The sequence below is a fragment of the Macrobrachium nipponense genome, chromosome 37 (assembly GCF_015104395.2).
Source record: "Macrobrachium nipponense isolate FS-2020 chromosome 37, ASM1510439v2, whole genome shotgun sequence".
Classification (NCBI taxonomy): domain Eukaryota; kingdom Metazoa; phylum Arthropoda; class Malacostraca; order Decapoda; family Palaemonidae; genus Macrobrachium; species Macrobrachium nipponense.
In genome coordinates, this window is record NC_061097.1 from 46997832 (window position 1) to 47069920 (window position 72089).

General features: G+C 41.1%; 1 protein-coding gene across 1 annotated transcript; it reads left to right on the forward strand.

Moving 5' to 3' along the window:
• The first annotated feature begins 12667 nt into the window (after positions 1–12667).
• On the forward strand, positions 12668–58734 carry LOC135209242 (dephospho-CoA kinase-like). Its single transcript, XM_064241933.1, has 6 exons — positions 12668–13101; positions 20573–20644; positions 20978–21109; positions 37285–37372; positions 50795–50947; positions 58463–58734. Exons 1-6 carry the CDS (start codon positions 12990–12992, stop codon positions 58596–58598), a joined length of 693 nt encoding a protein of 230 aa, XP_064098003.1. The 5' UTR covers positions 12668–12989; the 3' UTR covers positions 58599–58734.
• The last annotated feature ends 13355 nt before the right edge of the window (positions 58735–72089 follow it).

Here is a 72089-nt window from a genome sequence, read left to right on the forward strand (position 1 = left end):
CATACACCGGCACCCTTCGACATGATTTCAAGCATCCCCATTCATACGTACAAGACTACGGCGGACGCCCACTGGGGTTTCCATCAAGTGGAATTGGACGAAGACAGCCGCCCGCTTACGACCTTTATCACTCCATGGGGACGATACCGTTATCGTAGAACACCCATGGGCCACTGTTCAGCGTCAGACGCCTACACAAAAAGGTTTGATGATGCCCTGCAAGACATCACCAGAAAGCATAAATGCGTTGACGACACTTTGCTATACGATCACAGCATTGAAGAGGCGTTCTGGCATGTATATGAATTCCTGTCAAACGTGTGCCTCTGCCGGTATCACACTCAAGCCCGAGAAGTTTAAATTCTGCAAGAGAGAGGTCACTTTCGTCGGTTATTACCTGGGATGGGAGTCATACAAACCCGCAGACGAACGACTAGACGCCATTCGTAACTTCCATATGCCAGAGAAGCCCTCCATCACGGATATTAGGTCGTGGTTCGGGTTCGTGAATCAGTTAGCGCCTTCCTTGCAACGGCGCCCATCATGGAGCCCTTTAGGACCTCCTCAGAAAGCCCACTGGAAAAAACGTTTACTGGGATAGTCAGCTACGTGACAAACTCCGGCAGGCCACAGGAGGTCATCTGTCAATTAGCCAAGGACTGGCTTGGCATATTACGACAAAAACACGCCCTACGACGATAATGACGGATTGGAGTAAAGAAGGTATCGGGTTCGTAGTCCTTCAGCAGTATTGTATTTGTCAGTCAGCTGACAGCCCCTTTTGTTGCAAGGGCGGCTGGCGCCTTGCCCTGTGTGGTAGTCGACAACCTCACCCCTCCTCTGAAGCTGGGTATGCCCCCGTAGAAGGAGAAGCCCTGGCAGTTAACTGGTGCTTGCGGAAGGCCATGCTGTTCCCATACTTGGGTGTCCTAATCTCACCATCATCACGGACCACCGTCCTCTCGTCAAGCTGCTGGGTGACAGAGCCCTTAAGGACGTCATCAACCCGAGATTATTCAACCTGAAAGAGAAGACACTCCAGTTCAAGTTCCACATGAACAATACCTGCCCGGAAAAAGGAACACTGCCGCGGATTTTCTTTCAAGGTACCCGACCATGCGAGCACCCCGCGAAGCTTCCGACGTGGATTTGGACGGACGACATTCAAGTGGCAGTGGCATGTGCAACCGTGGCCGCCTTGGAACCGGATATCATCGTGTTGGATGAAGACTGCGTAAGGAGCGCCGCATCTAATGACCCTATATATCAGCTCTTGCTTGCAAGGGTTGCAGCGGCGACTGGCCCCAACAGAAGTCGCAAGAACTCGCCTGCCTTCGCCCCTTCTTCAGCGTTCGGGACGGCTAGCCATCAACCAGGATCTGGTGACATACTCAGTGGACCAAGGATGTGTTCGCTTGGTTATACCCGAGGATTTACGCCGCCAGGTAGCCGCTAACCTACACGCAGGACACCAAGGCCTCGACTCGATGCCAGGCAGTCGGTCTATTGGCCGGGAATAGAAGGGGACCTTCAGCATTGCCGCGCCCGATGTACTTCATGCGATGAACATGCCCCCTCACTGCCTCCTGAAGGAATGAACACACGCCGCCTGCGGAATATCCCTTCCAGCAAGTCGTAGCAGATATGTTCCAGATAGAAGGCAGTGTATACATGGTGTATGCCGATAGACTAACAGGTTGGTTAGAAGTGGCTCATTCCCCGCCCCAATGGTGCCACGTCTAACAAAATCAGTAATCACCTTCGATCATATTTCTCGCGTTGGGGAGCCCCAGAACAAATATCAACTGACGGAGGCGAACAACTTGGCCAGCGAGGAGATGGAGGCCTTCTTCAAGAGATGGGGGGTCAAGGTCCGGCTGTCGTCGGCCCAGCATCCCAGTCTAACGGCAGGGCAGAAGCAGCTGTCAAATCGGCGAAGAGGCTACTCCGGGAAAATACATTAAAGGGTGGAGCCCTTGAGTCGGACAAAACGGCCCTGGCGATACTTCAGTATCTCAAACCACCTCCTTCAGGGAAATTAACAAGTCGCCGTCCTCAGCTTGCAACAGTCGCCAGCTGCGCGATGTGGGGTACCGACGGCCAGGAGACACCTGTTAGTAGACAGATATTGGAGGCAGACGATACGTCGAAGGGAGTTACAAGTGGCAAGGTCGCAGGAGGCGATGCGCATCCCTGGCACTACCAGAAGACTGCCGCCCATCGAACTAGGTACCCATGTATGCATACAAAACCAAGCTACCAAGCAATGGGATCGAACGGGCATAGTAACAGAAACAAAGCCCCATCGTCAGTACAACCGTCAAGCTTAACGGGAGCGGCAGGCTGTCAAAAAGAAACAGACGACACCTGAGAGTCATCGCTCCGCCCTCTGGCACGCCCATGTCCCAGCACGAGTCCTCCGCAAACCATACCCCGACAGAACACACACCGCACCACACAGGAGCCCAACGTCGTTGATAGGGCCCAGAAGAGCCGCTGGTAAACCCAAGTGGCTCAAAGACTTTGTAGAGTGATGTTATTACCTTTTGTATGCAATTGCATCAGGAATTGATATTTCTTTTCAGAGAATTTATGTATTTTATTTCGTTTTTGTGTATGCATCGAGAAGTTAGCTTTAATTTTTTGTTTCTTCTCTTGTCTCATTGATCTAAGGGCATTTTTCCCTTTTATTTTTTTGTCATGTATATGGAATGGGGTTTCTTGGGGGTGATGTACGATATGTTTTTTGTAATTTTTTTGGCCCCTTTTTATTTTTTTTGCCAGTATAAGTATATTCTTGAGGGGGGGGGGGATGTACGATATGTTCTTCGGCCATGCGCTGCCGAGCATGCATCCGTTATTGGCAATTCTGTATACGCTGTTGCGAGTCAGTTTATGAGTGAATTTTGCAAATAAGTTGTTTTCTAACAACCTAGAATGATGATGATGATAATAATAATAATAATAATAATAATATAATAATGATAATGATAATAATAATAATAAAAGTAGACGAAAACCACGAAATATACAGAGACAGGACAATGACAAACAGAACAGAGGAATGGCACAACAAACCAATGCACGGACAATACATGAGACAGACTAAAGAACTAGCCAGCGATGACACATGGTAATGGCTACAGAGGGGAGAGCTAAAGAAGGAAACTGAAGGAATGATAACAGCGGCACAAGATCAGGCCCTAAGAACCAGATATGTTCAAAGAACGATAGATGGAAATAACATCTCTCCCATATGTAGGAAGTGCAATACGAAAAATGAAACCAAAAACCACATAGCAAGCGAATGCCCGGCACTTGCACAGAATCAGTACAAAAAGAGGCATGATTCAGTGGCAAAAGCCCTCCACTGGAGCCTGTGCAAGAAACATCAGCTACCTTGCAGTAATAAGTGGTACGAGCACCAACCTGAAGGAGTGATAGAAAACGATCAGGCAAAGATCCTCTGGGACTATGGTATCAGAACAGATAGGGTGATACGTGCAAATAGACCAGACGTGACGTTGATTGACAAAGTCAAGAAGAAAGTATCACTCGTTGATGTCGCAATACCATGCTGCCCTAAAAAGGCAAAACGCATCAACTCCAAAAATGCTATTTTTGAGATTTATATATCAATGGAATCTGCAAAAAGAGGCCAATCTTTTCCTGAAGGTAGATTAAGCCTATCTTGCCCGTAAAGAGAGTTTTAAACAGGCAAAATGCATCAACTCCACTGGTTTTCTACATTATTTGAAGGCAAAATGCATCGCAACTATTCTTTTGCGCCAGAATGCATCAACTCCATAATGTTATGGACATGATGCATTTTGCCTGAAAAGGAAAGAAGCACATCATGGAGAATAGTGCGTTACACTATGGACATGATGCGCTTTGCTGTGAAACAGCATTGAGTCCTGTATGTTACAAGTATGAATCCTGAAACAGCCGAGGCCGTGAGACTCTTGCAGGTCTGATTGCGACTGTTCAGTGTCATTAGATTTGTCCCCAGGAGTAGACATGATTCATATGGATCCTGAGGAGAAGGACTATCCAATCAATTATGTTTACTAGTGCACAAGAAGTCTTCAAATCTTTAAGGGAAAGGTATGAATTATTTATCTATTAAAGCAGGCCTACTTTATACTTATTACTATCTATTTCCTAAGATATGAGTTTCCTTTAGTATTATTCGTTATGCCGAGTGCTTTCTCTCTCTCTCTCTCTCGAAGAAGAAGAAGAAGAAGAAGAAGAGGAAAACGGAAGAGAAGTAAACAAAAATGAAATGACAGAAATAAATAAGGAAAACAAAGAACAAGATAAAAGTATGGATGCAGAGATACTCATTGATACTACATATGAGGCAATAAAGCAGCATACCTACGAAGAAATAAATTACGATATGACAACAGAAAAGCAAATCCCGAAGAGGCTCTACCCAGATCTACACAATGACGGGAAAGAGGAAAAAATAGACAAGAAAAAGACAAAATCTGCAACCTTTTGAAAAGATGGGAATTGCAGATTTGGAGAAGATGTTACTACAAAACATCCTAAGTATATCACAAACTATGAAATATATGGTAAATGTGCATACCTAGATGGCTATGGGGATGATTGCAGAGATCTGCATCCAAAATATGCAAAACCTAAAAGAAGGAAAAGGATGTAAGTTCGACAAAAAATGCAAATATATGCACCCTGTAGCCATGAATCATAATCAAATAAATAACCAACCAAGTAATAAAATCCAAAATAAGAAAGAAACAAATAAAGAGAGAAATCAAGAATATCAGGTAAAAGAGAAAGCAAACCACCAATGAGATATGCAGAGGTGTCAGCAAAAAATTTCAAAGCATCAGCTCCGAAATTCTACTCAAGAGATAATAACTGTATTTATTATGCAAGAGGATATTGCAGAAACGGAGAAAATTGCAGATTCAGGACAAAATGAATAATTATGATGAAGGAAGATCAAATATTATGGAAAAATTGGATTTTTTAATGTCAGAATTTCTGGAAATGAAAAAAAGAACAACATACCAGAACAGGAAAGAGACATGGGAAAACCCTTATTACTACCATTATTAAATGAAGGAGAAAACACGCAAACCATCATAGTGATGAATGCGCAGGTTTAGTTACGAGTAACTCAAAAAGAAAAATAGAGTACTAGAAGACTAACCAAATTGAAAAGAAAATAGATATAATGAATATAAGAAACCTGGTATTCCCAAGAGACTGGAATGATGATCAAATAAAAGGGTTCCAAACTTATTAGATCAGATAGAAAAAAATAGGAATCAAGAGGGAACCGCAATATATGGGAAAGACAAAAAACAAGGAAAAATATATGAGAAATATAGTAACTCAGAATGTGAACTAATAGCGGTAGAATTTGATCTGAAAAAGTTAATGAACATAGTAATATATAGACCTCCTAATACTAAAGAGTTTGACTTAATAATTGAAAAATTGGATGATATATGTAGAAATCACAAGGACTGGACTATTCTCCTATCTGGTGACTTCAACTTTCCTTTCGTAGAATGGAAAGACCGAATAGGAGATTGTGGTTGTACTTATACATATAAAAAAGAGAGTAATAGTAGTGCAGAAGATAAGAGGCAATTCGAAAAGCTATTAGATATGCTACTAGAATACAACATTCAACAAACAAATCACCTGCCAACAAGAAAGGAAAATACTTTAGACCTAGTATTTGTGAACGAGATGAATTATGTTAAAGAAATAATAGTTTATAATGCGAGTATTTCAGACCATAATGTCATAGAATTAACAGTTCATTCCAAAGCAAGTGAAAACAGAGATAAGCAAGAAATGAAAAAATGGGAAGGATATGGAAAATACAACTTCTACAGTAAAAATATAAAATGGTCAGAAATAAATGAAGAATTAAACAAAGATTGGGATAACATTTTCGTAAGTGATGACTATGGGTAAATACGGAGATATTATATAAAAATATTGGAGAAAATAGTGGATAAATATATACCGAAGAAGAAAAGTAAACATCATTCATGCGTACCAAGAGACAGAAGGATCTTGTTCCAGAAAATCAGAAAGTGGAAAAAAGGTCTTGCAAAGAAAAAAAATGCATGGAAAGTTTATAGAAACTAAAAAGTAAGATAGAAAATGCAGAACAAAAGATTATACAATCAAAAGAAAATGAAAAACGGGACTTGGAAGAAAAAACCCTATTAAATATCAAGCAAAACCCCAAACTATTATACTCATATGCGAAGAAGATGAATAAAAGAAGAATAGAAATAGGCCCTCTGAGAATTGAAGGGGAGATTAACGAATGATAAAAAGGAAATTTGCAACATACTGGCAGAACCGATATAAGAGAGAATTCACCCCTAGAATAGATAATGAAGATAATGATATAGAAGTAAGGGACGAAAATAGTGAATATTTAGCTGACATAGAAATTAATGAAGCTGATATTGTGCAGGCAATTAATGAAATTAAAAATGGAGCCGCTGAAGGGCCGGATGGAGTCCCTGCTATTTTGTTAAAGAAAGTAGTTCATTCTATCGCAAAGCCACCTGCAATATTATTAAGACAAAGTGTAGATACAGGCAAGATTTATGATGAGCACAAATTAGCATATATCACCCCTACTTTCAAAAGTGGATCAAGACTAGAGGCAAGTAATTATAGGCCTGTGAGTCTAACATCACATATTATGAAAGTGTATGAAAGGGTAATGAAGAAAAATATTATGAAACATTTAATAAAAAATAATTTGTTTAATATAGGACACACGGTTTCGTACCCGGAAAAAAGTACACAAACCCAACTGTTAGTCCACCGTGAGAACATATTCAAAAATATGAAAAGCGGAAATGAAACAGATGTGGTTTATCTAGACTTTGCAAAAGCTTTTGACAAAGTAGACCATAATATATTAGCAAAGAAAATTAGAAAACACAATATCGTAGATAAAGTAGGAAGATGGTTAAAAGAATTTTTACACAACAGAAAACAGATAGTTATAGCAAACGATGAGAAATCGGATGAAACCAAGGTAATATCCGGTGTGCCACAAGGTACGGTGCTAGCTGCAATATTGTTTGTTATTATGATTGAAGACATAGACAGTAATGTTAAGGATTCGGTAGTGAGTAGTTTCGCTGACACAAGAATAAGTAGAGAAATTACTTGTGATGAAGATAGGAACGCTCTACAAAGAGACCTTAACAAAGTATATGATTGGGCAGAGGAAAATAGGATGGTATTTAACTCTGATAAATTTGAATCAATAAATTATGGAGACAGAGAAGGAAAGCTATATGCATATAGGGGACCTAATAATGAGACAATCACAAATAAGGAAGCAGTTAAAGACCTTGGTGTGATGATGAATAGGCAACATGTTATGCAATGATCAAATAGCAATTCTTTTGGCAAAATGTAAAGCAAAAATGGAATGTTGTTACGGCACTTCAAAAACAAGAAAAGCTGAACACATGATTATGCTTTATAAAACATATGTTCGTAGTCCACTTGAATATTGCAATATGATATGGTACCCACACTATCAAAAGGATATTGCACAAATAGAGAGTGTACAAAGGTCCTTTACAGCTAGAATAGAAGAAGTTAAGGACCTAGACTACTGGGAAAGACTACAATCCTTAAAATTATATAGTCTAGAAAGGAGAAGAGAACGCTACATGATAATTCAGACATGGAAACAGATAGAAGGAATAACAGAAAATATCATGGAACTAAAAATATCAGAAAGAGCAAGCAGAGGTAGATTAATAGTGCCCAAAACTATACCAGGAAAAATAAGGAAAGCACACAGGACATTAATCCACTACGCACCAGCATCGATAATGCAGCGTCTATTCAATGCGTTGCCAGCTCATCTGAGGAATATATCAGGAGTGAGCGTAGATGTGTTTAAGAATAAGCTCGACAAATATCTAAACTGCATCTCAGACCATCCAAGATTGGAAGATGCAAAATATACCGGAAGATGTACTAGCAACTCTCTGGTAGACATTAGAGGCGCCTCACACTGAGGGACCTGGGGCAACCCGAACGAACTGTAAGGTCTGTAAGGTAAGGTAAGGTCTCTCTCTCTCTCTCTCTATCATAAACTTAAAAGTGGCTATAAAATAAAACCTTAGCTCGAAAATTATTTATATATATAACAATTTTTAAAATAAATCTGAGAACTTGATTGTAGTTGAGCTACCCCTTTGCAATTCTTACTAGATATTAAAATTCACTGAATGTAAATCATTAAACAGTTTTCATTCTTAAATTTGAAACTTGTGAAGACTACTTATGGCTTATGGCATTATCTATCTCCTTTGCAGTGGCATAATCCCACCTCTTGAAGATGAAACTAAGAGCTGTAGCAGCTACCATGAAGAGTCAGAATCATCATCACAGATATATGAGGAACAAAACCAGAATTGTGTTGAAGCCTCTGACAATATCTATGAAGAAAATCATGACCTGCTGAATGAAGAAAGACAAGAGGTTACTACAAACCAAGAAATTTCTGTTAAGGAAAGAAATCTTCGGAAAAGACCTCGAACAAAGGAACAGAGCTTGGACACCAAGAGACAAAAACATCCACTCCTTTCACCTTGTGCTGTGAATTGCAGAAAAAAAGTGCAGATTACTATTCACAGAGGAGGAGAGATACAAAATCCATGATGAATTTTGGAATATGCATTATGCCACACAAAAACAATGGTTGCTCGCTAATTTGTAAAATGCCTGTCCAAAGAAAAAGACCAACAACATCGGCAAGTGCAGAAAAAACGTGCTCCCTTATATATTCCTTTCTCAATAATTCAGGAAATGAAATAAAGATTTGCCAGACATTCTTTATTCAAACTGCTGAAAAATTCCAAAGTCTATTGGGGGGATGAACAATGTACAGTCTGATAAAAGAGGCCGGCATATCCCAGCAAATAAGAAAGATCACTCTGTTATTATAAAACATATAGAGAAGTACAATCCTCAAATATCTCACTACAGGAGGGAGCATGTCACAAACAGAAGGTACATTTCATCAGAAACAAACTTGAGAGAAATGTTTGAAGATTTCAAGTCACACAATCAAGAATATGATTGCACATACAGCACATACTATGCAGTGTTCAAGAAAGAAAACATTGGATTTGGTGAGCCTAAGGAAGACATCTGTGATGTATGTGCTGTTTACAAAAACCTTCAAGAGGATGAAATTACAGACAGTGTATATAATTCACAAGCAAGTCACATTACTAAGGTACGAGAAGCTCGGAATGCCTACAATGAAGACAAAGAAAAAGAATGGAACTCAACGAGCAGAGTTTATGCTGTAGATCTACAGAAAGTTCTATTGTTGACAATGATTAACGGCCTAAAGAGTTGTATATTCACTCCTCGCCTTATAGTTTTCAATGAAACTTTTGCCAGCATAAAGGGAAAAGAATCGAAGGAAGGGAAGACGGCTACAGCAAAAGACAAACATTATGCAGTACTCTGGGATGAATCAACTGCAGGAAGAAACAAAGAACATATAACTAATGCATATCTGTCTCTTATCCAGAAGGAAAGAGATGGAAATGACTTTGTGTTCTGGGCAGATAATTGTGCAGCACAGAACAAAAATTGGAGCTTATATAATGCCATGGTAATTCTTGTCAACTCTGATAATGAAGTTAATAGCATAAATTTTAAATATTTAACCGCAGGCCACACATTCATGGCTGCCGATGGTATACATGGCCATATTGAAAAGTCCCTGAGGAGACAAGGAGATATATACGATTATGAAGACCTGAAAATGGTCATTCAAAACTCTGTCAAGCGACTAGAAACCCTTGATATAAACAAGAGGATTTCTTTTTCAAGATACCAGCAATCAATAAACAGAGAAGAACAAGGTCACAAGAAGAAACAGACATACATACCATACTTAGAAACTCTTGTAGACGTCAAGTTTGAGAAAGGGGCAATAGGATTTCATTGCAAGACAACTTTCAGCATGGATAATTATCAATTTTGCAACTTCATCAAAAAAAACTGTTGAACTATCAAGTGAACTCCTTAAGACTCCCCTGGATAATTATCCCAGGGGTTTATCTTCAGTGAAGAAGAAAAACATTGTGGAGAAGCTTGTATGCATAATGCCTAAAGCCAGAAGAGGATTCTGGATAAATATGCCCGAAAACTCTAGGAGCGAAGATTTGCTGAAGAGTCATATATGTTGATCTGAAATAAAATTAGACTGTTTTTTCTTGAGATCCAAAATTAGAGGTTAATTTTCAGGTTAATTTCCAGAAAAGTAAGATGTCATAATTTTTTTCTTATTACTAATACTGCAATCATTTTGAGTGTTATCTCTTTGATTTTTTGAAAAGGAAATTTTTTAGAAATAATCTAAGAATGCCAAGTCAGACTGTAGCATTCAAGTAAAAACTAATTTTGGATTAATTTTCTATAAAATGTATTGTGCAAAACTGAAGTTTATTATTAGTATTATTTCAAAGTTATTCTATTTTTTTTCTCTTGCCTCATTGAAAAAGATATGAGTTTTTGTTCAATAAATAAATATTCTTTACCAGAGTCCAATATTTTTGTTTTAATAACCAAGTTAGAGCCTTACCTTTAAATGCCATATATTAAATACACATCACGTAATTATCTAATAACATAGTAGCCAAGGTTTTCAGAGCAGAACGCATCATGTCCACACTAGGACAAAGTTAGTCTGCTTTGGACAGCGAATTTGGGTATTAGTTAAAATATTTTGTGTAATTTAATGCAATAAAATACTCCTACTAAGGTTAAACCATATGTTGACCAAATTACAATATGCAGATAAAATTAGCAAAAGAATTATGATGAATCAAACCTTTATCATTGATTTTCTCAAAACTAAGATTTTGGAGTTGATGCCTTTTGCGGGCAGCATGGGACACCAGAGTTGAAGAGAAAGAGAGGGAAAAAATGGATAAGTATCAAGATCTGAAAATAGAAATAAGAAGGATATGGGATATGCCAGTGGAAATTGTACCCATAATCATAGGAGCACTAGGCACGATCCCAAGATCCCTGAAAAGGAATCTAGAAAAACTAGAGGCTGAAGTAGCTCCAGGACTCATGCAGAAGAGTGTGATCCTAGAAACGGTGCACATAGTAAGAAAAGTGATGGGTTCCTAAGGAGGCAGGATGCAACCCGGAACCCCACACTATAAATACCACCCAGTCTAATTAGACGACTGTGATAGAGCAAAGAAAAAAAATAATAATAAAGTATACGCTACGCTTAACCTCCAAATGAAACTAAGATAATGAAAAGGTAGACTGTTTAAAAAAGCATATCACATGATGTTTCAGAAGGTGCCATCAAAATGTATCATAAAGAGAAACAAATACTAGAGTAACACACCAGGATCTAATATATATAAAAATAAATATCATCAACAGCACGCCGGACACCAACTGCAACGCCTCCGTAACCTAGAATTTTTCCATATTTTGAAAACAAAAACTTTTCTCATACATACTTTTATACCTACATATAACAAACAATAATTTGACACTCGCCCAGGCAAGATACAAGGAGGAACCCATCCAATCAGTGATGACCTCCAAAGACGTATCCATGTAATCCTTCACCTTCATCTCTTGTTCATCAGGCAGAGTCCAAAGGCCCATAGCAGAATTCTTACATCCTATCATACCTTACTGTACTTACAGGCCTTTTTAGGACAAGGGCTCGGGATGGCATAAGGGTAACTTAATTTAAATAAACCAACTATATCAGAATTAAGAGCTTCTTTGACTGATGTGATCATGCTATACCAAACTACGGCGAAACGTTAATGGCCATATGTGACTCACGGCCTTTCATAACATCGTTTATATTTGTAGGTTATGATATAGTAAGCTGAAAACGTCCCTGAGCGTGTCCATAGGCTATCTTTTCTTGGATGAAATGGTTATAAGGCAGTTATTATATAACGTTTTCACCAAAGGGTAGGGTTTTACCAGGAAAAAGTGGAGAGGCTGCAATCCAAATTATAGATTCTGTTGATGCAGATAACACTTTCACTGAAATGCTCTAAACTATAAATCAGGGGTTTTCAATCTTGGGTACGCATGCTCCAGAGGGTACGACATTCGACGTGCTTTAGTAAAAACTGCTCCTCGGCTGAGTATATGACTAGTTGAAAAAGTTTCTGCCATCTCATATATACTCCCTTTACAGCTGGTGTAATAATAATGTATTTTGTTTTTACAACTCAGTGCCACAACCTTGAAAATTTATTGCATGGACAAAGGTAAATAATTATATAAAAATTGTCTTTATTCTTATGAAATTCTTTACATTTGCAATACTATTGGTTATGTCAGGGGAGTTATGTAGTACTTACCAGTACAATCCTTGCAAATATACAAATGGAATGTTTTTGTAAGTCTGTTTTTTTCCACTTTATACAAAGTGAAGGGTGTACATTACTGACATTAAAAATACACGAAAGGGTACGTGGGGGGAGAAAAGGGCTAAAAACCCCTGACCTAAACCAAAGAATAGGAGGAGCTGTTACATAGGCAATATCAATTTCCACCAACCTAAGCAATACGAAACCAAAAAAGAAAAAAAATATATCAATTTGACGACTGTGACGTTAGGTCTCGGTTTCCCGTCGTCACGTCGTTTTTAATTGGCGTAAATGTGGACATTTCATCAGAAAACCGTATTTCCGAATTTTATACTGTGATGAGTGACTGGATTATTGAATTAATTGCCACGTAGTAGAAGACCCAGCTCGGCCCACCCGTCAGTCTGTGAAGTGACAAGTGATAGTGACACGAAAACCATCTTCATCACCATTATAACCCAGTTCCAGCATGAATAATAATTGAAGTATAGAAGAGGGAGGTCTCGTCAAGCATCACTTATCAGTATATTGCCTCCATTATTCATTGATTGATCGCCCACCATGTTCCTCGTGGGTCTTACAGGAGGGATCGCCACCGGGAAGAGCACTGTGAGCTCTATGATGAAAGACATGGGCGTTCCCGTTGTAGATGCTGACCTAATTGCCAGGCAAAGTATGTGGGTTCCCCCGCCGCTAGTTTGCCCCATTTTATAGTCGTCCTCCTATATACCTATAGTAGATTCACACCAGCCGTGCATCTGATGTCTACTAGTCCCGTCCCTTACGACGCTCCTGATTGGCTGCTGAAAAGTCAATCATAGGGCTGGAACTCTCAGTCTCTCTCGAGAGACTTCACATAGGCTAAGGCAGGATGTAGCTAATAGGCTAGGCATTCCGGTAGATCTAGGGTACCTATCCGCGGGGGCCCAGACTATGGCAGTTGCGGTTTTTCTATGCAGTTTTAGTACCTAGGGTAAAAAACCGCATGGTACAGGGGTGGACCATGTACGATCAATGTGTACAACCCCAAGAAAAGTACATTATAACGCGTCCTGACATCGGAGATGGGCATCAGATGCGACTTGTTGTTGGTGAGAAACGGAGCTAAAGACCTCTACTCCGGTGTCAGGACGTGTTATAATGTACTTTTCTTGGGGTTGTACACATTGATCGTACATGGTCCACCCATGTACCATGCGGTTTTTTACCCTAGTACTGAACAAGAAATTTAAGTAATATTTATTTGGACGACTGTGATTAACCCTCCAGTGGCCAGTACTAAACACGGCGAAATAGCTACATTGGACGCCCCAATCCCTAGTGGATGTCGTATCCGCGGTTACATTCCTTGCAGGGTAATTCTAAAGAATAGTTCTGCCCAAACTGCAAGGAACGTAACTGCGGATACGACATCCACTAGGGATTGGGTCGTCCAATGTATTTCGCCGTTTTTAGTACTGGCCCCTGGGGGTTAATCACAATCGTCCAAATAAATATTTACTTTAAATTCTTGTTCAGTAAGTAAAATAACATTGGAAAACGTCAATTGCCATAGTCTAGGCCACCACGGATTGCTTCTGTAGAAATACTGGTATTCCACTTCTCCTGAGGGATAGGTACTTTTGAAAGATGTATCCTCAGGAGAAGTTGAACATACATCCTGCCTATGTGAACTCTCTCAAGAGAGACTGGGTTTCCAGCCCTGTGATTGGCTTATCAACAGCCAATCAGGAGCGTCGTAAGGGACTGGCCTAGACATCAGATGCACGGTTGATGTGAATCTAGGTACCAGCTAGAGCTCTAATGGGTCAATCCTTGTCTACTTAAATTTCTTTCCTTTGCATGAACCATAGCTTATAGGTAGTAATGTAGAGCTATTATTGGTCTGACCTACATTAGTACCTTCAGTAGGTTAGGCTATACTAGCCCAGGGTAAATGACCGAGCGGCAACATACCTAGCAGCCGCTTCTCTCAGAACACCGTGGCCACTTCTCTGAAAAGCGCTTAAATTATGTCATTTGTATCTATTTTGTAATTTAGGAGAAAACACTTACCTACTAGCTGCTACTTCAAGAGGAGCATAGAGTTCTCAGTGTCCTTCCCGGATGGGCCACAACTCTTGATTGATGCCCATGGCAGCGAATTAGAGTATTTTTTCGGGAAGGTGGCCACTATGTCGCCGGTCGGTCATTTGCCCTATGTAGCTATTAGGTATTTTTCTGACCTACATTATAGCCTAGTACACCTCACAGCCTCCATTGTAGTCAGTACTAAAGGTTCTTTGCAGCGTCCCTTCGGCCCTCTAGTTGCACCATCCTCTGCAAACAATTGTTTCATAGTGCGACTGCAAGATTTTCCTCCTGTTACACCTTTCTGACCTACCTACTTTCATTTTACTTTCCAGCACTGAATGACCTTGTAGGTCCCAGTGCTTGGCCTTTGACCTAAATTCCATACCTGTTCCATTCCACACTTATTTTTATTAGGTTAGTGCAAACCACACGTTTTTGTGTTTCCTCAGTGCCTCTGTAAATTGGGGTTTTTTAGGAGTGAATAAAAAATGCACTAACTGGAATGGTCAAGAATGCATAAACTTCAAGATTAGCAGTGGGAGAAATACAACTTTCATGTCTGTGATTGATATCCAACACAAAACCTACAGGCCTAATGATATAAAAGACAAAGATGTCACTAAACTAACCTAACCTAGGGTACTAGTTCTTTACTTGGGTTGGTGAGCTCAGCCCCCAGCTAGACAAATTTCATCTTGACCTGACTTTGAAATTAATCTTAACATAACAATGCTTACAGCATATCTGTTGCCTTATGGTTGGGAATCACTTTTTGTCTAAATCCCAGCAATTCAAGCAATTTAAGGAGAGCATTTGTCATTGGCAGGGAGTAGGATTTTTTCAGCTGGATAAAGAGGTGATTTTGTGTTGATTTTGCATATAGAATGCTTGATGAAGTTAGGTATAGTACCCTCACCGTGAGGAAATCGTACACATCAAGCGCAGGTATTGTTAAACTTAATTTTTTTAGTGTTGGTCTTCAGCATAAGAATTTATGAAAATGATAAGTAGTTATTACATATCAAATGGGAAAACAGAAAAGCTGGCATAATTGCTTAGGTACTACTACAAGACTCCTATTGCCTATTAATGTCCTAGAGTCTATGGAGCAGAATGCCTTCAAAACAGTGAGAATGCAACATGATATAAGCTTCATAATATATTCTAATGCACAGTTTATCATTCACTTTCCCCCTATATTCACGGAAAAAGGGCTTAATGGCCATTATTCAACCTTTTCTGATTATTAAAATCAGTGTTGGTGAGGAATTTACATATAACACTTGTATATTTCCTGGACATAGTAGCCCCAAGGTAGCTTAGGTAAGGGTAGTTTGCTTGGCTTATTTTTCAAAAAATTTAGGCTAGCTTAGCCTAATCCCTAAACATTGCTCTTGCCAAGGAGCATGCCCCAGGCAAGTTTATGAGCTGTTTGTTAGTGTTATACTGTGTTGGTTTCTTGCAGTATGGGAAACAATTTTCCTGTTGTTGTTTGCTATATTTCAAAGGTAATGTCTCTTTAAATCACTGATTAAAAGTTTTAACAGATTTGTACATAATTGCATATTTTTTGTATTACTTACCACCATAAATCTAACTTTGTAGTTATTATGGCTCATAGATAACTTTGTTTATTAATAACACTGATGAACATGGAAGAGCAGATGCTTTGTAATATAGTTGAGGTTAATAATTCTATAGAATGTCTCTGCAAATCAGCTTTCCTCATGAAGGTTTTCATATATTATATTGCAATACACCACCCGAACACCTGAATTAGCCCTGGTCACCTGACCAGCCTGAACAACACCCCACAAAATTACCCACACGTAGATAATATTTTAACTGCCAGCGTTACCAACGCTGCAGGTAAACATTGTTACCAAGTCACCTGTCCACGGTTGGCAACGCTGCCGCCAGCAACCGGCTGACAGTGGCTACTTACGTCTATCGCTTTTTGTTCGCTCGCCTGTCAAGAAGTTTCTTACAGCGTGCAAACCTTTGGTCACAGCCCGACCCCCCTGCTGCGTTATTGGATAAGATTGTTGATGCCTTTAGCTTGTTTTAGATTTCATGTTGGCTTTTCTCTGCTTGATTGATGATAATGGACTACCACTGTAAAATGAACTCAACTTCAAAGGATCCTCCCCCATTTAAGATTCCTTCAGACCATCCCAGTGAAGATGCAGCAACTCATCGCTCTTGTACCGCCTGCAAACGGAGGATGAGTACACTCAAATTCAATCGACATTCCTTGTGTATTTCATGTAGGAAGATTCAATGCAATATAGTTCGTAGATGTGACGAGTGTAGGGACTGGTCTACGGATCAGATGCAGGCTTATATTAAGCATAGAAAAGCTTTTGCTTCAAAGAGTAAAGGTTGGGTAGCTTCAGGGACCAAACCCAAGTTAGAGGAAGCTAGTGATTTAGAGTTAGTATTGTGTAAGAAGTTAGAGGATAGGTTGACATTGAGTATGTCTGTGTTATTTACTATGCTGATGTCCAAGTTGCAAGACGAGATGAAAGTTAGCAATAGGGAACCATTTACTAACCGCTCTCCTCTAGCTCTCCTGCCTATTCCAGAACCAGCCCTGACGGGTGCCAGGGGTCATGGAGATCCAAAACCCGAAAGGTTAGGAACTACTGTCCCCCCTGGCAAGGAGCAGGCAGTGTCAGCAGCAGAATTCCCTTATTCCCCTGAAAATTAAATCAGAAATAGGAACGACGCAGACAACTAAGAGTGTTGGGGATCAGTTAGGCGAGGCACGGTTACAAGGGCAGTTGCCTTCAGATCCTTTAGTCCTGCCAGGTTAGGATCCCCATTGGATCCAGAGGTCTGTTTGTTTATGGCCAATACTGTGCTGAAGGTAAAATCTAGCCTTCCTCCTTCAGGGAGCTTCAACTCTGTTCCGTCAGCGGTAGATACTCTGAATGTCCCCTCCTCTTCAAAGGTTCCCTTTCCATCTGGAAATACTTCAGAACCTTTTCCCTTTGAGGGTTCCTCGAACGTTGCTCAATTCAATTTAGCTGACTTTAATGGTGATCTCTTAGGCCTTTCACAGGGTTATAGGTCTTTAGTTAGGCAGAGTTTTCTTTTGGGTTTCGGTAATATTCAAGACCATGTTCTTAAGAATTTCCTTGAATTCTGTAACGATATGTATCTAGATTTTCAAGGTGGTAAGGATTCAATTTATTTTCTTTCCCTTAAAAGGATGGCTTCTAACCCTTCTAGATCCCCGGGTTTGTCAATTTCTCTTCCCCTGGTTTTGGGGGGCTCTGTTTCAGTCTCAGAACATTCGGCAGGCCTGCCTCAGGGGGGTCTCATGCCTTCCCCTTTGGTTTTCCCTTATGAGAATACTTTTGCTTCTAACTCGACTGTGTCATGTTCCGCAGGTTTTTCCCGTTCGGGTGAGGTGTTGATGTCTTCCCTGCCTTCGCAGGTTACTTCTTTCGGTATCCCTTTGTCTTCCGCTGGTTTCAGTATTTCTGTGGCAGGTGCCTCGGTTACCTGTTCCACTTCTACGATCCCTGGACCGAGAGTAGTTTCCAGTGTATCTTCCTCTGTTTTCCTTTCTCCGTCTGTCCTTCCTAAGGTAGGAGATATTCCGCTGGAATTAGGTACTGGTGTTAATTTGGTGTCAGGCTTGGTAGCAGGTCTTCCAGGTTTCGAGACTGTGGTCCTATGGTTGCTCAGCAAGGACGGTTATGTTCGGATGTTTCGTGTTCAGCGGTGGTGGACATTTGTACAGGGTATGTGTCCTCTTCACTTATTCAAGGAAGATCTCCCTTGGATATTAGTTCGGTTCAAAGCCAAGTTGTTGAATCCAGGTCGTGAAGCGCCAGGTCTGTGCAGCTCCAGCAGTGTTTTGCTAGAGTTGGTCGGTAGCTTCCACATCTCTTGGTAGAGGTGGTGATTTTGTGCAACCCTTTGTGGTTGGCCCAAATCCAGGTTTGATTTCTCCCGATGTTCAGTCTTTAGGTGTAGGTCAGGGAATGTAAGGTTCTCCGTCTCGTCAGGGTGGTTTTCCGGGATTCGGTCTTGCCTCTGCTTCTCCTTCCGCTCAGATGTATTCGAAAGATGCAGAAAGAGATTTTTCTGTTGAGGACGAAGGTCCTCCTCCTCCGTTATCAGTCTGTTCGTTGACGGGAGACAGCGAGTATTGAAGAATGATAAACCTCATTCACCTTGTGTTTCCTCAGTCGAAAGTTTATGAGGAACCCTTTAAACCTAGCCAAGATATGTTTGAAGAACTTTTCTCTACTAAACCACTGGTTTCATATCCATCATGCAAGTTGCCTCAGTTTGGGCGTGTAGAACAAGCCCTGAGGGAGGCGGACTCTCGGTTAGCTGCGGTAGTGGGGGTGGGTAGGCAGGACTTGGCTTTTATTCCCAGTCGTAAACCATTGCATGGCATAGCGGGTAACCCTTTTTCAGGTTTCAGAGCACCTCTTAACGAATTGGTGGAGGCGCTCCTTTCCAAGGTCCCTGTAGGTAACAGACTTGTTGGTATTTCGGTGAGAGAAGTGGCCCTACTTGAAGATTAATGATTAGTGATTGATGGAAGTAGTCACTGTCGGCCAGTTGCTGGCGGCAGCGTTGCCAACCGTGGACAGGTGACTTGGTAACAATGTTTACCTGCAGCATTGGTAATGCTGGCAGTTAAAATTTTACCTAAGTGTGGGTAATTTTGTAGGTTGTTGTTCAGGCTGGTCAGGTGACCAGGGCTAATTCAGGTGTTCAGGTAGGTATTACAATATTAGTTTTAATATGAAAACCCCATGTTTAATTCCTATTACTATTTTATTGAAAACTTCATGACTCTCAACAATATGAACTGGGATGTTGTCAAGGAACAGGGTAAATGAATATGAAATGATCTGCGAATCCAGAGAACGCGAATATGGGGTACCCAATGTATGTTTGTTATGATTATTGTTGAGATGTTCCTCTTGCTGCTTGCGCTGCCAGAAATTTACCCGGAGAAATATCTCCTGTATTCTTTCCCTATGGAATTCTTAGGATTCGAATACCTGGAGAGGCTGGGAGGAGGTTCCCTTTGGAAGTTCTGTGTTATTTCTAAGGGGTTGCCTCTCTCCGAGGAGGCAGTGGTTCCTCACTCATTCGAAAAGGTCCAGAAGTCTGACTATTGATCCTGCAGTTCTTATACTGTCATCAATTTGTCTGAGGCAGAGCATTCCTCTCTCTTTCGACCAGGAGTAGTCCAGGTGTATCAAACTCTAGTCAGTTCAAGAGACTTACTCAGGTTAGAGACTTACTCATGTTCCTCCCTCCAACCAGTGAGTCTTCCAATTGTAAAGGACTGAGGGTGTGTATATTGTGTAGGAACAAATCACAATTTTTAAATGTAAATTGTATTTCTCTTAACTATACAAACCTGAGTTTCCTTTACATATTAGGCCCACCTCATGCCACCCCAATCTGAAACCTGGACTGAAAGGCAAAGTGGAATGTTCATTTCCAGCAGGCGAGTCTCCCCACCTACCAGACGGTAGTTACTGTTCAGCCACTTTGTTCAAGAGTTTTAATACCTGTAAGCATACTCCAATTATAAAGGACCTCAGGTTTGTATAGGTAGGAGAAATACAATGTACTTTTAAAATTGTAATTTTAATAAGCCCTGTCACATTTTTAGACTCTCAGGGCTTGCCGAAAGGATTTGTTCTTTAGAGAGAGAGTTCAAACTCAGATCAAGGTAAACTTGAAAAAAAACTGGAAAGTTAGCTTTAGAAAGACCAAAGTGATCGTATGAAAAGCAAAAAACATGCTGTAGCCTGTATGTGTTGATACCCTACTAGGAGTCTGAAGACAGTGGTTATTAAAAATTAGATACAAACAACACTATGGTTAGCTCTTATATAAAATTACAGAAACCATGACAAGTCTTACTCCAAAAAGCACCTTGTAATTCTTGAGACATTTAAAGGCACTTAAAATGTTGAGTGCTTTTTGTTGATTTGATTAATATAATGGTTATTTACAGTTCACAAGTAACATTATAGAATAATATGTAATACTACCTTCAAGAGGAAAAACTTTTTCATTTCCAGTTGTGGAGCCAGGGAAAAGGGCATGGAAGAAGATACGTGAAGTGTTTGGAGATGAAGTCTTTCTTGATTCAGGTATGTTTTGAAAATTAGGGCAGACTTTACCAAGAAATGGTGACCTGTGTTTCCTAATATGTATGGCATATTTTCAGGTGTAAGTCCTAGCACACACATTGGTTCTTGGTTAGTTTTCACATGTTGTCATAATGTTTTTGTTGAATGTCTTTACCCCTCTCATATTCTATATCTTTTTTTTAATTGCTATATTTTTTATTTAAGTGTAGAACTATTGTACAGATCCACTTTCTTATTTCTTTTGATAATGCATTTATGTAGGATGTGCCTAGGGAGCGGTTGATGTTGATGAATTGGAGAAATTTCATATGGTAATGTCTTTTACATTTCCAGGTGAAATTGATAGGCCGAAGTTGGGTGCTATTGTCTTTTCTGATGCAGAGAAACGGCGTGCATTGAATAAAATTACTCACCCAGATATTTATTCTGAAATAAGGGGCCAAGTTCTTAAGCATTTTCTCAGAGGTAAGTATACTTAGTTTTTTTTTTTATAATGTAACAAAGGGTTTTTATCATATTTTTCTCTGTCGAAATTTATGACACTTAGTTGTATATGCTACCTAAGTAATTAATGTACAGGAGTTGCATACTTAGTAGTGCTATTTGCTGAAACTCATGTGGTGATGCATATGGATATGTTTGAATATGAAACTACTGTCAAGGCTTCTGACCAAAATGAATATGTAGGATTAGTTGCAGGATTTACTACCAGATGGAATATATTTATGATACATCATCTGATTCATAAGGAATCCTAATTTATAACAGTGATTCATAATTATGAGTTGCTGATCCATTTTAGTGGGTTGCTAAGTTTTAGTGAAGGTTTATGAAATTTTAATTATTATATCTTATGTATTTCTGATGGATAGTCTTCATCCTTACATCCAAGTTTTGCTTTGAAATTGGCTATCCACAGGAAATTAATACAACAGTAAATCTTTCAGTTTCTTCACTGAGGAAGGTTTTAATGGTTGATGTTTTAACTTATTTGAAAGCCAGATCTCCAAATCTTCTGTTAAATTGAGGTGTTACAGTAATTAAAAAATCATTTATTAGAGTAGGTCAGATTACTGTATACATTTGTTTACCTCCAAAGTGACTTTGTCACCTATTGAGAACTTTGTCATTATTGCTCTTATGAAGTAGGTTGCCTTGAGCTGCAGATTAATTTGAATGGTGTATTTCCATGTTCAGAGCAGGAGAGGATAAGTTGATTGGATAGCTTTTGGATGACATCCTTGTGATGTGGGTATCAAAGCATTTCTTTGGTAACACAGTTGCTTGGTACTTTTATTTTGGGAAACACCATTCCCCCAAAGGAGGTGTTGTCTAGGGGTTTATAGTGGAGTGATAGGGATGTAAAAAACTACTCCTCCAGTACTTTTGTTTATAGACAAGTTGGTCAGGATATAGGCAGCTAACTTCATCTTCAAAGATTAGAATGCTGGGGTATGACTGAGACAACAGCCCACTTCACCCTGCTGTAGATAGAAGTCTTTGTATTTCAGACTTCTCAAGAGCATTACATAATATGACTACCACTGTGGCATACTGGAGAGAGGGTACTGATACCATTCTTGTGTGAGGTGGTCTGTTAGACTCCCTCATGGGCTGACTGATACGTAGTGCATATTGTGCAGTTAATGAGAGGTTGATGGAGAATCTAAGGGAAAGTGGGCTTTTTCTTCATCTGTGGCCTTCAGTGTTCATCATTCTTCTTTCAACATAATGACAGTGCTGATTGACAACTCTAGCTTCCCAGTAGATAAATTAGTTACTAAAGTTTCTTTAAGGCTATAGGTGTTAGTTTTATACGTATAAGCAACTTACCCAGTAATTACTTTAGCTAAGAGTTTCTACCCAATGGCAGCTTAAATTTTGAAATTTACACTTAACGATAGCCTTTTGTTTATAGTTGACAGACCCTCCCCCCACTTTCAGGGTAGAAGAGGAGCAACTTATCCAAAAGCTTGGTTTGTTTTCTGCTGGCAAGGTGTTAATAACAGCTGCTTTAAAAATGAAAGAAAGTCAATATAAATTTGTATATACATTTGATAATACTTTAAAAAACAAAGTATGTAAAAATAAATTGGAAGGAGAAGACAGTAATACAGATGATGTAGCGGGGGTATACATAATCAATTGCAATAATTGTGGAGACAGATATGTGGGGGAATCAGGTAGGGGAATAAGGACTAGAGTCCAAGAACATAGAAGGGCAGTACAGCTTAACTCTCAGGGGAGTGCTATAGCTAGACATTGTTGGGAAAATGACCATAGGATGGATTTCAAAAACAGTAGGCTTATATACAAAAGCAACAAAATTAGTCACAGGAGGGTAGTAGAAGGTGCGCTTATCAGAGAGATCAAAGTAATTGAAGGAAACAAAGGTTTTACCTCAGAAGATCCCATAAGCCGAGCTTTGATATTAAAAGAAGCTAAGATTGACCCTGCTGACCTGGAGATTAGGTTTCCTGCCCAACAGACTTTCGGTGACCACACCCTTACCACAAGGGTGAATCCCATTGACCATCAGCTCAGGATATCAGAGCGACAAGAGGGGATTGGCAACTCTCAAGAAAACCAGAACAGCCATCGCATAAATGACAGCACAACGAGAAGAAGTTCCAGAAGACTGCTGGGCCTTGACCCAGGCTAACATCCCAAACATCTCTTGAGAATGGGCCACAGAAGGGCCTGAAAGTACTCGAGTGTGGAGTAAAACTTAATGTAAATACTTAGAAGTAAACAAGTTACAAATTGAATTTGTGGGTTTCTTTTTCAAACAGCTGCTTTGTTTGGAATTTGTTGGATTCTTCTCCTTTGGTGAAGTATTCATTGTCTAGTTAGCCTTTGGCTTTGGATAGTTAGGTTTGAAAGCTTAGTAGGAGAAGAACAGAACAGAGAAACATAATGTATAAACAATTTGCTTAAAAAATATCAAATGTACAGATACACAAGGTAAGGCAAAGTAGACATCCGGGAATCAGGACGTAGGACTTTGTAATGGCTTAGGTCATGGTTGAATTCATCCTCACACCACCTCACTTGTTCATAGCAGGTTATATTTTTCATGTAACAAAATAGGTGGAGGGAGTGTGTTACGGCCTCTGAGAGAGGTCCGCTTCAGGTTCGATATGAAATAAATAAAAAAAGAAATAAATATTTCAACACCAACAGTTGAAACTGGGGATAGGAATAAAGAAAGAAACACTAACACAACAATGGTTTATTTACAAGTTTACTAACAAGAGTAAATGCAGAATGGTATTTCCTATTTATATAAAAAGGCAAAATCTTACACTACATGAACTGGAGGAACAGTGAGGTAATTCAGATACTTGCTGCTTAGTTTAGCGACTCGAAGCGATGGCTTCACGAAAGGAGAACGGCGATTGCAGACTTCCTCTTGACTCCGTATTGCAGAAAATAATGTCTACTCTTGATACTTAGAAGGAAGGAACTCCCCAAAACCTATAGGACATTTTCTTCTCTGAAATCTGCTCTAAGTCGAGATAACTCGGTCGTCCACTCCTAAAGACGGCTTGACCAAAATCCAACCAACTCTCAAGCAACTTTTCTTCTGATCCTTCGTCGGTCCCTTTTTCTCTTATCTCTCACGGATGATCTCTGCTGCTGCTGATCTCTCACTGATAATCTGATCTGTGGCTCTTACTTAGGATATCTCTCTGGGACTAACTGGTGATCTCTCTTTTACGATCTCTCCTATTTCGTCCGTCATATTTATACGGCACTCAGGGGGCGGAGCCTACAGCGAACGTCACAGGTTCCCGAGATTACTAGGACTTTTTAGAAGACTCTCGACGGAATATTGCATCATATTTTGCAGCGTTTCTCCCGACACTTAGGCGCGTGTAGCGGTCCACAACATGCCCGACGATTCCAGTACAACCGCGAGAACAGGCGCCTCCAACACGGACGCGAAAGCCTCCTTATTGCAGAATTTCTCAAAGATGCGTTTTCCTTTCCTTTATCTTCCTTTGCTATAAAGCAGTTACCTTGACACATCCCCCCAAAAAGAGAAAAAAATGAAATAAACTGATTTTATTTTTTTCTAAAGAGAAACAAGAATTAAACAGCAGGGAACAATTCTGCATAAAGCTTTAATCCAGTCAAACACGCACGCTTCTCCACTCACACACTCACTCGTGCGACAACAGAAAACGGTTATTAGGCTACTCACTCTGAGAAATCTCTAGAGAGGCTGTCAACTAATACATTATCCTTTCCCCTTATATGAACTATCTTCAGGTTATAGTCTTGTAATTCTTAACTCCAACGCATTAGACGTTTATTCTTGTTCCTAAACCTCTCCAAATAAACAAACGGATTATGATCAGTATGCACAGTTACAACTGAACCGCTATGTGCGTAAATCTCAAAGTGTTGCAAGGCTGTAACTAAACCAAACAATTCCTTTTCAATAGTGGAATAGTTCTGTTGCGCTTTATTCAGTTTCTTTGAATAATAGGCAACTGGGAGTTTCATTCCATTCACTTCTTGTAACAAAACCCCTCCTACGCCAATATCGCTGGCATCGATCGCTAAATTAAATTCCTTACCAAAATCAGGTGATAATAGAACTGGCTCGTGAATCATTATAGCCTTTAACTTGTTGAAGGTTTCCACACACTCGTCATCAAATACAAAACTGCGTCCTTTCTTAAACAGATTAGTTATGGGAGCGCTTATTTCCGAAAAATTTGGTACGAATCTACGGAAATATGAAACCATTCCGAGAAATCTCATGGCCTGTTTTTTAGTTGTTGGGATTGGGAAATTCACGATAGCTTCTATGTTCCGATCCTTTGGACAGATTTTACCAAGACCTACCTTATGTCCTAGATAAGTAATAGATGCTTTCCCAAATTCGCACTTCTTTAGATTAAGAACGAGATTCGCTTTGGTAAGGGCCTTCAAGACTCTCGCCAAAATCCTTACATGATCCTCCCAAGTCTCTGAAAATATCACAAGATCATCTAAGTACACGACACAGTTGTTGATGCCATTTAAAACTTTATTCATTAACCTTTGGAAGGTACTGGCTGCGTTCTTCAAGCCAAAAGCCATAACTTTGGGCTTGAAACTACCAAATGTCGTTATAAATGCGGAAATTTTCCGGGCTCGTTCACTTAAAGGTACTTGCCTGTAACCTTTAGCCAAATCAAGCTTTGAGATGAACTTGGAATTTCCGATTCTATCTAAGCAATCGTCAATCCTGGGTAAGGGAAAATTACTTTACTTCGTTACACTGTTTACCTTCTGGAAATCAATGCACAATCTATCTGATCCATCTTCCTTTTTCACCAGAACTACCGGGGAACTCCATTCACTCTCGCTAGGTACTATCAAATCATTATCTAACATGTAACTAATTTCCTTCCTCACAGATTCTGCCTTTTCTGGGTTCAGACGATATGGACTTTGCCTAATGGGTTTTGTGTCCTGCAACTCAATATCATGTTCTAAAACATTGGTTAGGCCTAGTTTGTCACTAATAGTTTCAGGATAATCCACTAAAACATTATGTACTTCCCTCACCTTTTCCTCTTCTAAACCCTGATTAAAAACTTCGAAATTCTTAAGCACCTCAGAGTTTTTCTCAAAGCTAATTTCTTTTTGGGACACCGTCACTATAGGCATGGGCCGTTCGTTATATTTCTTGAGCAAATTTACGTGCAGCCACTTTGCTCTACGTTTACCCATATCTATTAAATAATTCAAATTCACCCTCTTCTCTAAAACTCAAAAAGGACCTTCGAACTTATACGATAAAGAGGGACCTTCTTTCTGGACTAATACTAAAACTTTACCTCCTACACAGAGATGTCTCTCTTACGCTCTAAGATCATGTTTTCGTTTAGTTTCCCCTTGACTCTTCCTCTTGGTCTCCTTTGCTAGTTACCAAGCATCCCTTAAACTGTTTTTATTATGCTTTAGATTAGTGATCTAGTCCTCACTACCTTCTTTATTCATTAAGTTACATTTTAAGATTTCCAAAGGACCTTTAGCGGTGTGACCGAAAACAAGCTCAAATGGACTAAATCCGGTAGTGTCGCTCGGTGCTAACCTTAAAGCTAACAGAACGAATGGTAACTTTTCTTTCCAGTTGTGTTCGAAGTTCTTACACAATTTCCGTAGGCAACTCTTTAACGTTTGATGAAATCTCTCTACAATGCCTTGTGATTCAAGATGATAAGGTGTGGAAGTTATGAGTTTGATGCCTAATTCTTTCATTCTATCCTTGAAATATTTGGATACAAAATTACTACCATTATCACTCTGTATAGTACGAGGCAGACCAAACTTAGAAAAATAATTCAACAATCATTTAACTACGGTCCACTCATTGCCGCTTCTTATTGGTACCGCCTCGGGATAGCGAGTTAGTTTATCAATGATTGTGTCAACAGATATATATTCCCTCCCTTACTTCTAGGCAAAGGTCCAACCATATCGATAACTACATTCTCAAAAGATTCGCCTACCGAAGGAATATTACACAACGGAGCTCTGGGGATTACTTGATTCAGTTTCCCGGCAATTTTGCATTCATGACAGCTTAAAACATACCTCTTTACATTAATTTTCATTTTCATACAATGAACTTACCTGTCAGATATATACATAGCTAAGACTCCGTCGTCCCCGACAGAAATTCAAATTTCGCGCCACTCGCTACCGGTAGGTCAGGTGATCTACCTGCCTGCCCTGGGCGGCAGGACTAGGAACCATTCCCGTTTTCTATCATATTTTCTCTGTCGCCGGTGGTATCAACATTGTTGTTACTACCTCCTGACTGGAATTCGCTTTTCAAGACTTTATTGATCATCTTTATTGGATTTCTTGGTGACGTACTGGATCGTTGTTTTGGCATTTGCTACTGTGGACTGGATTTGGACTTGCTTTTGATTTTTCTAATAGAATGTCTGATTCAAGTGTTAGTGTGAGAGTGTGTGTGAATGTAGGCTGCAAGGTGAGGATACCGAAGGCTTCGGTTGATCCTCACACTGTATGTCGTAAATGTAGGGGGTTTGACTGTTCTTTGGCTAACACCTGTATTGAGTGTGAAAAGTTGGATGCTAATGAATGGAAGACTCTAACTTCTTACTTTGCAAGAAGTTATGAGAGGGATAGGATTAGACGGGCTGCACAAAAGAGTGTGAGTACAAGGCCTATTGAGCCTTTTTCTGAGTCTAACTCTCCTTTTGTTAATGAATATGATTCTCCCTATGTATCTGAATCCTCACAGGCTTTGCATTCGGATTCGGCTTCTGAAATCGCCAATCTGAAGGCTACTCTTCGTAAAATGAAGACAAAGATGGCGGCCATGCAAGGTAAGGCTAGTGATTGTGAATTACAAAGTGAAGTGAGTGTTCCCAGATGCTCCCAGGCCTAGACCTCTTCCAAACTCACATACCCAGAGGAGTAGGAAAGTCGAAAGTCGTACGGAGGTTGTGGGGAATCCCCAACGGTCAGGCGTCCCTTCAGCAGGTTCTGTTTCGTTACAGTCTGCTCAGGACCCGCTCAAATAGAAGCGTCCTACGAGATTGTTTCTCGTCGTCCGGTTCTCCTTCACCTAAAACGAGGGTGGAAGGACTCGGATCTTTCTAGGCCACTGAAAAGGCATTGGAGAGACGCGCGTTCGACTCGAGCCCGGAGCGCTTCTCGGAGGAAGCTCCTTCTTCTATCAAGAAGGCTAAGCTGTCGACGCCTCCTAGAGCTGTATTTTATGATCGCACTCCTTCGAGTTCTCCTGCTTCTTCTATTGAAGAGGACGCTGGGGTGGCTTCCAGAGGATTTTGCTTGCAGTTCAAGAGCAAATTGCCTCTTTGGTTGGAGTTCTTTCAAGGGATCCCCCTCGCAAGAAGGACGCTAGACTTCCTATTAAGAAGTCTCGTCTTCTTTCTCCAGCCAGACGTGAAGCGTCCGCCAGACATGGGACGTCTTCCAGGCACGAAGAGTCGTACAAACGTCAGGATCTATCCGAGCGAGTTGCTCGAGATCAGGATACGCTCAGGCCTCCTGAGGCGCCAGCCAGGCGCGAGGCGCCAGTTAGGCGTGAGGATTCAGACCAAGCGCGAGGCGCCAGCCAAGCGCGAGATTCAGGCCAGGCGCGAGGCGCCAGCCAGGCGCGAGGAGTTGCGTGAGGCGCCAGACAAGCGCGAGACGTCAGCCAGGCGCGAGATGCCAGCCAGGCTACACGCTCCAGCCAAGCGTGAAGTGCCAAGACCAAAACGGAGGCGCAAGACAAGCGCGAGGCGCAAGGACAAGCGCGAGGCGCCAGCCAAGCGCGAGGAGCTGTTCAGGCACGAGAAGTCAAGCAGACGCGAGACTTCTTTTAGACGTGAGAGAGAGTCGGTTCACTCTATGAGCCCCTCTCCTAGTAGGAGTTTGTCACCAGTAGAAAGAGAACGGGATGAAGATCCTCTCGTTTTTCAGGCCGATTCTCCACAAGGTGGAGAAGGAGATTCGGAAGAAGAGGTGACGGGAGAGAGGAGTCTCGAACTATAAAGTTCTAACTGACTCTTTTACGAGAATACGGAGATTCTTTAACTCCTGCCGCTCCTCCTTCGCCTCGATCACTGTTTTCGAGTGCGATTGTTGCCTAAGTCTTCGTCGGTTCCTTTGAAGATGAGGACCTACGATCTCTATTGAAGAGAGCGCCCTTCAAGTCCTTAAGACAAATGGATGTTGTCTAAGAAGGATCTGGGCAGGACCACCTTCTGTATGCCTCCAGCCATACTTTCTGGCAAGAGAGGTTTCTGGTACCGAACTGGGAGAACATGGGCCTTTCTCTTCCAGCGGCAGCCGAGCGGACTTTTCAACCTTGGTTGACTCGTCAAGGAGACACGCTTTGAATGGAGCTCGCGTGTCTTGGGCTATTTCGGAGACGGATCATCTCCTCAAGGGACTCTTCCATATTTTGGAAGTGTTTAATTTCCTAGAACTGGTCCCTTGGGGTGATCTCTAAGAAAGCTCATGACTCGGATGGTCTTGACCCCGAAGTCATTCTCAGTATTCTTGCTTGTATTGACAAGGCGGTACAAGAGGACGGATCGGAGAAATCTCCTCTCTTTTCGGAGCAGTACTCCTTAAGAAGAGGAGTATTTTTAGTTCATTCCTAACCAAGGCGGATTTCCCCTCACGAGAGCAGCCCTGGTTTTCGCTCCCATGTCTGACTTCCTGTTTCCTTCTCAGTTAGTGAAGGACATTTCTCGATCACGGATGAGAAGGCGACTCAGATCTTCTCCTGCAAACTGCAAGGGAAAGAAGAGACCTCTTGTTTCTGTTGACAAGAAAGGACCGACTTCTACGGTTCAGCCCTTTCGAGGAGGGCCTCTCTCCAGAGCTACCTCTAAGAGAAGAGGTCTTGAGAGGAGAGGTAAGGCTCCTTCCCGTCCCTTTAAGAAAGGGAAGTGAGACAGACAGCCTCCAAACACCAGTGGGGCCAGGCTTCTCGAATTTGCAGACGCCTGGTCACTCATAAACTCAGACGCCTCTTCCACCCTGTCCATAATCAGGAAGGGATATCTTATCCCCTTCCAAGACAGTCCTCCACTAACGACCATTCCGCGGGAACTGTCAGCCAGATACAGGGACCCTGTACTGAGGGATACTCTTCGTCTGATGGTGAATCAAATGTGGGGACAAAAGAGCTATGAACTGGTCTAGAGCAAAACTCTCCGGGGGTTTACAATCGGCTTTTCCTGGTGCGAAAGCCTCGGGGGGCTGGAGACCAGTTCTAGATGTCAGCGCTCTGAACAAGTTCGTTCGAAAGGAGAAGTTCTCTATGGAGACTTCGGCCTCAGGTCCTTGCGGCGTTACGTCAAGGAGATTGGATGGTGTCGCTGGATCTCCAGGACGCCTATTTTCATGTCCCGATTCACCCTTCGTCGAAGAAGTACCTCCGTTTCATGACGGGGGGAAGGATCTTTCAGTTCAGGGCCTTGTGTTTCGGCCTATCCACCAGCTCCTCAGGTCTTTCACAAGCCTGATGAAGAATGTGGCGAGGTTTCTTCACCTCAAAGGCGTCAACATCTCTCTATATTTGGACGATTGGCTCATCAGGGCCAGAAACAGAGAGACAGTGTTTGGAGGACCTTTCTTTGACCCTAGACCTGATAAAGGCGTTGGACTACTCGTGAACCTCGAGAAGTCACAGCTGATTCCCAGACAGAACTTGGTCTATCTGGGGATTCAGATGGATTCTCGGGGTTTTTCGAGTATTTCCTTCGCAAGAGAGAAACGTGAGAGGCTTGGAAAAAGTCTCTCTCTTCTTAGGGAAAGAACGAACTTCGGCGAGGGAATGGTTAAGCCTACTCGGCACCCTTTCCTCGCTCGAACAGTTCTTTCCTCTAGGAAGACTACATCTTCGCCCTCTTCAGTTTTTCCTAAGGAGATCGTGGAACTGGAAGATGGGACTTCTCTCCGACAGTTTTCTCCTTCCAATGGAGATGAAACCACACCTGCAATGGTGGTTGTCCCCTCTAAAAGAGAACAAGGGAATTTCTCTGGAAGTTCCGAACCCAAGCGAGTGTTGTATTCCGACGCATCGGAGAAGGGTTGGGGAGCAACACTAGGACCGAGAGAAGTGTCAGTCACCTGGAAGGCAGCACAGGTGTCCTGGCACATAAATTGCAAAGAACTTCTAGCAGTTCACTTAGCGCTAAAGTGCTTCGAACCCTTTGTGACGAACAGTTGTCAAGCCAAGTGAATGTGGCACAACACTACAGCCCTGTCCTACATTCGGAAGCAGGGAGGAACACTCAGTGTCGCTTTACGAGATAGCAAGAGATCTGCTAATTTGGGCCTCACAAAGAAACATCGCCCTCCTAACAAGATTTGTTCAGGGGACGAGAAACATCAGGGCGGACAGACTGAGCAGGAGAAGCCAGGTCCTTCACAGAATGGATCTTCATTCAGAGGTGTTGTCATCTTTGGGATCTTTGGGCACTCCCTCACGTGATCTGTTCGCCACATTCCTTTCCAAAAGGCTGGAAGTCTTTTGTTCAGTGGTGGAAGACCCAAGAGCTCTCGTGGTCGACGCCTTCCTGCTGGACTGGTCTCATGTGGACGTGTACACTTTCCCCCAAAAATTTCAAAATCCTGGGACAAGTGTTGAGAAAGTTCGTTAGCGGATCCAACGGGACAAGGATGACCCTGATAAGCCCCGTTTTGGCCAGCCAACAAGATTGGTTTGCAGAGGTGCTGGAGTGGCAGTGGACCCAGTAGACTTCCCAAGATGCCTCCCTTCCAAAAAGGATGGATCTTCTCAGGACAGCCACACTTCGAGAGGTTTCATCAAAACCTCCCCGCTCTCGCTCTGACTGCCTTTCGACTATCGAAAAGACTTGTCAGAGCGAGAGGGGTTTTCTCGCGAAGCTGCAAGCGCTATCGCTAGAGCCCGCAGAGCTTCCACTAGACGAGTCTATCAGTCGAAGTGGGAGGTATTCAGAAGGTGGTGTAAGTCTAAGAAGTTGTCCTCCTCCAGTACCTCTATAACCGAAATCGCCGATTTCCTATTGTTCTTGAGAGAGGTCTCTCATTTGTCTGTATCGACAATCAAAGGATACAGGAGCATGCTGTCGGCAGTATTTAGAAACAGAGGCCTAGACATTGCTGCAATAAAGATCTGCACGACTTGATTAGATCGTTTGAAACGATAAAATCGAAGGAACTAACTCCACCCAGCTGGAACCTGGACGTAGTTCTCAAGTTCCTTTCGTCTGACAGATTTGAGCCTCCCCACGTAGCTTCGTTCAGGGATATAACAAGAAAATGCTTGTTTCTCCTATCTTTGGCGACAGCCAAAAGAGTTGGCGAACTTCATGCCTAGAAGATGAAGTCGGCTTTAACAAAGACTCGGCCTTTTGCTCGTTTAGAAACTCGTTTCTAGCGAAGAATGAAAATCATCGAATCCCTGGCCCAAGAGATTCGAGATCAAAGGCTTATCGAGTCTAGTAGGGAGAGAAACAGAGTGGTCTCTTTGCCCGGTAAAGAGCCTTGAAGTTCTTCTTACAAAGAAAGAAACAAATGGGAGGCTCTAGACAAAGTCTTTGGTGTTCGATTAAGGACCCCACAAGAATCATGTCTAAGAACGCATTAGCTTTCTTCATTAGGAGCGTCATTACGGATGCTCACAAGTTCTGTCCTGACGACTCTTTTCCGCTTTTAAGAGTAAAAGCCATGAAGTTTAGAGCTAGTGGCGACGTCTCTCTCTTTTCAGAAGAATATGTCATTAAAGAAAATCATTGACACGACATTATTGGAGGTGCAATTCAGTTTTTGCATCTCACTATCTTAAAGACGTTCGCGTGACCTACGAGAAATGTTTTCTCTGGGACCATTTGTATCGGCGGATACAATACTGGGTACGGGAGCAAACACCAATCCTTAAATTTGTACATACCTTCTACTAGATATGTTCTAGATTCCTGCTGACAAAGAGGGCTTGGTGCTTGGCACTGGCGGCCAGTCTCTGTTGTTCAGTAAGGAACTCTTGTGATATCTTTTAGAGTATTTAAATTTTTTTTTTTTTTTTTTGAGAATTTTTGTATAAATAAGTTTTTCGTTTCGAGTTATGGGTTGTTTGTTATGAGTTCGGGGATAACTCAGAGCAATTCTATATAACATGGTGGTTAGGATCAGGTGGTCTGGGATTGGTTATGCTCCTTCACAAGGTGTGTTGTCATAGAAGTGGTCCAGTACCCATTGACAAAGTCCTTTTAGGCTCTGCCGAGTAAGCGGTTCTTATACCCATCGACAGACCCACAAGAACTCTAGCCATAGATCTAATATCTCGCTAAAGTCTTGAGGTGATGCAGACTACCGGGCTACAGCCACGAAGTCTACCACCTATCAGGTAGGAACCAAGGTTTTTTCTTTTATACCTACAACATATGTTGTTTACCTGTCTATTCCATATTAGCTGTCTCTGACCCTCCACCAAAGGGTGCCAATCAGCTATGTATATATCTGACAGGTAAGTTCATTGTATGAAAATGATATTGTTATAATACAATAAAGTTTCATACATACTTACCTGGCAGATATATACGATTAATGGCCCACCCAGCCTCCCCGCAGGAGACAGGTGGAAGAGAGATGAAAATATAGAAACGGGAATGGTTCCTAGTCCTGCGCCCAGGGCAGGCAGGTAGATCAACCTGACCTACCGGTAGCGAGTGGGGCGCGAAATTTGAATTTCTGTCGGGGGGACGAACGGGTGGAAGCTTAGCTATGTATATATCTGCCAAGTAAGTATGTATGAAACTTTATTGTATTATAACAATATCATTTTAGGCCAAAAGTATGCCCTCCTAATAGACTTGAAAGTTTTATGTACTCCCAAATGTCCTTGCTCATCATATGCTAACTTCAAAACTAGCTCACGAAACTTCCTAGGAACCACTAATTTTTCTGTGATTCCCCCTTCACTACCTGACTTAGGACGAACATGACACAAAACTTCGTCCTTTACACAAAAAGTTTCCATACACACATCATCTAGATCATCATCCAGCTCACATTAAAAAATTCGGGATAGTGTCTCATCCTCTCTCTGCAACTTGACTAGCTCATCCTTATCCAAAACATTAGAGCCTAATTCATTACTGTAACTAGTACTAGATACCGGTATATTTACTATGTTACTCTCGACAGCTACACCTTCCGTTTGGCTATCACTGTCAACATCGATAGAGTCCGGTCTCTCAGCCACACTCATGCCAAGATCAACCTCGCTACCTCTATCACACTCGTTCGAATCCACGAACTTACTCACATTCGAATCCACAAACTTACTCATGTTCGATTCCATGAACTTACTCTCATTCGAATCCACGAACTCTCACTTGTTCGAATCCACAAACAAATTATGACCGTAGTGCATGTCTGTATCTAAACCCGACCTAGTTACTAACATTTCAGGCACTGGAATATTCCTCACAACAGGTTTCACGTTCTTGGATAAAGCTAAGTCATTACCGACAATAATGTCAACGCCTTTGACGGGCAAACTGTCCACAACTGCAAGTTTCACTTCTCCTGACACTACCTGACTTTCTAAATTCAACTTCAACAAAGGACAAAGAACACAAGTGTTAGGAAATCCACCTAACATGACTTTCTCTTCCATATTGATTTCTGCCCTGTTCGGCACACACACTCTCCTAATCAGTGAGACAGCAGCTCCTGTGTCTCGAAGCAAGACTACTTCCCTTGAAAATACTCCTCCAAGAGATGAAACTACGCCTTCTGACAGAAATTCACCAAAAATTTTCCTAGTTTCTCTCATCACATCATTCCTACTTGACGAAAGGTTAACTAGAGACACTGGTTTCTTACCGTCCTTCCTTTCTACTACACAATTTCTCGCTAAATGCCCTTTCCCATTACATCGGAAACAAGTTAATTCTGAGCCACTAGATGCCACCCTACTCTTACAAACCTTAGAAGTATGACCAGGTTTTCCGCATGTATAACAGAAATAGTAGTCACTTTTACACTCATTGCTATTACTAGGACTGAAACCTTTACTGCTTTGTACTCTACCAGATGAAGGATCATTTCGTTTCATACTAACACTCAAATTATGAGTTAGACTATATTCGTCAGCTAGCCTAGTTGCTCCTGCAAAAGATACTTCTCGCCTATCCTCTATACAAAGTTTAATCTCAGGGGATACGTTATCTTTGAAGTTTTCTAACAACACCAAGTTCTTCAAACCATCAAAATCCTCAACCTTAGCAGAAGTTAACCAATCAAAAAACAGCCTTTCTAACTTCTTACCGTATTCTACATACGTAATATTTTCATCCTTTCTCAAATTTCTAAATTTCTTACAGTATGCCTCCGGTACTAGCCTATACGTGGTAAGAACGGTTTCTTTCACAATATCATAATTATCACATTCCTCCTTAGACATGCAACTATACACAGTAAGTGCCTTACCACTCAAAACTGACTGCAAATATAGAGTCCACATTTCTTTAGGAGAACCTACTCTTTCCATTAACTTCTCAAAACACATGAATTATGTCATAACATCTTCCTCATCAAACTTTGGTACTAATTTTAGCACTGCACTCATACCTAACCTATCAGCTTGGTTTTCGTTCTCGCCTAACCGACTGTTACGAGTACTTTCCCTTAACCGAACAATTTCCAACTCATGCATACGCTCTTTCTGTCTTTCTTCCTGCTGCAATACCAACATTTCCCTCTCTTGCTGCATTCTCATTACTTCTCTCTCTTTCTCTTGCTGCATTTTTATTACTTCTCTCTCAGCCGCTCTTTCATCTCTCTCATACTTCTCTCTTTCTTTCTTCTCAACATACTCACGGAGATCGTTCCCCTCTAGACCTAGGAGCTTGCCTGACTCAATAAACTCTTTCACCATCTAACTCATCCTGGTTCTTTCTATGAAATAAATAAAAAAAGACATAAATATTTCAACACCAACAGTTGAAACTGGGGATAGGAATATAGAAAGAAACACTAACACAACAAAGGTTTATTTACAAGTTTACTAACAAAGGTAAATGCAGAATGGTATTTCCTATTTATATAAAAAGGCAAAATCTTACACTGCATGAACTGGGGGAACAGTGAGGTAATTCAAATACTTGCTGCTTAGTTTAGCGACTTGAAGCGATGGCTTCACGAAAGGAGAACGACGATTGCAGACGTCCTCTTGACTCCGTATTGCAGAAAATAATGTCTACTCTTGATACTTAGAAGGCAGGAACTCCCCAAAACCTCTAGGACATTTTCTTCTCTGAAATCTGCTCAAAGTCGAGATAACTCGGTCGTCCACTCCTGAAGACGGCTTGACCAAAATCCAACCAACTCTCGAGCAACTTTTCTTCTGATCCTTCGTCGGTCCCTTTTTCTCTTATCTCTCACGGATGATCTCTGCTGCTGCTGATCTCTCACTGATGATCTAATCTGTGGCTCTTAATGAGGATATCTCTCTGGGACTAACTGGTGATCTTTCTTTTATGATCTCTCCTATTTCGTCCGTCGTATTTATACGTCACTCAGGGGGTGGAGCCTACGGCAAACATCACAGGCTCCTGAGATTACTAGAACTTCTTAGAAGACACTGACGGAATATTGCATCATATTTCGCTGCGTTTCTCCCGCCACTTAGGCGCATGTAGAGCTCCACAACATGCGTGATGATTCCAGTACAACCGCGAGAACAGGCACCTCCAACATGGGCGCGAAAGCCTCCTTATTGCAGAATTTCTCGAAGATGCGTTTTCCTTTCCTTTATCTTCCTTTGCTATAAAGCAATTACCTTGACAGAGTGAGTGCCAAAATCAAGGACTATGATTGACTCAAAAGCCAGTAAAAGGGCTCATTAATGGCAATATTTCTTTTGCTGTTCCTTCATGGTGCCGGTTTATATGGTTACAAACCAAAAGTTGATAAATTTTAATCATTTGAAATAAAATGTAATTACTACATCTGTGAAAACAAATATGCACATGTTGTTAGATTTAAGTATACATTGTAGTTTTACACTTCATTAGTGATTGGGCATCTTATCCTCAAAGAAATGTAATTAGACTTCTTGAAGTTAATTGATTTTTGTATTTTATTTTCAGGAGAGCAGTTTGTCATTCTAGATCTTCCACTTTTGTATGAGAGCAATAAAGTTTCTAATTATTTATATAAGACAATAGTTGTCTCATGGTAAGTTTCCACATTTTGTGTTGTGCTTTCTAAATACAGGACACTACTTTAATTGATGTTTAGTGTCATTAGTACTATTTTTTTTATACCTGTTCAACTTCAGTACTCTGTTAACCCTCTTACGCCGACTGGACGTATTTTACGTCGACATTTATTGTCTCTCGTGTGCCGACTGGACGTATTTTACGTCTACTTGCAAAAGTTTTTTTTAAAATTCGCGGAAAAATACTTATAGGCCTACCAGCCTAAAACTTTTGAATCACGCGCCTTGGGGGATGCTGAGAGTTCACGGATCAAGGTGTTGTTTTGTTTACAATCGTTACGCAGGCGCGCAAGCGCGAATTTCTTTCTTGCCGCACTAAAAAGTATCTGTGACACATCTCGGAAATTATTTCGTCACTTTGACATAATTTTTGTACCATTGTAAATTAGCCGTTACATGAAGTATTATGCTTAAAAAATCACAGTAGATGCACGTGACTTCATAAATAAGCGAATACCACGGGAAATGACAGTCAGGAATCCAAGCGCTTTCGTCTTTATTAAGACATCGTCTGAAGACCCGATGCCGCCCAAACAGGTGAACCCGGAGTTAGCCAGGCTAATGCCGGGTGTGTCTCTGCAGCAGCTCCTGTCAGAGAACCTATGGTTCTCGCAGCAAGAGGCACTCGGTCTGGAATCCACTGCCATGGCAGCTTTCCAGGCCGTCTCCTGGATAGACCTGTGGTCCCTCACGGTGTCTAAGGTCGCAGCCAACTCCGGGGGAATTTCTCCCGAAGAAGACTCGGCCTTCAGGAGGCTTTGCCAGTCTGGGGGAAGAGCCATCTCCTTCCTAGCCCACCAGACGGTAAACCTGTGGGCCAACCTGGTTCTCCGACGTAGGGACGCTGTCCTTACTCGAGTATCCATGGCGGCTGGGCGTCAAGCGGCATTGGGACTTCGCAATGGACCATTACGGAGTTCCCCATCTCTCTTCCCAGGAGAGATGGTGGACGCTGCGGTGGACAGACGGCGCACTGATGACAGTGACCGTCTGGTACACCAGGCAGTTTCGAAGGCTTCTGGGCAGCCTCGAACTGCGGCCAAGCCAAAGAGCTCGGCTAGCGCTTCCACGGTGGCTAAGACGGTAGTCGCGTCGAAGCCCCGTGGAAAGACTCTGTCTTCTTCGTCTTCTGCAAAGGGGGGGCGTAACCAGCCCTCCTTCTCGCGAGGAGGCTCTGGGAAGAAGTCGAAGAACGCTAGGGACGGCGTTCCCCCTCACCTGCTGCCGGAAGTGGGGGGGTGCCTGGCCAACCATTGGGCAACTTGGCAGTGCTACGGCGCCGAGACCTGGATAGTAGATGTCCTTCGGGAGGGATATCTATTACCCTTCGAATCTCAGCCACCCCTCACCTCCAACCCGGTCCAACCGCAGTCGTACGTTCCAGGATCTTTGAAGGACGTAGCATTGAGACAGGAGATCAAGACCATGCTGAGCAAACGAGCTGTAGAGATCGTCACGGATCAGTCACCGGGCTTCTACAGTCGACTTTTCCTGGTGGAAAAGTCTACGGGAGGCTGGCGCCCGGTGATAGATCTCTCTCCCCTGAACCGGTTTGTTCGCCAGAAAGTACCTCCGCTTCATCCTCGACGGGACGGTGTACCAATTCAGGGCACTTTGCTTCGGTCTCTCAACCGCCCCACAGGTGTTCACGCGAGTGTTCACTCTGGTGTCTGCTTGGGCCCATTCGCACGGGATACGTCTGATGAGGGTATCTCGACGATTGGTTAGTCCTGGCGAGCTCCCGCTCGCAGTTGCTGCAGGACAGGGATCGGCTACTCGAGTTCTGCCGCGATCTGGGGATCGTTGTGAACTTCGAGAAGTCCGATCTCGAGCCCAAGCAGAGGATGAAGTACCTGGGTATGCTGATCGACACGGTAGCAGGGCGAGTCTTCCCCGCAGACTCGCGGATCAGCAGATTCAGGGAGGCAGCCGGCCAGTTCCTGTCTCGGCAGGAACAGGCAGCTCAGCGATGGCAAGTCGTGATCGGACACCTGTCGTCACTCGAGAAGTTAGTCCCTCACGGGCGTCTTTACCTTCGGTCTCTTCAGTGGAGACTAAAGGAGAGTTGGCTACAGGCAACGGATCCCCTGAGCTTTCCAGTGTCGCTGACACCGGAGGTAAGGCAGGACCTAGCCTGGTGGCTGGACGACAGGAACCTCTTAAAGGGAGTGCCTCTGCGCACTCCCCCCCCGGAGATGCAGCTGTTCTCAGACGCATCAACCGAGGGGTGGGGCGCACACCTGGAGGAGTTGCTGACTTCAGGAGTGTGGGACGAGCACGATAAGCACCTTCACATCAATGTACTGGAACTCAAGGCAGCGTTTCTCGCGCTCCAAGAGTTTCAGGACCGCTTGATGGGACACTCAGTGGTGTTGATGTGCGACAACACCACGGTGGTGGCTTACGTCAACAAACAGGGGGGCCTAGTGTCTCTCCCGTTGTACCAGTTGACTCGGTAGGTGCACGAGTGGGCCGAGGCTCACTCAATAGAGCTGTCGGCACGCTACATTCCAGGGAAGAGGAATGTAGTAGCAGACAAGCTCAGTCGTCGGGATCAGGTGATAGGGACCGAATGGTCTCTACACCAGGACGTGGCGGAAAGGCTCTTCGACCTGTGGGGGCGACCAGTCGTGGATCTGTTCGCCACCCGGCACAACAGAAAACTTCAGGTTTTCTTTTCAGCCGTGCCGGACCCATGGGCAGCTGCAGAGGACGTTCTTCAACACCCGTGGGACAACCTCTTCGCTTACGCCTTTTTTCCCCCGTTCAGCCTGATTCGCAATGGTGATCAGTCGAGCACTGGTCACCCCGAATCTCAGGATGATCCTGGTGGGGCTCCCAATGGCCCCAGGCCACCTTTGGTATCCGGACCTGCTGGCTTTCTTCCGCAGGAGAACCGAGAGAGATTCCCCCTTGGCACAACATTCTCGTTCCAGCCACACGTAGAGCCTTTCGGTACCACCAAACAGTCCAGTCCCTTCGTCTTCACGGCTGGCTGTTATCCACCATCTCTTGCGAACGAGAGGCTTTTCTCGAAGCGCAGCAACAGAGATGGCTGGAAACGTCCGTCAGTCCTCTGCAGCTGTGTACCAGGGGAAAGTGGGCCGTCTTCTGTGGTTGGTGTCGTAGACGGGGTATATCTCCTCTCAGAGCCACTCTTCAGCAGGTAGCGGATTTCCTCGTTTTTCTTTGCCAGAGAAGAAACTCCTCTCAGACCCCACAGTCAAAGGATATAGAGCCGCCCTGGCACTAGTCCTGAAACTGAGGGGATTGGACATCTCGAACTAAAGTTCGAGATCTCCTTGCTCATGAGGAGCTTTGAAGGTCTTGCCCACCAGGGAACTCAGGCCCCCTGCGTGGGATGTGACTCTCGTCCTGAGGAGTTTGACTCGAAGACCCTTTCGAGCCACTCCGAGAGTCGTCAGACAGGGTATCTGACCCTCAAGACCCTCTTCTTGCTGGCCCTGGCATCGGCCGAAGAGAGTAGAGGAACTTCATGGTCTTTCCTTCGATGTATGACCACTCCAGGGGATGGGGGATCTGTGACGCTCGATTTCGTCCCGAACTTCGTGCGAAGACTCAGAAACCTTCGGTCCCTGACGACAGGTTCGAGTCTTTCACGATTCCCTCCCTAATGGACTTCACCGATAATGATGCGGATGAGATGCTGCTTTGTCCTGTGAGGGCGCTACGGCGCTATCTGAAGAAGAACTCGGCACCTCAGGCCTGAGTGTTGACGCCTCTTCGTTAGCACTGGGTGGGGTAACCAAGGAAAGAAGTATCCAAAGACACTCTTTCGTTCTGGCTGCGTGAGGTCATCAGGAGGGCGTATGAGGCTGATGGTATTGACGACATCCGTACGTCCCGTTTCCCGAGAGCTCACGAAGTCAGAAAGTATGGCCTCTCGTTGGCGTTTCGTAAGGAACTTCTCCGTGCGCAGGTCCTGAAGGCAGGTGTCTGGTCTAACCAGACTACCTTCACCTCCTTCTACCTTCGGGATATTGCCACAGGTCCTTGGTATACCTTTTCCTTGGGACCCGCTGGTGATGCTCAACAAGTTTGTGTATCAACCCAGACCCTCGCAGGCTGAACAGCATCGAGTCCTGGTGTGACTGTGCGGATGGATGTGTGAATGAGTGAGTGACAACTGGCTTCTCTTCTCCCATCTTTCCTCCTCCTCTACCTGTGGGCAGAGGGTCACGGTCGTCACTATGCTGGATGAGGACGAGATGCAGGTGAGCTATATGACAGAGCCCCATTCGAATCCATCCCTTTCACTAGGGATAGAAGCAGAATATCCACCACTTCCTCCTACAAGGGGGGGGGAACGTGGATGCCAACAGAGACAAACCCATGACTTTATATTTGCTCCTGTACAGGAACAAGTTCTTACATTGCTGGTACGAAGAGACACGCTTGCCTCTCTCTTAGTACTTGGTCCAGAAGTCTGACCATTGATCCTGCGGTGCACACCCCGATCAATCGGACAGAGGCTTGGATCCCCCTCCCTCGCTCTACGACAGGGAGGCATTCCAAGGTTGGGCGAACACCAGTCTGTTCACAAAAGACTCAGATTCCTCCCACCAAGAAGTGAGTCTTCCTATTGTAAAAGGACCGAAGGTTTGTATGCCGTCCGGAACTGGAAACAAATTTGGACAAATTTTGAATTTGTTCCAAAATTGCATTTTCCTAACTATACAAACCTGAGGTCCTTTTACACATAGTCCCACCTCATGCCACCCCTCACTCTGCAGTTTTTTGCTTGGGCCAAAAGCAAAAGTGATTGTTTACCTCCCAGTCGCGCGCCGCGCCTGTCGGACAAGCAGTTAACTACCGAATCCCTTGTTCGAAAGCTTACGACCTATCCAGCTGCCGCTAGTAACCTTCCTATTGTAAAAGGACCTCAGGTTTGTATAGTTAGGAAAAATGCAATTTTGGACAAATTGTCATTTTAAAATTAGCTGTTATATAAAGTTTTATATATGGAAATGTGCGCAATTTCATGCACAATACATCTAAAAACAACCCATGGTTGTAGCTTTTATCAGTTTTGAGATATTTTCATATAAATAACGATAATTGCCTAAATTTCAACCGGTCAACTTTGTCTCTACCGAAATGGTCGAAAAACGCAATTGTAAGCTAAAACGCTTATATTCTAGTAATATTCAAGCATTTACCTTCATTTTGCAACAAATTGGAAGTCTCTAGCACAATATTTTGATTTATGGTGAATTTATGAAAAAAATAACATTTTCTTTACGTCCGCACGGTAACTCTTAAGAAAAAATCATACGTGCAATTGTGGTAATGTTTGCACCATTTTAAATTAGCCGTTACATAAAGTTTTATATATGAAAATGTGCAAAATTTCATGTAGAATACAACTAAAAATAATTGAAGGTTGTAGCTTTTCTCATTTTTGAAATATTTGCATATAAATCACGATAAATAGAAAAAAAAAAACCCAAAAAAACATTCGGTCAAATTTGACTCTACCGAAATGGTCGAAAAACGCAATTGTAAGCTAAAACTCTTACAGTCTAGTAATATTCAGTCATTTATCTTCATCTTGAAACAAATTTGAAGTCTCTAGCAAAATATTTAGATTTATGGTGAATTTAAAAAAAAATCTTTTCTTCCCTCCGCGCGCGGATTCTCCGCCACAAATCTCCGAAATGCGTACGTACCATTCTCGGAATATTTGCTCCGTTTCATATTAGGCATTTCATAGAGTTTTATATATGAAAATGTGCGCAATTTCATGTAGAATAAAATGAACAATATTTGAAGGTTGTAGCTTTTCTTATTTTTGAAATAATTGCATATAAAAAATATATATATATAAAAATTCGATATTCGGTCAACTTTAACTCGTCAGATATGGTTGAAAACTGCAATTGTAAGCTAATACTCTTACAGTATAGTAATATTCAATCATTTGTCTTCATTTGGAAAGAAATTGGAAGTCTCTAGGGCAATATTTAGATTTATGGTGAATTTTTGAAAAAAATATTTGTTTACGTCCGCGCGTTACGAATTCATGCATTATTTTGTGATAGTATTTTCTCTGTGTTGCTTTATCATTTTACAATGTGTTATATACCAAAATGATTGCAATTTAGTGTACATTACAACGAAAAAAAAGTAACTTGTTACCTTTTAAGTGTTTTGCGCACAGCGCGATTTGAATATAATTATATATGAAATTTCGATTTTATACATTCAACTTCCCTGCCAGATATATACTTAGCTATAGACTCCGTCGTCTCCGACAGAATTTCAAATTTCGCGGCACACGCTACCGGTAGGTCAGGTGATCTACCGCCCTGCCCTGGGTGGCAGGACTAGGAACCATTCCCGTTTTCTAATCAGAATTCTTCTGTCGCCCGGACCATCAACATTGTTGTTGGTTCCCTCTCGATTGGTTTTTCGTTTTTTCACCGGCAATTGATCTTCTTGACCGACTTTTGGTGACGTATCTGGATTGTTGGATTGGCATACGCTTTTGTGGACTGTTTTGTGGACTTGATTTTGGAATTTTCTTTAATAATGTCTGACTCTGGAATGGTTGTGAGACGTGTGAATGTAGGCTGTAAGGTGAGGTTGCCGAAAGCTTCGGTAGACCCTCACACGGTATGCAAGGGTTGCAGGGAGTATGAATGTTCTTTTACTAATACTTGTAAGGAATGTGAGAACTTGAGTGAGAACGAATGGAAGAATTAACTAATTATTTAAAAAAGTTAGAGAGAGAAAGAGTGAGGAAGGCTTCTTATAGAAGTTTAAGTAGTTCTAGATCTGAACTAATTCCAAGCTTGGGATCTTCCCCAAGGGTATTGCTACTTCTCCTTCCATTGCAGCCCCTTCTCCTATTGCAGAACCTGTAGATCCAGCAAAAGAACTTGCGGATCTAAAAGCAGCCTTCAAGTTGATGGAAAACAAAATGGCTGCCATACAAGGTAAGGCTAGTGATTTTTCAGTGGACAGTGATATGAGTGTCCCCAGTGTAGTGGAGGGGGCATCTGGTCGGCTCAGCAACGCTCCTAGGTCTAGACCTCTTCCAAGCTCACATGCCCAGAGGAGAAGGAATGTCGAAAACCGAAAGGAGGTTGTGGAGAATCCCCACCGATCAGGTGTCCCTTCGGCGGTTTCTGTGACACCCCAGACTGCCAAGGATCGCTATTGTAAAAGCGTCCTGCGTGAGTGTTTTTCGTCGTCGGGATCTTCATCTCCGAGACGTGATTGGAGAGATTCAGATCGATCTCGGCCTCTCAAGAGGAGTTGGAAGGATCCGACTATTGATTCGAGCCCAGAAACTTCCCTGAGGAGTCTCCTCGGGAGTGAAGAAGGCAAGAAGAGCCATTCTTTCAACCAGAGTTGAGAAGGGGGCAGGAGGTGGAGGCTATGGACTCCTCCCCTCCTCCTTCCCCTCCTCCCGAAGAGGATAAAGAGGAGGCTACGAAGAGATTCATGATGGCGATGCAAGAACAGATTTCGTCTTTTGTAGGAGTTCTGTCAAAGGAGCCTCCTAGAAGGAAAGACACTTCCCTTCCTATCAAAAGATCCTCCAGACGTATGGAGGTATCTGCCGCCAGGATCGATACTCCTACTCAAGGTGAGGTTTCCTGTACGAACCTGGATGAACCGATCAGACGTCTGGCACCGGCCAGGAGTGAGGAGTCACCCAGGAGCCAAGAGCCAGGAGTGAGGAGTCAACCAGGAGGCAGGAGCCCAGAGCCAGGAGTGTAGAGGCATCCAGGCAGGAGGCAGGAGCCAGGAGGCAAGAGGCAGGAGGCAGGAGTCAAGAGGCAGGAGCCAGGAGCCAAGAGGCAGGAGTCAGGAGGCAGGAGCCAGGAGTCCGGAGTCAGGAGGCAGGAGTCCGGAGTCAGGAGGCAGGAGTCAGGAGTCAGGAGGCAGGAGTCAGGAGCCAGGAGGCAGAGTCAGGAGGCAAGAGGTCAAGAGCCAGGAGGCAGGAGTCGGGGACTCGTTCCTGGAGGTTATGACTCTTCTCCAAATAGGAGCTCCTCTCCTTCAGAGCATAGGAGGTCTTGGAAGGACTCTCCCTCCAAACGTGAACTTTCTCCTTCGTCTGATCGAGGGCTAGACGAGTTGTCTGATGACGAACCTCCTGCTAATGAGGGACTATCTAGTTATAAAGTCTTAGCCTCATTATTACTTCAAGAATTTGGAGATTCTCTTAGTCCGGCGGCTCCTCCTTCTCCTCGTTCTCTCTTTTCGAGCTCGGCTACGGCAAAATCTTCGGCCTTTTTGAAAATGAAGCCTGCGATATCTATGAAGAAGGCACTCCATTCTTTAGATTCTTGGATGGACAAGAAGAAGGAGTTAGGAAAGACGGTATTCTGCATGCCTTCCTTCCAAATTACATGGAAAGAGAGGTATTTGGTATGGGACAGGAGAGACTATGGGTCTTTCTCTACCTGCCTCTGCAGATGCCGACTTTTCCAATTTAGTGGAGGCCTCTAGACGTCACTCCTTAGGATCGGTCAGAGCGACGTGGAGCACTTCAGAGTTGAACCACTTTCTAAAGGGACTTTTTGTCACTTTAGAGGTGTTCAACTTTCTGGATTGGTCACTCGGAGTTCTGGCCAACAAATCTAAGGATCCGGAGTTTCTTAAAAACCCAGAGATTCTCCATAGCGTCCTGTCCTGCATGGACAAGGCAGTACAGGACGGTTCGGGTGAAGTGGCTTCCCTTTTTGGTGCTGGTCTCCTGAAAAAGAGATCAGTTTATGGATCCCTATTATCGAAAGGGGTTTCTCCGAGCCAGAGGACTGCTTTATTGTTCGCCCTCTATCGGATCATCTGTTTCCTTCTCAGTTGGTGAAGGATATATATCGCTCGCTAACTGAGAAGGCGACACAGACCTACTAACACAAACGTCCAAGAAAGGACGCCCTGTAGTGTCGGCGATTAAGAAGGACTCTCGTCCTCCTCAGCAGCCCTTTCGTGGAGGTACAGCGGCTCGTCCCCCTGCCAGAAAGAAGAGCTCTGATAAGAGAGGAAGGTCTTCCTTTAGGCCCTTCAAGAAAATCCAAGTGACTTGTTGCTCCTTCAAGCACCAGTGGGCGCCAGACTCCTGAACTTTGCAGGAGTATGGGCAAAAAGGGGAGCCGAACCCTTGGTCAGTGTCGGTCCTAAAGAAGGGATATGTAATCCCCTTCGACAACAGCCCTCCCTAACATCTACGCCTCGGGAACTGTCAGCGAGGTACAGAGACCCGGTAATGAGAAAGACTCTCCTTCAAATGGTGGAACAAATGTGGGAAAAGAGGCCATCGAACTTGTGCAGGATCCACACTCCCCGGGGATTTTACAATCGCCTTTTTCTAGTACCAAAGGCATCGGGGGGGTGGAGACCAGTTCTGGACGTAAGCGCTCTGAATCGCTTTGTTCAGAAAAAGAAGTTTCGCATGGAAACGTCCGCCTCAGTAATGTCGGCTCTTCGTCCAGGAGATTGGATGGTCTCTCTGGACTTGCAAGACGCATATTTCCACGTTCCCATTCACCATTTGTCAAGAAATATCTTCGTTTTGTAATAGGAGACAAGATCTTTCAGTTCAGGGCTCTGTGCTTCGGTCTGTCTACAGCTCCGCAAGTATTCACCAACCTGATGGCGAATGTGGCAAGATGGCTTCACCTAGAGGGAATAAACATCTCCCTCTACTTGGACGACTGGCTGATCAGGGCCAAGTCGGAGATTCAGTGCTTGGAGGACTTATCAGTAACAAGGAACATGATAGATTCGCTAGGATTGCTCGTCAACCTCGAGAAGTCACAGCTGATCCCCAGCCAGAACTTGGTCTATCTGGGGATTCAGATGGATTCTCGGGGTTTTTCGAGTATATCCTTCGCGAGAAAGAATCACTCGAGGTTTATCGAGAATCTCGAGCTTCTTAGAGAGAAAGAACAGCTCAGCGAGGGATTACCTGAGCCTTTTAGGGACCCTGTCCTCACTGGAAAAGTTCTTCTCTCTGGGGAGACTTCACCTTCGCCCTCTTCAGTTTTTCCTCAAAGAGGTGTGGAGTTGGAAGACGGGACAACTCTCGGACATCTTCCAACTTCCACAAGAGGTAAAAGATCATTTGAAGTGGTGGATCCCTCCTCTTCAAAAGAACGAGGGCGTATCGCTTGCCCTGCAGAACCCAGACCAAGTGTTATTTACCGCGACGCTTCGGAGTCGGGATGGGGAGCGACGCTAGGAGCAAGGGAGGTGTCAGGCACCTGGACAAAGGAACAGGTGTCCTGGCACATCAATTGCAAGGAACTAGTGGCCATACACCTAGCCTTAAAGTTCTTCGAAGAGATAGTCAGAGACGGGGTGATACAGATAAACTCGGACAACACCATGGCTCTGGCTTACATACGCAAGCAAGGAGGCACGCACTCTTTCTCCCTCTATCAGTTAACAAGACACCTGTTAACCTGGACGGAAGAAAGAGGCATAACTCTCCTCACAAGGTTTGTTCAAGGGATCAAGAATGTGAGAGCGGACAGACTGAGCAGGAGGAATCAGGTCCTTCCCACAGAATGGACTCTACACGAAGAAGTGTGTCGAAGTCTTTGGTCCCTGTGGGGGAGACCTCACATAGACCTGTTTGCGACGTTCCTCTCCAAAAGAATAGAGATCTTTTGCTCTCTTGTGGAAGATCCGAGAGCCTTCGCAATAGACGCGTTTCTCCTGGATTGGTCGGGTGTGGACGCGTACGCCTTTCCCCCGTTCAAGATCCTGGGGGAAGTGCTCAGGAAGTTCGTAGCTTTCGAAGAGCACGAAGTTTGACGCTAATAGCCCCATTTTGGCCAGCCCAGGAATGGTTCACGGAGGTACTGGAGTGGATAGTGGACTTCCCCAGATCGCTTCCAAACAGACCAGATCTACTCAGACAACCCCACTTCGAGAGGTTTCAGGTTTCATCAAACCTCCCAGGTCTCGCTCTGACTGCCTTTCGACTATCGAAAGACTTGTCAGAGCGAGGGGCTTTTCTCGCAAGGCTGCGGGCTCTATCGCTAGAGCCCGCAGAGCTTCGACGAGAAGAGTATACCAATCAAAGTGGGAAGTCTTTAGGAGGTGGTGTAAGGGTCAGAAGCTGTCCTCCTCCAGTACCTCTATAGTGAATATTGCCGATTTCCTCCTCTTTCTGAGAGAGGAATCACACCTATCTGTCTCAACAATAAAGGGATACAGAAGCATGCTGTCTTCAGTATTTAGGAATCGAGGCCTAGACATTGCAAGCAACAAAGATCATACAGATCTAATTAGATCTTTTGAGACTTCAAAGGCAGCTACTCCTAGAACACCTAGTTGGAATCTAGACGTGGTCCTGAAATTCCTTTCATCGGATAAATTCGAGCCTTTACATCTGGCTTCCTTCCGCGACGTCACTAGGAAAATGCTTGTTCCTGGTGGCTCTCGCTACAGCCAAGAGGACGAGCGAATTGCACGCTCTGGATTCCACGGTGGGGTTCAAAGGAGATGCTGCCATCTGTTCTTTCCAGACAATGTTTCTGGCAAAGAACGAAAACCCGTCAAAACCGTGGCCCAGAAGTTTGAGGTAAAAGGCCTATCTAACCTTGTAGGCAGAGAGATAGAGAGGTCTTCTCTGTCCAGTGAGAGCTCTTAAATATTATTTAGAGAGGAAGAGACAGATGGGAGCTTGTCAACAAGGTCTTTGGTGTGCGGTGAAGAACCCCAAAAGACTCATGTCCAAGAACGCCTTAGCTTTCTTTGTGAGGAGCATTATTACGGACGCTCACAAGAACTGCTCGGAGGAATCCTTCGGTCTTCTAAAGGTCAAGACACATGAAGTGAGGGCAGTAGCAACGTCTTTGGCGTTCCAAAAGAATATGTCTCTAAAGAATATCATTGAGACTACATATTGGAGGTGCAATTCAGTGTTTGCATCTCATTATCTGAAGGACGTGAGAGTGACCTATGAGAAGTGCTTCTCGCTAGGTCCTTTTGTATCAGCAGATACAGTACTGGGTCTTGGAGCAAAGACTGATCCTTAATTTTGTGTTTTTATCGTACATAAACCCTCTTGTCAGATATGTGCTTGGTTTTTCTATTAGCAAGCTCACTAATGTCGCACGGGAGCATAGTGTCATTGCTGGTAGGGGATCAAGTATGTATGGCTAGTAGGGGAGTACAAAATTTAAAATTTTTTTTGTATATTTTGTAATGAAAGTGTATTTATGTTTCGAGTTTTTGGTTGTTTGTAAGGAGTTTGGGGATAACTCCTTACAATCTTAGAACTAACATGGATGTTAGGATCAGGTGATCGGGATCGGTTTTGTGCTCCTTGAACAAGGTGTATTGTCATGTTAGTGGAATAGCACCCAATGACAAAGGCCTTTAGGCTCTGCGAGTAAGTGGATAAGGACCCCATTGGCAGACCCACAAGAACTCTTAGCCATAGATCAATATCTCGCTGAGGCTCTTGAGGCTAAGCAGACTCCAAGGCAGTAGCCGCGAAGTCTTCAGCTAATTAGGTAAGGAACCAAGGTTATTAATACCTACAACATAATGTTGTTTACCTGTCTATTTCAGTAGTTAGCTGTCTCTTACCCACCACCAATGGGTGCTAATCAGCTAAGTATATATCTGGCAGGGAAGTTGAATGTATAAAAATGATATTGTCATGTTACAATAAAGTTTTATACATACTTACCTGACAGATATATACGATTAATGGCCCACCCAGCCTCCCCGCAGGAGACAGGTGGAAGAGAAGAATTCTGATTAGAAAACGGGAATGGTTCCTAGTCCTGCCACCCAGGGCAGGGCGGTAGATCACCTGACCTACCGGTAGCGTGTGCCGCAAAATTTGAAATTCTGTCGGAGACGACGGAGTCTATAGCTAAGTATATATCTGTCAGGTAAGTATGTATAAAACTTTATTGTAACATGACAATATCATTTTTGTGCTATCATATATTGCATTATTTATACATGATAATGATAATTTTTTTCATTTCTGATGGTTGCATACTAAACTTCAGCCAATGACAAAAAAAGGAGCCAAAAATGAAATCTTAATCTTGAAAACTAAGCGCGCTGTGATTTTTTGAAAAAATATTTTTTCCGCTTCCGCGCTCACTCTGAAACACCTCCAGCACACGGGAGACAATTTTTTTTTTACCGCTTCGGCGTAAGAGGGTTAATAGGATTTTATTACTTTTGTGAATATTTTCATGCTTTCGATAATACACAGTTATGAAATACTTTACTATATAATATAGTATAACTGGGAATATTCAGTACGTATCTGTATTTGGGTATAATAAAGGACCTTTAACCTTCCCATAGATTAAAAATGCTGTTACAGTTTGCTGTAGTAAAGATACTGTATTTATACTTTTCAGTGATGATGAAATGCAGCTAGAGCGGCTTTTAGAAAGAAATCAGTATTCAGAGAAGGAAGCTATTGCTCGCATTGAAGCCCAGATGCCTCTAGAGAGAAAATGCCAGTTAGCAGACATCATCATTGAGAATTCGGGATCAATAGCAGAGACAAGGTACCTTTTTTTGCAACAGAATTTTATAATATTAAAGTGTAGTTGTGGTTGATATATGTAGAAGTATTTTCTTGCTTTTTCAACACACTAACAGTGAGCATTAATTGTATCTTATGTCTGTGTATGATTTATGTTTTGCTTTCATTTGATTATGCAGTGAGTTATGCTATGCCTCTGCTGCCAGTTAGATTCATTCAAATTTTACTTTTGCCTATTTGCTCCAACTTTGATAACAAGAATCTTCCATTATTTGAGATGGATCTTACCTACTGTTAAATTTAGCTATATCTCCCCGCCAATTAGGCGAGTCGCATTCAAACAAAAATATTGAATGGCTGCCTGGATGACTGTCTGGTTTACCTGTTCTCCACCAGGTGTGCTTCGAATGTTTTAGCTCTTGTCAGAATTCTCCTTGCTGCCATTGTGGCAAGGCAATTGTTGTATTCTGTGAAGTTTGGCTGTTTTACACCTGTTTACAGTATTGTAATTTAATTTTCCTAGGATATCTTCCACTGGAAGCAAAACCAATAACATCAGGCTATGTAGGAATGTTTTTGGTGAAACCAGGATGGTGAATTGGAAGTTGATCAACATTCCTTTGTACTTACAAGGGTACAGGGTGTGATCTTGGAACTACTAGTTGTGAAGAATGTAGGGAATTGTTTTGAGAAATTTATGCCTGAATATGTCAGATATAGGGAAGACGTTCGATAATTATCGTACGAGTACATTAATTTCACCCTTGTATGATAAAGGATTATTGATCAAAATACGATAATTTGAAAAGGTCTGGTAAGATAATTTGGTCCGATACATCTGGGAACCCTGCAGTGTGGACATTGTTGACTCGTGTGAACGCAGTTGACTTGTGCCGAGTCGCTTAAACTGTCTTCCTCTCATTGAGTCGTGGTGGATTCGATATAGCACTCAGCTGCTGTCACCTTTTATCGACAAGTGATGCTTTTTGTCGCCAAGGGTTGCAGAGAAAGAGCAATCCTTCAAGCTCTTTTGTTTACCTCCTGTCGGCAGCTGTCTCCTCCCGTCGCCCGCTGACGGAAGAAGAGTTTGAATGGAGTTGTTGGAACTCGTTTGGGCCGGTTGGCGTTTGTTGCCACACTATGCCTGGCTGTATCCTCATTTTGTTGAGGAAAGAGGCCACATAGAGAATGTATCTTAATTGTCTTAGCGTATTTTGGCGCCCTCTAAATATAGAAGAAAAGAACCAATGATTTTTCCAATTTGAGAGCATTTCATAACATTTCTTGTCCTCGGACACACAGTCTCCCTTTGTCTGCCTTGGCTTGTCGTCTTGTCTTTTAGAGTCGTGGAGAGCCGAAGGCCGCCTTTTGCTGTACAACGCTCATTGGTCCTTTAACCGTCTTTAGTCGGAGGTTCGCTTTCTTCCTCTTTCCTGTGGGGAAATGAACTCGAGACTGACAGACATGCTGATGGATTTTCAGTCTAACTTGAGTTATTACCTTTTATCTACGTTGTTTCGTCTCTGCGACTTTTAGAGAGGTGGAGACGCCAATCCAGCGGGAGTTTTTAGCAAGGAAACAAGTAACTAAAACAATTAACTCATTTCTGATGCTGCAGGGTAATGTCCTCATGCTTATACTCACTTGGTTTGGAAGAAGTGAGAACACTTTCGCTTCCTGTCTGATTATGCAGCTCGGTTTAAGGCGAAAAGGGATTATCTATTGGTAGTCTTATTTTATACCTTTTGGGGATAAGTGCAGATTCAGGTTCTGGATATGGACAGTTGCAACCTTCTAAGATGCATGGAGAGACTTGGGACCAGTACATTACATGCTGGAGACAGTGAAGGGCAGTTGTGATTCTTTTTGGTTGTCCTCCACTGGTTTAATCTCCCGCTTATAGCTTCCCTTGTCTTCAGCAGAAATCTCTCATAAGTCTCTTTTAGTAGGAGATTGTATATACGTAGAGGGAATGATGGTCACAAGGGTAATTCTTTAGGAAGACACCCATAAGTAATTGGAGATATTCTTGGACGTTTGGAGACTGAATAACCATATACTTGTTGGTTTTCTAGCATGGTTTTAGTGCCTTGCCAAAGAATGGTCAGACTTGTGGTGCACATGCAGAATGTATTCCACTTACCATACATCCACAGTCATGCAAGTTCCTTCAAGATGTTTTTACTAGAAGGTATTGCTGTTCTGTCCACTTTGTTTGGGTTAGTGTGCAGCCCTCTATAAGTTATGTCCGGGACTTGTTGCCCATTGGTAGATGGTGTCGACTTTAGGAGCAAGACACTTCTACTGAATCAGTGATTCAAGTTAGCCAACTCTGTCAACAGTATTCCAAAGGCCAAGGAGCTGTTGCTTCTTCTGGCCCAATGCACTGGCCCAATTTCTATGCATTATATTGTTAATTCTTTATATCCCCATTCTTATCTAGTGATGTGGGGATGATACTTAGTTATGCATGCTTGTCAGTCAAGATGAATAGGCATGTGCTGCTTTAAGAATTTTAGACCTGAAGAAAACTTCCTTTATGGTAAGGGCTTTTCCTCATTAGGAAACATGGCCTCACGGGATATTTTCAGATAATCATGCTCAATTAATGTACAGGTTCAGCGTAAGAATTATGACTTGCAAATAACGCTCATTAAATTTGTAAGTAATCCAGAACCAACTTTGGCGCCAGGATGGTAGGAGGGACACTAACCAGGAATTTTCCATTTTTTATTCTTAAACTTAAGTCCAAGTTTTGGTCTTTTCTCTCTTTCATGAAACACAGAGTTTAACTAGTCTCATTACACTTTCGTGCAACATAGAATGGTCAACACTACACCTGGTAAAACTTTTTAGATGTCAGGGCAGTGGAAAGACATCAGGATGCTTAGCAGGTTTATTCCCGTCAGAAACAAAGTCTTTGTGGAAAGTTTGCTGCTTTGAGTGAAATGAAACAACATATTGGTTTGATCATTCATTCTGTGGAAGGACAGTGTTTGAGCAATTGGGGATTCAGGAAGAACAACTGCCTACAAGGGCCTTTACATCTGTAAGTTTGGCACTTGGTGTGGATTTAAGGATCACTCATTTAGCTTCCTAGCATGTAGATGAACAGGGACATCCAAATGATTACTACTACTTTGTTGGTCCTCAGGCTTGAGCAGTGGATGTGTCCTTAAATTTTGCCTAATTCAGACTCATAGGCCTGCCCCTTGTATCTACTCTGAATTATGTTGAGCAATTTCAAATTCAAGAATTGCTTAGTCTCCTGCAGAGCCCTTGTAGCCTCAAGGCAAAAAATTTTCAGAATTTCCAATGCTCTTGGTAGATGTCTCATTCTTCCGTTGAGAAGAAATCAACTCTACTACACAATTCCATACAGTTCCATTAACGTAGGCATCTCCTCAACTGCTTGGGAGATGTTAGAATGTCCCCTCCCAATAATAAGATTTTCAAGTTATCAATAGGATCTGTCCTTGATTTAAAACTGCCATGGCCTGGGGTCAGAAGCAGTGGTCTGTGTGTTGCTGAGGGTACCATTCTGGAGGAATTTTCAGCACCTGGAACCTTGTAGACGTTAATGTTTTCTGTTTAGAGGAGGTAAGACTTTTCACTGTTTACTTCCAAAGTTATCGCTCCATAGGTACTTTCATCGGTATTGCATCAAGTACTTTTAGACCTTGCTGAGGACCAGCACTGTAAGGTGTTGAGATTGAAGCCCCTTCATCTCTATATCAGTCTCTCTCTGGAGTTTAGATGCGGGTCTAAACTTTATCTGAATTTACTGTAAAACCTTTTATATACCCGCGGTTAATAAGTGAATTTATTGTCAGTACCCTTCTTTAAGCTGGTGTAAAGGGAATGCTATTTTAGCTTTCTGCCTTAGAGCTGAGGGTGATGTTAAGGCTATGCTTTACAGTTCCCTGTAAAAATTACAATGTAACCCATTGGGGAGGAAAAAGAGGAAACTTCTCTATCCTATTGAGGCATTTGAATTTAAAGGTTAAACCTAGAATATTTTTATCATCCTTTTAGAAACTTGAAATCTTTGTCAAAGGTAAATGCTGGAAGAGGCAAAGTTAATATTTGGTTTTGTGGTTTTAAGAAAAACATGTTGTGGTCAAAGGTTAGCCTGGAAGAGGCAAAAATCAACCTTTTGTTGATTTTAGAAAACCTAGCTGTCTTTGCCAATGGTTAAGCTTGAAGGCAAAGTTAACTTTTTGTTTTGTGGTTTTAGAAAACCTAGAATGTATTTGTGAAGGTTAAGCCTGGAAGAGGCAAAGTGTTAACCTTTTGTGTTGTGATTTTTAGAAACTTATAACGCCTTTGCCAATGGTTAAACTTGAAGGCAAAGTTAACTTATAACGCCTGTGCCAATGGTTAAACTTGAAGGCAAAGTTAACTTTTGTTTTGTGGTTTTACAAAACCTAGAATGTATTTGTGAAGGTTAAGCCTGGAAGAGGCAAGTTAACCTTTTGTCTTGTTGTCTTGTGATTTTAGAAACTTTGTCAAGGAACAAAAGGTCCTCTGTGACATATTGGATAGGCAAGTGCATGAGAACTAGCTCCATATCTTCTACCTTTATTGAAGGTAAACATTCATAATGTGAGCAGTAGTTGCAACTTCATTTCGTGTTAAGTCAATTTGTCGCTCCAGAATAGGATTGATATGTCACAGTAGAAGTACTACAATTCAGTTTTTTGCCAGATCATTACCTTAAGTATACAGAATTGTGTTTGAAAACAGTAAAGCCCGTAATCCGCTACTAGTAGTGGGTAGTCTTTCCTGAACCAAAAAAAGAGCGATTCTTTAGGCTCTTTTGTTCAAATCTTGGGTTTTAATATTTTTGGGAGCGTGAAGGTACAAATTTTGTATAGGAGCGTACCTTTATATTAAAGGTATTTATTTTAAGTGACTGTCATTTTGTAGGGCTTTTGGACCCAGGCACAGGTCCCTCATACCACTTGCATTTCATGCAGACTGAATCGAAGCGGTTTTCTCCGCAAGACTGCTCTTTGCTGCATACATATGAGAGCCTTGCTCCCTGAATGGAATCCAACTTCTGGTGGTAGTAAAATCCACCAAGGATTCCAGATCAGGTGAGAATGTTTTGGGTTTTCTATAAGAAACCTTTAGCTCGAATGGCTGAGTGGAATTTTGTCTAGCTGCACTACCCACCATCCTCTTCTTAATGTGGGAATCAGCTAAATTTAACAGTAGGTAAGATTCATCTCAAATAATATAAATTTTCATAATAAAATTTATTATGTGGATGCTTACCTACTTTTAAAGTAGACCCACTCAGCCTCCCCACAACTTAGTGGGCTGTCAAGGAGAATTCTGACAAGAGCTAAAACTTTCAAAACACACCTGGTGGAGAACAGGTAAACGAGACAGTCATCCGGGCAGGCATTAAATTTTTTTGTTTGAATGCCGACTTGCCTAATCGGTGGGGAGATATAGCTAAATTTAACAGTAGGTAAGTATCCAAATAATAAATATTATTATGAAAATTTATATATTTCTTTACCTCTGTTCTTTTAACAAGCAAAAACTGTAAATATTATTTGCAATAGTGTAGTAAAGTATGTCTCGGTATATTTAGGATGTAGTCAGTAGTCTTTAGAATGAATAGTACCGTAATTCTTGTAAATTAGTAGTTATCTCTCCATTACTTTATTTTCTGTTATGTGTTATTGAAGGGGTGAACCTGCTGTTTTCTTCATTCCTGACATTTTATACTTACCAGCATGGGAATGTTTCTGTTCATTGTAAGGAGACTGCTAATCAATAATAGGTTGACCCCGTGAACTTAAGTTAACCATATAATATCTCAACAGCAGTCACAGTGTAGGGGCCTTCTTTTACACAATTGAAGCAGGATTGTGGGAACAAATTTGAAGGTTAGCAAATGAAACTCCGATTCTCCTTAACCTAATTCATTACCTTGATATTACAGTATGTAACTTATTCATTCTTATCCCTAGTTCATCAAACCTTTCCTCCTTACACTATAAGTATCTAACTCGGCCGAACTTAAGATTACTTAATATTACCCAATACTACCCCGACCACCTAAGAATCTAAACTTATTTCCTTAACTGCATATTACCACGACCTTCTAAGAATCTCAATCTGGTATTGGTCTTAATCCTTCACTTTTCCCTACATAGAATGGAAACTCTTCCAATGTTTGAAAGATAAGTCTATCACTTCCTCTTGGAATTGTCCAGCAAAGGTTATTTGAGAACTTAAGTTCGAATTCTGTAAACCACTTCACCATTAGGCTGATTCACATTCTGTCGTCATCTTTTGTCAAGTTACCATATAAATCCTTCTCCTTTTTAATAGTACTTGATTCCATCACTGTATCAAAGAGAGGTGGTCATCCAAGTACTGTACAAAGTCTTTTGTAGGTTCTGTTCTGGACAGTGTTCCTTTGTAATACCTTATTCCTCCTTTGTAATAGTACCTTATTCCATCACTATATCCAAGAGAGGTGTGCATCCAATTGAAGGGGAGTGCAACTTGCTCGCTCATCCCCGTCTACCAAACTGCAATGAAAAAAAAGGAAAACAAACGTGAATATTGAAATACTAAATCCTAACACCTACACAAGCAACAACAATAAAAGCATAATAATAAAAACATTAATTATATCCCAAAACACTACAGTTTCAAAATTGCCTAACGGCCCTAACCTAATAACAAAAAAAGGAAAAAAAATCAGATATTTAATCACACAATCCCATTTTTTTTTTTTACTACCACAACAGCAGGAGTTTTAGACATAATAAAAGGAGATTTGTCAAGGTTATGTGATGACCCAAGCTTTTCTTCCTTAGCTAATGATGTCTAGAGGATGGACTTCATTGGTTTACACAGAGGAAGGTTCTCTAGTCATGTCCATGATAAAGATCTTGGAGTCAGCTTGAGAAGGACTATTAACCATGATCATTGGTTTTGTGACACTTGACTTATTAAGCTATTTTCTGGAGATGAGGAGTTTCATCTTTTACAGTGAACTTTATAATATATATGTAAAGTAAGGTTGTACTACTTGTAGAGGAAAAGATTTAGAATGTAGGGGGTTACTACTTTGGTATAAAAAACTTGAGAAAAAACTACAAGTTGTTGTTGTTTTTATGAGTCAGTATAAATGCCCTGAGTTTCATAGAATCCATTGCTTTTGGAGTATTGACCCAAATGTGGAATCTGCTGAGAGAGGGATAGAAATACCCTGCCATTGAGGATTCACAGCGGGTACCAAAAATAAGTTGTTCCTATGTCAAAACATGTATTTTCTTAATTATGAGGTTTCACATTAAGAGACTTACCATTAAGTTGCAAATAAAAAAGTCATGATGATCAAAGATTACCATATAGTATTTGTTTGCATGTTTTCACAAACTTTATATGTACCATGTACTATATAATATTTTATGTAATGTAAAATGTAGCTTAGACTAACATTTTGTGATGTGTTTTTGTGTATAATGTAGTTTTGACTGATATTAAATGTTTTTATTTTGATCAGGAAACAAGTGGAGGGAATCATCAAGTTACTGCGCTCATCCAATCATCACATTTATAATCGTGTCCTGTATGGAGGCTTTTTTATCGCACTTTTAGCTGGGATTCTGGTTTTGGTGTATTGGTTGTGTATAAGATGATTTGTATAATAGATATATTTTTTGAAGAGATGACTGATATATTGCAACAGGAGACCAGTTGCATAATTGGAATTGCACATTTAGTAGGTCACATCACTGAGAAACAGTGTACTGTACTTCCTTGTTCAACGTTTTAGCTACAGTATATTTTTAGAGTGATAGTCTTTTAGTTGAGGACAGTAGTGTTTTAGAAATCTTTTAGAAATTTAAAACTATTATTCATTGTGGATGATGAGAGTTTTTTAATTCATAAGAGTTTTAAATTTTTATTACATTTTTTTACTCTGTACAGGCAAAGTGTCTTGTGTACATATCATGTAAAGTATTCTATGATGGCTATTTGAAAATATCTATTTCGGATTAATAAAACCTTTAAATCATTAATGCTAATGTTTTTATTGTAATGTAGAAATCATTATCTAATACATATTCTGTATATACTTAAGCTCAGTCCAAGTTTATATTACCAAGATAATTAAATTATTTTATAAATATTTAAGTTTCTGTACATAAAGGTTCGTTCTCTGCACAAAAAGCAAATTTGTATGTTCCTCTTGATGTTGTAATGTGTTTTTATTTACTGATGGTAGTATTAATGAAATGAAAGCTACCTGGAAGATGATTGACTTCAATCAAAATAATTGGGTTAAACTTCTGTACAGTATTCTCTCAATTTTAAAGATTCAGATTTTGTTGTCAGCATTTAGTAAATCCTGATCATGTTTCATATATGTACTATGAAGATGAAACCTCAATTTCTATAGTTTGCCATAGATTTTGGGTCTTGGAAAAAGGAGTAATTGTCCATTTAGAGAATTCCAGAAATGAAAGTACTATAGTAGATTCACATCAACGTGCGTTTGATGTCTAGGCCCGTCCCTTACGACATTCCTGATTGGCTGTTGGTAAGCCAATCACAGGGCTGGAAATTCTCAAGTCTCTCTTGAGAGTGTTCACATAGGCAGGATGTATGTTCCACCTCTCCTGAGGGATACTTTTGAAAGATGTATCCCTCAGGAGAGGTGGAACATAGATCCTACCCATGTGAACTCTCGGGAGAGGCTGAGAGTTTCCAGCCCTGTGATTGGCTTATCAATAACCAATCCGGAGCGTCACAAGGGACTGGCCTAGACATCAAATGCCCAGTTGATGTGAATCTACTAGTATAGTATATACTCAGTTTTTCATTGTGAGTTTGAGTGTTCTGTTGATTTGATTCCAGATTCCTTGAAATTGCTGAGTCAGTCATTTCGATCAGTCCTCTGAAGAGCTTTGACTTACTGTAATGTGTACAAGAAATCCCATACATAGTGTCATATCTTCTGGATAAAGAAAAGACTTAAAGACCCATTGGAAAAGTAGATCCCTACGGGAAGAAGTAATGTAACAAGCCAAGTAGCTCTGGGAGGGCTTTTAAGTGTACATGTTGTTAAGGTTTACCATTTTTTTTTTTTTTTTGAATGCCGAAATCAAATGGTTATCCTGATAAGCAAGGACAGAGAACTCAAGTACGTATCGGAAGCTTTACTAACATCACTTTACTCAAGTTGGGTAAGGAAAAACCAGGTATGTTTTTGTATTTTCCCTTAAGGAGGGAAAGCTTATTTTGAACTTTTTGCTAATTATTCTCCTTTTGGAGGGTTCTTTTTATGCTGTTTTGAAGAAGAAACATTAATCTTTCAGTTATTCGTAGAGAAATTTAGTAAATCTAGAAATGGTGTCATGTTGTAGGATAAGAGATTTAACATGCAGTTGTTTGGCCTTTTGATGGGAAATTATTTACATCCCATTAACCAAAATTCCACAAAACACAAGCCAAGGGAAGAGGATAGAGATACATATAGTATGTAGGAAGAAGAGGAAGGAGCCTAACAGAGGGGTGCTAGGGGCAAATGAGAGAAGATGAAATCACAATCTTAACTCAATAAAAGAAAAGAGAAAATATACCTGATTCTGAAGTGGCTTAGTAAAGATGGTAAAGATGTAAAAAGATGAAAATGGAGAAATTAAAGTTTTAAGTGAAAGAGATATATTGGAATTATTGAGGCAGTACAGTATTTTGAAAGTCTTCATTGAAGAGAATGTCAGTCATAACAAAGGGATCAACACAGAATGCATCAGTTGAAGACTTTGAAAGGAATGTATGATAGATGAAAAATTACAAGGGCCATAGGAAAGATGAGAAATTGAAATGCTCCTAGCTCGCACAGGAGATCTGGTCATCTGCTTGCATGAACATAAGTAAACCTGAAAAAGAATTTGCTCTGCAATGAGAGAATTACAGCAGAATAAGATTGCTTAAGCATATTTTGAGAATATTTGAGGTTGGGCTTCATACCAGAGGCCAACAACATAAGCAGTCTTTATGATGTAGCCACCATAGGAAAACTACTTTGCAAGAGGACGAGAACATGTCACATCATTTTGGCTCGTAATAAAGTATTTAACAGCATACCAAGACAATTTGGAGGACACAACAAAGGCAGAGGTTATTGGGAAGACTATTAATGCTATGCTACCACAAAATAAGGTATAAAAAATTTTTCGTGCTCATAAAGATCAGTGCTAAACACCTTGCTGTTGATTGTAGTACTGGAAGAAGTTACAAAGAAACGTAAAGAATGCCTGTGGGAGCTGCTATATGCAGATGACATGGTGCTAACTGCTGAGTCTGGGAGGAGGTCATGTAAATGTTTGACTAAAAGGTGTGAGAGTGGGATTTAGCAGGAAGAATTGAAAATTAATGTAAGCTAAGCAAAGCCCACTGTAGCTGGGAAGGAAACGGGAAAAAGTACAATAATGAAAGTGGCCATAATGGTGCTTGGTGTTGGGGTGAACTATACTGTGCACCACATGTAACAGATGGTGCCGAGAGATGTTTGAGATGACAAAAGATACTTGGTGTAAGAGATTTTCAATGCCTGTAATGTATGAACAAGTGGGAAAGAGGGATGTAAAGAGCCACATAGTACATAAGAGATCTTAGAACCTTTTTTAACTTATGGGCACACTGAACTGTGAAACAGGGATACAGTGGCGATGAAGAAACTAGGGTTGCTACATCCAGTATGAAATTAAAAAAGATACGTGGTTAGGCTAATGGTAAGTAAACTTATCCCATTTGGAAAGAAGGCAAAGACACAGGATTCTTAAATTAGTTGTCTACAGTACTTGCAACATGCTCACTCACGGACTTGGTTTCTGGGACCTAATTGCTACCACACCAAATTTCTAAAGTCTGTTTCAAGTTTTATGAGCATTGTGTTTTGGGATGAACCTTTGGTTTCCACTGATGGTCATCCATTCAAGTACTGACTAGAATCAATGTTGCTTATATTCACTAATAATGGAATGACTAGTATAGTAGCAGATGTTGTAATTGCTTTGAGTGAGTGTATTGCAAGGACATCATTATTATTTATTTATTTTTTGTTTTTGCTCTATCACAGTCCTCCAATTCGACTGGGTGGTATTTATTGTGGGGTTCCGGGTTGCATCCTGCCTCCTTAGGAGTCCATCACTTTTCTTACTATGTGCGCTGTTTCTAGGATCACACACTTCTGCATGTGTCCTGGAGCTACTTCAGCCTCTTAGTTTTTCTAGATTCCTATTCAGGGATCTTGGGATCGTGCCTAGTGTTCCTATGATTATGGGTACAATTTCCACTGGCATATCCCATATCCTTATTTCTATTTTTAGGTCTTCATACTTATCCATTTTTTCCCTCTCTTTCTCTTCAACTCTGGTGTCCCATGGTATTGCGACATCAATGAGTGATACTTTCTTCTTGATTTTGTCAATCAATGTCATGTCTGGTCTATTGGTCTATTTACATGTATCACCCTATCTGTTCTGATACCATAGTCATAGAGGGTCTTTGCCTGATCGTTTTCTATCACTCATTATTATTTTTATTATTATTATTATTATTATTATTATTATTATTATTATTATTATTAATTAAAATAAACTAACATTCACGTTGAGCAAACCAAAAAGGCCACTGCCTTGCAAATGAATCTCCTGTTCAATAGATGTTCTTGACACTTTTAAGATGTAGTAAAGCTATTTTTCCTGTATAAATCTCTCGTTTATTGTTATTCATTTGCTCTCTTTTCTGTGCCCTTTAATGATAGCTTTAGATCTAAAGTTCTCTTCTTTTTGTAGTTTATTTGCTTTTGACACTGTTTTATGGTAATTGCTTCCAAAAGAAGTTTGACGCAAAAGCCTCCGCAATATTTGTGTCATTCAAGTCTTCTTGTGCTTATCTTCCACAAATCTCAGGTCATCTCCAGATTTTCTTCTCATAATTCTCGTCGTCCAAGTATAGGTCTAGGTCTTCCAACTCTTCTGGTTGGTACAGGAGCCTAGGTGGCATTGTCATGTACTATTCTCCTTGGGATTATGTGAAAGGGTATGTTTATGCCATCTAACTTTCAACATTGTCTCATCTACGTATGGAAGTTTCTTAGTTCTCCTTATGATATATCTAACACAATGTTGTTCCCATCCGAGTCTAATTTTCCCCATTTCAACAGAATCTTGTCATGCCAAGATTCATGTACGTATATAATACAAATCATCCTAGTATAGTATATTCACATCGACCGTCCATCTAATGTCTAGGCCAGTCCCTTACGACGCTCCTGTTTGGCTGTTGATAAGCCAGTCACAGGGCTGGAAACTCTAAGTCTCTCTCGAGAGTTCACATAGGCAGGATGTATGTTCCACCTCTCCTGAGGGATACATCTTTCAAAAATATCCTTCAGGAGAGGTGGAACATACATCCAGAGACTGATAGTTTCCAGCCCTGTGATTGGCTTATCAACACCCAATCAAGAGCATCTTAAGGGACTGGAAGCGCCTCAGTGGCGTGGTTGGTATGGTTTTGGCTTCCCACCTCGTTGTTCGCGGGTTCGATTCTCGACCATTCCATGAGGAGTGAGAGAGGTGTATTTCTGGTGATAGAAGTTCACTCTCGACTGGTTCGGAAGTCACGTAAAACTGTTGGTCCCGTTGCTGAATAACCACTGGTTCCATGCAACGTAAAAACATCATACAAACAAACATAAGGGACTGGCCTAGACATCAGATGCACAGTTGATGTGAATCTACTATAGACTTTGGAAAAATCTTACTTTCGTATGCAGTTATGCTCATATTTGATTTCCTTCACTCATTCAGCCTGTCCATTATTTAATTTGCTGTTTTTTTTTTTGTCTCGACTCATTGAATAATTCAACTAAATATATTCGTTCTACATCAACTGTATTTCATACTTTTGTTCGAGCTCTCCTCACTGCTTTTGTTTTTCCCACATTCGTCTCAGCTGTTGAACCGTCGTCATCTATTCACCGTTTTATTCTGGGACGGTTTTAAGAGCCTGTAACACTTTTTCACCTTAAAAGCATTTCCTTTGACTCGTAAGTTATGTGCGCTATTTTTAACTCTTCTTAAGACTAATGAATAAGTCTATTTCCATTTACAGAATTATCTTTTTTCTCTTTATTCGCTCTGGGTTTTTTTTTTGGCATTACTTTTGGAGCTGTTCGTTGTTGTGATGTTGCTTAGCACAGCAGAGGTGGGAACAGACAGAAAAAATTCGTCTGGAAAACAAAATCATTTCCTGAAAATAGCTCGCCATTCCTGGTTTATTATATATTTTTATTTTGTTTTCATTAACTTGATTTAGGGCTTACAGTTATTTCTTTGTTAAATTTCGTGTGTGTGTGTGTGTGTGTGTGTGTGTGTGTGAGAGAGAGAGAGAGAGAGAGAGAGGAGAGAGAGAGAGAGAAATAATATTTTTTTTTAAAGACAGAGATAAGCGTAGGCTACAAGTAAGAAAATATGGTGGTCAGAATGATCAAAGTTTCCATATTTGTTTTATAAACACAAAGAACGATTCTGAGTTCAGTTTGAAGTATCCGAATGTCTTTTAATGTTTTCTTCGACTTTGTCCTACACCCACCTCTGTATCGTACTGTTTGATTTGTGACACGAATTAGTCACTCTAAGACAGACAGACAGATGGATGAGATATCAAAAGCCGAAGGCGTGATGTATGGATATCAGGATTTGAGAGAAATCAAATGCTGCATGATTTAACTTGAAAAGAAACTCCATATTTCCACTCTTTGTTTCGAGAAACAGCGAATTTGCCTCCCGCTAAGATCTGTGTCGTAACTCCATTTACTGTCGCAAGCGGGATGACGACTGTATTTTGAGAAAAGGGCGCGAAATTAACATATATATATAATTATGAGCAAACTGGAGATGGGTTTGAGATGTTTGGCGCCAGATGTCATTCCGAGTCGATGACGCACGCCCCTCCAAAATAGAAACGGCGTTTTCTGGCACATCTCTTAAGTTGGGGGCGTTGGAGGCAGAGGGAGGGAGGGGGTTGGGGGAGCAATGGGTGAGGGCTGAGAAGAGAGGAAGTTTCTCCCTTCTTTCCTCCCCGACTCAAAATGAGCTCCCTCCCTCCCCCCCTACTACCTATCCGTGCCAATATTCCTCTCCTGCCCCCACCCATGTCTTTCCACGGGAACCCGCGCCCTCCGCACAACTGGGCCAAAAAGACGAACGCGAGCGAGGAAGGTCCCGATGAATAAGCCAGAGGGAGGGAGATCAGTGGCTGAGTTAGTGCAGGTGTGCCAGGTACGCCGTTTGGTGGAAAAAGGCTTGTTTTCGTATTTTGGAAGAATTGAGATACATTTATTCGACGTTCTACCTGATTATTAGCGTGAGTAGATAAACGAATTGTTTATTTCCACGTTTTTCTCTTTTACCTTGTGTGGTCTGTCCCTTGAAACTGACTTGAAATTAAAACCCAAATTTTCGCTACGACTTTGTTATGGTACGTAGTACGTGATCATGGTTACTCAACGTTAAGTTAATTTCTTAGTTTTTTTTATAAACAAACAGGCGCAGATTAGCAAATAACTTTTCATCATTTGATCAAAGATAAACAAATGGTCTGAAAAAATAACATAAATGAGAGGGTGGCGTTTACTGCACAGTATTAGTAAACAACTGTTTGGGGAAAAGAAATCATTCAGAAAATATTACAGAATTCATTTTCCTCGAAGAATGAATATTGTTTGAATCTGATGTTCGTAACATCTGTGACGAATAGGAGAGAAATTCGGAAATTGTTCAATATCGATGGTGAGACAGCTTCCATAACCAGCCAAATCTGATCTTCATCTGCTTTCTTTCGCTGTGGCACATGCCATTGCCGCAGTGGTCGGTATGGTGTTGGCGTGCCACCTTCGTGGCCGCAAGTTCGATTCTCGGTCATTCCATTGAGGAGTGAGAGATGTGTATTTCTGGTAACAGAAGTTCACTCTCGATGTGGTTTGGAAGTCACGTAAAGCCGTTGGTCCCGTTGCTGAATGACCACTGGGTCCATGCAGCGTAAAAACACCATACAAACAAACACATGCCAAGAACTTTTCATTCCGAGGAAATTAAAAACCCATTTGGAATTCTCTTCTTGCTTTTGTTTCTCGTTTTTGGCTAAGCCCCACCCAGCCTTCTCCCCTTCCATTGTTTACTGAAGGACTTGTGTCGGAAAAAGAAAGTAAATTTCATTCCTTCTGTTTATGTTGTGAGCAATAACTGTTCACCTTCATGCGATCAACTTTCATAACTTTGCTAGACTCGTACTACGCAACCTGGGCCAAGCACGTAACTATACTGTTTTTTTTTTTTTTTTTTTTTTTTTTTTTTTTTTCATCTGTCCATCCGCCTGTGGTGTTTTTGTAAGGTAACACTGCGTCCCGGGCTTTAGATAGTTACATTCAGCTTACATTCAACGATTATAATAATATCCTATTTCGAATATTAACGGTGTAATTCGCATACAGTAAATTATTAAAACACTTTTCAGTTACAAATGTACACCCAGATATCCTTTTATTTACCTAAAACTTACAATTAGCTTAACCCTTAACGCCGACTGGACGTATTTTACGTCGACATTTTTTGTCTCGCGGGTGCCCGACTGGACGTATTTTTACGTCGACATACAAAGTTTTTTTTTAAAAATTCGCGGAAAAATACTTTTAGGCCTACCAGCCGAAAACTCTTGAATCACGCGCCTTGGGGGATGCTGGGAGTTTCACGGATCAAGGTGTTTTTGTTTTGTTTAACAATCGTTACGCAAGGCGCGCAAGCGCGAATTTCTTTCTTGCCGCACTAAAAAGTATCTGTGACACATCTCTGAAATTATTTCGTCACTTTGACATAATTTTTGTACCATTTTAAATTAGCCGTTACATAGAGTATTATATATGAAAATGTGCGCATTTGTATGTAGAATACAACAAAAAATACTCATGATTGTACTTTTATCAGTTTTTTAAGATGATTTTCATATAAATAACGATAAGTGCCAAAATTTCAACCTTCGGTCAACTTTGACTCTACCGAAATGGTCGAAAAAAAAAAAACGCAATTGTAAGCTAAAAACTCTTTATATTTTACTAATATTCAATCAATTTATCGTTAATTTTGCAACTAATTGGAAGTGTCTAGCACAATATTTCGATTTAAATTTATGGTTGAATTTATGAAAAAACTTTTTCCTTACGTCCGCGCGGTAACTCTTCCGAAAATAATCATACATGCGATTGTGGTAATGTTTGCACCATTTTTAAATTAGCCGTTACATAAAGTTTTTATATATGAAAAATGTGCGCAATTTCATGCACAATACAACTAAAAACAACCCATGGTTGTAGCTTTTATCAATTTTGAAATATTTTCATATAAAAAATGATAAGTGACAAATTTTCAACCTTCGGTCAATTTTGACTCTACCGAAATGGTCGAAAAACGCAATTGTAAGCTAAAACGCCTATATTCTAGTAATATTCAAGCATTTACCTTCATTTTGCAACAAATTGGAAGTCTCTAGCACAATATTTCGATTTATGGTGAATTTGATGAAAAAAATAACATTTTCTTTACGTCCGCGCGGTAACTCTTCCGAAAAAATCATACGTGCGATTGTGGTAATGTTTGCACCATTTTAAATTAGCCGTTTACATAACGTTTTTATATATGAAAATGTGCGCAATTTCATGTATAATACAAACAATAAATAGTTGAAGGGTTGTAGCTATTCTCATTTTTCGAAATATTTGATATAAATCACGATAAAATAGAAAAAAAAAAAACCACGTTCGGTCAAATTTGACTCTACCGAAATGGTCGAAAAACGCAATTGTAAAGATAAAACTCTTACAGTCTAGTAATATTCAGTCATTTATCTTCATCGTGAAACAAATTCGAAGTCTCTAGCACAATATTTAAATTTATGGTGAATTTTTTAAAAAAACTTTCCTTCCCTCCGCGCGCGGATTCTCCGCACAAATCTCCGAAATGCGTAAGTCCCATTCTCGGAATATTTTGCTCGCCGTTTCATATTAGCATTTCATAGATTTTTTGTTTTATATATGAAAAATGTGCGCAATTTCATGTAGAATAAAACGAAAAATATTTGAAAGTTGTAGCTTTTCTTATTTCCGAAATAATTGCATATATATATATATAAAAAATTCGACATTCGGTCAACTTTAGCTCGTCAGATATGGCCGAAAACTGCATTTGTAAGCTAATATTCTTACAGTATAGTAATATTCAATCATTTTCTTCATTCTGAAACATATTGGAAGTCTCTAGGACAAATATTTAGATTTTATGGTGAATTTTTTGAAAAAAATATGTGTTTACGTAAGCGCGTTACGAATTCATGCATTATTTGTGATAATATTTTCTCTGTGTTGCTTTTATCGTTTTACAATGTGTTATATATCAAAATGATCGCAATTTAGTGCACATTACAACGAAAAAAAAGTAACTTGTTACCTTCAACCGTTTTGCGCACAGCGCGATTTGAATACAATTAATTATATGAATAAATTTCGTTTTTGCGCTATCATATATCGCATTATTTATATATGATAATGATAACTTTTTTCATTTCTGATGGTTGCATACTAAACTTCAAGCAATGACAAAAAAAGGAGCCAAAAATGAACTCTTAATCTTGAAAACTAAGCGCGCTGTGATTTTTGAAAAAAATATTTTTTCCGCTTACGCCGCTCACTTCCAAACCCCTCCGGCATACGGGAGTCATTTTTTATTTACTGCTCCGGCGTTTAAGGGTTAACTATCTAAAGCCCGGGGACGCAGTGTTACCATACAAAAACACCACAGGCTGGCGGATGGACAGATAAAAAAAAAAACAGTATAGTGATTAGGCCTAGGTATTTGCGTGGGCCTAACAATAAGGACAAGGCCACTACCTTTTCATGTAATATGCAAAAATACCACGCCAAAGAAAAATAAAAAGGTCTTTATTTGAAGAATCTTCTACAGATGAAGGAATTTCAATCTCAAACGATCTTAGGGTAACTGACACAACTTCATTCTCTTTTTAGCCATTTTTTTTTAATTGACGTAAACAGATTTTTTTTCTACTTGCCAGTTTGCTTTATAAAGGGGCATAATACGGTCAACCTAATGCTTGTTGTATATTTATTATATATATTTATATATATATATATATATATATCTATATATGTATATAACTATATGGGACTAAATTGGTAAAAAACCTGTTCTGTTATAACAGAATTCCATCTAATAAAAGGAGCCCATAAAAACGCCAAAATATAGAGAGAAAATATACTATATTTCAGAGATGCTGTCTTCGTCTTCTGGTAGATGCTATCTGAAGAGGGAGACTGCAGTCTCTGAAATATGGTATTTTCTCTTTATATTTTGGCGTTTTTATGGGCTCTTTTTATTATTATTATTATTTTCGTTCTAAAGGGTCCACAATAATACAAAGTGTAAAAAGTCCGTGTGATAGAGAGTTTTTTTTTTCCCTATTATTATTATTATTATTGTTGTTATATATATATATATATATATATATATATATATATATATATATATATATATATATATATATATATATATATATATATATATAAAACCATTTTCCCTAATAGTAAAGGTGTACAAGAGAAAAAACAGCATGTTAGTTTACTACTTTGACTTTCACACTTTAGCTACCGTAGCAAGAATGAACCGTATGTGCAGGAAACTTCCACAACGTTAACTTCTCCATGCACAAGTACATAAGGATCCTCAGTAACTCATTGAACCCCTTGTACACAGCACTTTCCTTTCCATTATTATTATTATTATTATTATTATTATTATTATTATTATTATTATTATTATTATTATTATTATTATTATTATTACTGGGTTCCAGGAAGCAAGAGACCGTGCTGGCATAAGCCAGCTTGATCTAGAACAGCAGCAACACACACACACACACACACACACACACACAAATTTGGTGAAAGTTCATATGTCTATTATTTTCCAACTTATTTTCGTCCACGAGTGACTGTAGTTCATGTATAGTTATATATCTGTGAGCTTGAAAATGTAGACTATGCTACGAAAGTGATTGTTTCGTGTCCCTGTTTCACTTACCCTTCTACCGTGGATTTAAGAATATTCTCAAGTACGTGTTCCTTCGTGCTGCATTGGAAAGATTTATTGTTTTGTGGCAGCCTGTTTAGCTTGTGGAAGACCTTTTTGGCATATTTTGAATAATAATAATAATAATAATAATAATAATAATAATAATAATAATAATAATAATAATAATAATAAAAACTTCGAAGTTATGTAGTGGTGGGTGGGAGAACCTTGAGGCAGAGCCTGGTCTAGAGTCTAGACTCATAGAGGTTCTTTCCTGTTGTCCGATTATGTCCAGCCAAGGTGCGCTGTCTAATGATAATGTCTCCGTACGTCCTGAATACTTTTCAAATCTAGATCTAGTTCATCATTGAGAGAGAGAGAGGGGGAGAGTACCCATATGGTTAACTTATTTGAAGCATTTTTCTTAACGAGTTCATGTTAGCTGACTATGCTCGTTCCTGTATAGCGAACGTTCACAGTATTGGTTTGTTATTGGGTAATTCAAAGGGGGTACGTTATCAGTTTTATATTCAGACTACGTTACTTTGATTAATCTTATTTTTCGTATCATTATGTAGCTAATCTTATTTCTCGTATCATTATGTAGTACGCCAAACAACTCTGAAACTGCTTTGCCCTGAACAAAGTGCTGTAAGTCACCAGCTATTCCCGATTCGGTTTCCAACGAACGGTTGATGCCTGGGGAAATGAAATTGTTGCATGAATCCCTGTTAATTCGCTTCGATGGGACTGAATTCGAATTTCACAGCAGCCAGCAAGCTTCTCTACGCTTGTGACTCACTCTTCTAGCAACGTTAATTAATTGACCTAGCCACACAAAGACAAAAATACAGAAAGAGACTGACAACAATTGAGTATATTGGCAATAGTAGGAGTACACTCTTTGGTACTGAGAATTTGTGTGGTTGCGCGATGCGCGTGGTCTGTGTTGTAGCAGCTGACAGCTGCTCTCTGACTCAGTTTTGTTTACTTCGTGTTTGTGATTCAGATACCTTTAGAGACAATGTAACGAATAAAATTGATATTTTTTTTATTGCTGTAGCCGAGAAAGTGATTGTTCGTGTGGTTATTTAATTAGGTTTTGTTGACTTTGTGTTCATGGATTGTTACGTCGTGAAATCGTTACAGATTCAAATAAACTAATTTTCCTTTGATTAGGCTTACTAGTAGCACCTAGCTCCATGTCTTGCACTGCTGGTAAGATGTAATGACCATTTTATAGGGACAATTTTGCTCATAGGACTATTTAATATAGTATACTTTAATAACCAGGAAACATTCCATGTTCTACACAAATCATTATGAAGAATTGTGCCTCGGAAATGTAAGAAAAACTAGCCCAGACGGCGTTGCAGAATCTAGAAGCATTGGTTGTACCTAGGCCTATTTTGACGTAGCCTATCAACTACAGATAAAGTCAAAACCTTAATTATAAGTTCGAAAAGGGCTTGCAGTCACAAGTCAAGGTCAAGGTCACGGTCATGGTGGGATTTATAGGCATAGGACATAAAATCATGAATGAGGAAGGTAGGTGAGATGAGGTCTACTACTAGCTACTATGGTATCGTCGTTGATGGCGCGTTATTATTATATATCTATCCACCCTGGATTTCCTTAATTAAAAAGTTCCATACCGTTAGCCTGACCGTCATTATTCTCTCTATGTAAGGCTTTAGTGTAACCTGGGCTATATAATACTGCAAGTGAATCCTAGGATAACGTTATTGGCACATGACATGTTATGTCACCATCATTTAATGACCTGTCATACCTTTACCCAACTTTTTAAATGATTGAATCAACATGGTGGAATGTGCATGAGATTCAATCAAATGTATGATAACATTCAAGATACCTAGTATGTTGATGTCTGTAGACTCACTCAGTGCCGATGGATTAAATTCCAATTTTATTTTTTGTGCGAATTATTCACTGAAAGGTTAAGACAGACGTAACATT

What these genes read in the sequence shown, in the direction of transcription:
- LOC135209242 (XM_064241933.1), top strand. Translation starts at nt 12,990, where the DNA reads ATGTTCCTCGTGGGTCTTACAGGAGGGATCGCCACCGGGAAGAGCACT. An exon ending in TGACCTAATTGCCAGGCAAA is followed by an intron (nt 13,102 to 20,572) that starts GTATGTGGGTTC and finishes TTTCATTTCCAG; the next exon opens with TTGTGGAGCCAGGGAAAAGG. An exon ending in TCTTAAGCATTTTCTCAGAG is followed by an intron (nt 21,110 to 37,284) that starts GTAAGTATACTT and finishes TTTTATTTTCAG; the next exon opens with GAGAGCAGTTTGTCATTCTA.